Source organism: Equus przewalskii, chromosome 24 (assembly GCF_037783145.1).
Source record: "Equus przewalskii isolate Varuska chromosome 24, EquPr2, whole genome shotgun sequence".
Classification (NCBI taxonomy): domain Eukaryota; kingdom Metazoa; phylum Chordata; class Mammalia; order Perissodactyla; family Equidae; genus Equus; species Equus przewalskii.
The window spans coordinates 24,271,969-24,344,057 of NC_091854.1; positions in this window are offsets into that span (position 1 = coordinate 24,271,969).

A 72,089-nucleotide genomic window follows, 5' to 3' on the forward strand; every position below is an offset into this window, starting at 1 on the left:
AATTGTGTATCTGAGAGCCCCATGGGGGAATTTTTGAACCATATTTTGTCGTCTTAGCTCAGGTCAATTAAATACGTCATAAGATTGAAGGTTTGCCAGACAGTCATGGATGTTCCCTTTCTATTTTTCTGCTCTGACCACTCTGATAATCAACTTTTGCATAAAGGATAATTTATTTACATCAACATGACAAAAAGTCTACAATATTATAAAAGGCAAGTTTTGTGGGTTTTTTGCTAAAATCCTGGTCTACTTTGAGAAAGCCAGGGTAGTACACACTTATAATTTATTCTTTTAATATAATATTTAATATTAGGCTGTGCCAGGAGGATCCTAGCCCTGGAAAGTTCATCCCTGTGTGGTGAATGTTTCATAAATCTGGCCTGATTAGAATATAAATCATTAATTATAATCATTACTTCTTGAGAAACATGAAAGCACTAATTTAAGGCCACACTCTATTGCACTGAGTCCATCAGGCTATCACCTCTTAATTCTTTGAATTTTCCACATACTTTATGCTAGGTTCTCCTAGGTTCTCTGAAGTTAGACTGAGAATGAGGTTGTCTTGGTCATGGCTCTCCAGAGAAATAGATCCAATAGAACACAAAGAAAGAGAGGGATTTTGAGGAATTGGCTCATTGGCTCATGTGACTGTTGGAGTGACAAGTGCAAATTGTGCAGGGCAGTCAGAGAGCTGGAGGCTGAGGCAGGAACTGACTTGCTGCAGTCTCAAGGCCATCTGGAGGCAAAATTTCTTCTTCTTCAGGGGCCCTAAGTCTTTCCTTTAGGGCCTTCAACTGATTGGATGAAATCCATTCAGTTTGTGGGGGGTAATCTGCTTTACCCAAAGCCTACTTGTTTAAATGGAAATCATATCTATAAAATACCTTCACAGCAATATCTAGGCTGGTGTTTGACTAAAAGTTGGGTACCATGGGTACCAGGGCTTAGTCAAGTTGACTCATAAAATTAGCCATCAGAGTTTAGAAGTGTTCCCTCCTCTTCAATTTTTTGGAAGAGTTTGAGAAGAATTGGCACTAATTAAATATTTGGAATAATTCACAGGTGAAGCTACCTGGTCCTGGGTTTTTCTTTGTTGGGAGGTTTTGGTTACTGATTCAATCATTTTACTTGTTATTGCTCAGTTTAGACTTATTTCTTCATGATTCAATCTTTGTAGTTTGTATGTTTCTAGGAATGTGTTCATTTCTTGTAGGTTATCCAATTCATTGGTATATAATTGTTTATAATAGTCTCTTATAGTCCTTTTTGTTTCTGTAGCATCAGTTGTAATGTCTCCTCTTTCTTTACAGATTTTATTAATTTTAATCTTCTCTCGTTTTCTTAGTCTAGCTAAAAGTTTGTCAATTTTATCTTTCAAAAACCAACTGTTGCTTTCATTGGCTTTTTACATTTTTTTCCTACCCTCAATTTCATTTATTTCTGCTCTAATCTTTATTATTCCCTTCTTTCTGCTAACTTTTGGTTTAGTTGTTTTTTTTTTAGATCTTTGAGTTGTAAAGTTAGGTTGCTTATTTGAGATCTTTCTTCTTTTTTAAATTTCGGTGTCGGTTGCTATAAACTTCCTTCATAGTACTGTTTTTGCTGCATCTTATATTCATTGCAACATTATTCACAATAGCCAATATATGGAAATAATTTATTCATCAACAGATAAAAGAATAAAGAAATTGTGGTATAAACATACAATAGGATATTATTCAGCCTTAAACAAGAAGGAAATCCTGTCGTTTGTGACAACATGGATGAATCCAGATGACAGTATGATAAATGAATAAGCGAGTCACAGAAGGACAAATTTTTCATGATTCCACTTATGTGAGGTATCTAAAACAGTCCAACTCAGAAAAACTATTAGAAATAATCAACAACTACAGCAAAGTAGCAGGGTATAAAATTAACGTGCATAAATCAGTAGCATTTCTATACACTAACAATAAACTAACAGAAAAAGAACTCAAGAACTCTATCCCATTCACAATCGCAACGAAAAGAATAAAATACCTTGGGATAAACTTAACCAAGGAAGTGAAGGATCTATACAATGAAAACTACAAGACTTTCTTGAAAGAAATAGGCGATGACATAAAGAGATGGAAAAACATTCCTTGCACATGGATTGGAAGAATAAACATAGTTAAAATGTCCATACTACCTAAAGCAATATACAGATTCAATGCTATCCCAATCAGAATCCCAAGAACATTCTTCACAGAAATTGAACAAACAATCCTAAAATTCATACGGGGCAACAAAAGACCGCGAATTGCTAAAGCAATCCTGAGCAAGAAAAACAAAGCCGGCAGAATCACAATCCCCGATTTCAAAACATACTACAAAGCTACAGTGATCAAAACAGCATGGTACTGGTACAAAAACAGGTCCACAGATCAATGGAACAGAATTGAAAGCCCAGAGATAAAACCACACATCTATGGACAGCTAATCTTCGACAAAGGAGCAGAGGGCCTACAATGGAGAAAAGAAAGTCTCTTCAACAAATGGTGCTGGGAAAACTGGACAGCCACATGCAAAAGATTGAAAATTGACCATTCTTTTTCACCACACACCAAAATAAACTCAAAATGGATCAAAGACCTAAAGATTAGGCCTGAGACAATAAGTCTTTTGGAAGAGAATATAGGCAGTACACTCTTTGACATCAGTTTCAAAAGAATCTTTTCGGACACTGTAACTCCTCAGTTGAGGGAAACAATAGAAAGAATAAACAAATGGGACTTCATCAGACTAAAGAGCTTCTTCAAGGCAAGAGAAAACAGGATTGAAACAAAAAAACAGCTCAATAATTGGGAAAAAATATTTACAAGCCACTTATCCAACAAAGGGTTAATCTCCATAATATACAAAGAACTCACACTGCTTAACAACAAAAAAACAAACAACCCGATCAAAAAATGGGCAGAGGACATGAACAGACATTTCTCAAAAGAAGATATGAATATGGCCAATAGACACATGAAAAGATGTTCATCATCGCTAATCATCAGGGAAATGCAAATCAAAACTACGCTAAGATATCACCTTACCCCCGTTAGATTGGCAAAAACATCCAAAACCAAGAACGACAAATGTTGGAGAGGTTGTGGAGAAAGAGGAACCCTCATACACTGTTGGTGGGAATGCAAACTGGTACAGCCACTATGGAAAACAGTATGGAGATTTCTCAAAAAGTTAAAAATAGAAATACCCTATGACCCAGCCATCCCATTACTGGGTATCTATCCTAAGAACCTGATATCAGATATCTCAAGAGTCCGTTGCACCCCTATGTTCATCGCAGCATTATTTACAATAGCCAAGACGTGGAACCAGCCTACATGCCCAGAAACTGATGATTGGATAAAGAAGATGTGGTATATATACACAATGGAATACTACTCAGCCATAAAAAAAGACGAAATTGGCCCATTCACAACAACGTGGATGGACCTCGAGGGCATTATGTTAAGCGAAATAAGTCAGTCAGAGAAAGACGAACTCTATATGACTCCACTCATAGGTGGAAATTAGTATATTGAGAAGGAGATCTGATCGGTGGTTACCAGGGTAAAGGGGAGGTGGGGGGAGGGTACTGAGGGGGAAGTGGTGTACCCACAACATGACTAACAAAAATGTACAACTGAAATCTCACAAGGTTGTAATCTATCATAACATTAATAAAAAAATAAATAAATAAATAAATAAAAATAAAACAGTCCAACTCAAATAAGCAGAGAATACAATAATGGTTTCCAGAGGCTGGGGAGTGGGGGAAACGAAGAGTTCTTGCTCAATGGGTATAAAGTTTGTGTTATGCTAGATAAATAAGTTCTAAAGATCTGCTTTACAACATAATGCCTGTAGCTAACAATATAACATCAGGCATTTCAAAATTTGTTAACGGGGCATATCTCATGTTAAGTATTCTTACAAAAACACACACACACGCAAAGAGATGCAATGAAACTTTGGGAGATATTGGAAATATCTATTACCTTGATTGTATCATGGATGTTTGCTTATGTCTAAACTCATCAAACTGTACACATTAAATATGTTTACTTTGTATATCAATTATACTTCAATAAAGCTGTAAAAAAATTAATATCCATAGGGGTATAGTAAATATAATCCTCCAGTGGTTCTCTGACATGAAAATTTTGTGACTTTCTGACCCAGCCTACCACATGGTAGCAGCAGTTCCTGCCCAGCAGCATCTACGAGCTCTCCAGAGCCGGCAGGAGACGTTGAGGGAGACAGTTTTCTTAGATAGTGATGGCAGGTCTATCGATGAATGGTGATATACTCAAGAGCTTTGAGTATGCCATGTTGCTACCCTAGCCTATTCAAAATGTTGAATGTGGCCATCAGGAACTTTTGGAGATCCAGCTTCAAAGGAAGTTCTTGTGACACCTGTGTCAAAATTAATATTAGGCTGCTGAAACTGAGAGCAGCTACCCTTTTCTTACTCTGAACACAACTAGAACTGCATCAATCTTTACGTCATCTCTAAAAATATACATTAAATGGACACAAAAAATCCTAGTGATGATTATACCGTTATAAAGATCATATATTTTCTATTATAGTTAGACTTTTGTTTAAAGAGACTAGTTATCACCATCCACGTTGTCAATATTATTTTTTTCCTCCAAGTTACCTAATTTTCAATCATGGTCTTTAGTTTGTCTTCACATTTTGAAGAGTGTTGCTTTAGAACTTCCAACTATACATCTGTATACTCTTCCTTAGTGATGGGTAAACAGCAGGTATCAAATGAAGAATTGATGAAAACTACTATTATACATAATAATAACAATATTCCTGGCCCAACTAATTCGCAACAGCAAAATTCACTTATCATTACTAATGAAGTTTGCATTCCCACTATTGCTTCACGTTACCATACTCCTGCTCCTGATGCCACTGCTCACAGCAATCGGGTGGTGGAGTTGTGGACTCCCTGGTAGACATCACAGAGTATGTTATTGAGGGCTAGGGATGGGTACAAGAACTATACCAGCTGGGAAGATGAGGGAAGGGGAATTATATTGTCTAGTCTATTTCAGAAGCTAAAGCACCACTAACAGCCAGGATCTTTCAATTATGAGTTATCCAACCACAATTTCAGTTTTCCATACACATTTGTGCATCACACATATCTCTGAATCTAATTATGTGCCAACATGAAAGCGAGACTAATGGAACAACCACTATCCAGTCTGCTTCAGGAGGTATAGCACTTACTGGATGCGTTTTCTACAAATAAATCAGGCCAGGGTGGCTTACAGTCTTCTTCCTATTTTAAGATAAATATCACTAGGGAAGTACCTTGAAGGTTATGATAACTTTGTTGTATCTTATTTTTGAGAGTAGGAACTTTAACATGTATTAGAAAGATTTCCATAAAAACTGACAAAATCTAGACAGAATAGCTTTTAGTAACTTTGGCTTAATTACTTGGAAATCTTAGTTTTCATAAGATTTTTACAAGGATCAATTCATTCCCTGAGAATGTTTTATAAATGTGGAATTCTAATAGCCACCTATGAAATGAGCCTCAGGACACTATAGGAAAGTTTTCAAAGCATTTTTTAAAGGTTTACTATATATGTTAAGGACTTGCATGTAACATATTTAATTGAACAGAAAATGTGTACAAAATCTGCATTTTATTTATACTCTGTTCATTCAACTAAGTGGTTTATGTAAATGAGTGAACCTAGTCAGTCATTTTAATTTGATGGTTGGACGTGAATATGTAATAATTGTATTGTTTTTTAAAGAGACTAAATTATTTCTAAGGAGATCTTATATTTAACAAGTTGCACATTTTTATCTTGTTTGCTTTCAGTATAATACTCACTTTAATTCAGGCTAATTTTTAACTTTTTGTGATTTGCATTTTAAGAAGTATGCAGGTTCTAGTCCATTAAATAATACCAAGAAAATAATTCTCTGCCTACAATGACCTGATAAAGTAAGAATCCATTTGTATTCAACATAAGTATACATGAGTCAATATACATATGCCAAAATGTATGAATGTAAATGTGTAATATGTATGAGTATGCATGTCTATATATTTATATATCAAACACTTTTCTAAGTTCTTATTTATACCATCTATAAACTTTCAATTTGCAGTAGGCTATGGAATAGTCCAGAGCAGTTAGAGCTTAAAATATACCAAACCCACTGAATTGGAGCTAGACAATATTAATTCAAGACAATTCATTAAGACAAAGTATGAACAAACACGTATAATCCAGTAAATTTGGTAACACATAAAAGGTTAACAGGCCAGTGAAATGGTTGACAAAAGCAACAGTGATCAGTTAACTATAGTTGCAGTACGTGGATAAAGGATGGAAATGGGAAATTGCTACTAGCGCGTGAGTTCTTACTATATACCAGGCATTACATTAAGCACAATACGGGTATCATCTCCTTCAATAAAGTTGTGAGGCAAAAAATACTTATTCTTATTTTACACATGAGAAAACTGATAGACAAAGTGTTTAAATGTCTAATACCAAATCCACTTCCTTCTGATTCCAAATTCCATGCTTCTGCCCCTATGCTGTGGACGTCAAGATCAGGCTACAGGCCGTGTGACCCTGACTAGAGGACTGGACTTCAGTACATTAAGAATTAAAGCGAGAAAAAGACTGTACCATCGTACTAGGCAGGCTTCCACACTACATTCTTAGGCATGAAAGAAGCAGCTAAGAAACTGAATTAGTCGAACTAGAACTTGGTAACAAGTACAAAATAGATGTCCCATCATGGAGTTAGAGATGAAACAGGAGTAGTGACAGGGTTACCTTGAGACTGTGCCACATTGGTAAACTAGAGTTCCATAAACGCCACCTGCCCCCTAAGGACAGAATGGTTTCCAGGGTGTAGATTGGAGTAATGTGGATTCATATGTGAGGAAAAGAGGGTCTTAAGGCAAGAAACATTTTACCTATGAAATATAGTTATTACAAGAGTCAAACATGATAAATATTGAAATAATGAATAATCAAAAGGTGTTTTATTGATATTATAGAAGTTATCGTTATTATAATTATCAATAGCTTATAACTTGCCTTCTCAATTTATGTGTAATCATCCTTTAGATGGTGGTTCAGGCATAATGCTGTGCTTTACGAGTCTTATTTCTTAATGACGGGCAAATGCTGACCTATTGTTTTCTAAATCATCAGACACAGCCAGTACATTATGTTTTAATTCACAAACTCTGCAGGTAGCAGTGGTTACTGTTCTGTTACACTTGTGTTTCTATAGACTAGTCATAACATAATCAACAGTTTCCTCAATGCTATTATGTTAAGAGGACACAGAATGCGTGGGTGCTGCCTAGGAATAATAGGTAGATATTTTAAATGAAAATAATTTAAAAGAATTTTATAAGTGGCTCTTTGCTGGAAAGACCAATATCTTATGTAGTGAAGAGAATTAATAAGTTGTAGTTTTTCAAACAGAAATTCTCTGGTATTTTCCATGCACAGATTCAAATGGCAGATTCCACATTCTTAATACCATACATAGCACAGGCATTCAACGATGACATCTTACTAATGAATGTAGATATGAGACAGGCATTATCAACACTGTCTGAGATTTTATCTCATAATAGTAAGTATTACCCCGGGTTCTGACTGATAGTTTTACTGTGACAGCTTATGAACCCAAAGAGAGAGATCTCGAAAAGATCTTACTGTTCATACCAGCTCCCAAGAAAGAATTCTCCTTGGCGCTACTTCAGTCACATGTGCTGGTTCAATTACCAGGGGGTAAAGTAGTTATGATTTGTTAGCCAAAGTTAATACCTGTCATGGTTAATTTTATGTATCAAATTGGCTGGGCTACAGTGTCCATATATTTGGTCAAACAATCTGGACGTTTCTGTGAGGGTGTTTTTTTGGATGAGATTAACAATTTGAATAAAGTAGATCACTCTCTATGGGCCTTATCCAACAAGTTCAAGGCTTTAATAGACCAAAGACTGACCTTCCCTGAGCAAGAAGGAATTCTGCTGGTAGACAGTCTTTAGACTTGAACTCAACATTCGCTCTTGCCTAGGTCTCCAGACTGCTGGTCTACCGTGGAGATTTTGGACTTGACAGCCTTCATGTAAGCCAATTCCTTAAAGTAAATATCTCCCTCTCCATATATGTAGACACACCCTGTTTGTTCTGTTTCTCTGGAGACTCTGACTAGTAAACTACCTACAGTGTCAGAAGAGGCTGTTGATTGAAGGTCCCACAAATGGTTTAAAGTAGATAAGGGACAGCTTCTGGAAGAACATGGAAAAGAGCACACAATATATAATAGATGTCCACTGCATCATTCTTATTTAATTCATCAAACTGCTGCAGTTCCAAGCACCTTAAAATAGCATATATAGTTAATATAAACTATATTTTCTAATAAAAAGGATGTTCTAACCATTAAATAAAATTTGGAAAATTAAGAACAGCAAAAACAAGAGAAAAAAAGTCCTACAATTTCCCAGTCTGACATTTACTAATAATACCACTTGGTGAATTTTCTCTAGTGTCTTTTATATATACAGTTGTATTCACAGTTAATGTATACACTTGGACACGGTATTTGTCACAGAGAGGCTAGGTGCTCCAGCATAATTTGATTTTTCTTCAGGACCCAGATTAATGAAGCAAACACTATCTGAAATATTGCCAAATTGACAGACGAAAACAGATTTCTGGAGCTTCTCACACTGACATTTAAATGTTCTAGCCAAACATTAAATGAGTCATTTTCATTCAGAATTCATTGGCCAAAACTGGTCACATAACTCCACCCAAACAGAAGGGTGTAGGAAGTATGTTTTAATAACAGGAAGACAGAAATGCTTATTAAATAGCAGTGATGGCTACAACAGTTCTTAACTGTTTAGAGATGTATAATTATTAATCCCAGCTCTGACTGAAAATATTCAAGGGGCATGAAACAAAGAGAACTGTTTCTTGGTATTCTGTATCTTTTAGTGACACAGAACTTATGACTCATTTGTGATTCTGTTTCTCTCTTAGCCTCCCTGAGAAAGTTGGGGCCACCTAATCACATATTTGTCTGGATTAGTCTAATGGTGGTGTCGTTTTTAAAATTTATATCACATGTGTTAGGACTGGACCTTGCATATAATTTATATGGTCTATAGTGCTATCTCTAAGAATACCAATCTGATAAGCTATGTTTTTCACAAATAGAGCTGGAGAAATGAAAAACGAAGGGAGGGGTTAATTAACAAAAGCAAAGACTTAGGAGAAACTAGGAAGAAATGGAAACAAGAGCACAGATATTTTGCTTTGAAATATATGTATAAAGCTGATTATAAAGCAATTGGAGAGATGGAGAGAAGAAAACGTAGGGATGCTCAAATGATGCTTTTTTTCTCGCTCTAAAGTAGAAATCAAGCTTATATGTTTTATGTTGTTTCCTAGGTCTTTAATCAGAAATATTCTTCCTGTCACATGGGTCAAAAAACCATAAAGGTATAAGCTGCCAGTGTTCATTGAATTCTCACTGTTCCAGAACAATAACCTTTCAGAAATGTTCATTCCTTAATTTCATTTCTGCCCATCATGTGCGGGTTAAAATTCTCACAGGACCATAGATATTCTTTGAAGAGTTTCCATTTTTGTGTGGTTGTTCCAGAGCTGGGCAGGGTCTTTTGGTTACTTATGATAAGAAAGACTTTTTAGGGTTGTGTCAGGTAGTTATTACCGCTTAAAATTCACCTCAAAAGTGAGTGGCTTAAAACAACAATTTATCATTTCTCGTGAGTCTGTGTGGTGACTAGCTCTTAGCTATCAGATCTAGTTCAGCGGAACTGTTCTGAGGAACTCAATTTGACTCACATGTGTGTCCTAGGTCAACTGGGGATGGCTCCATGTGACTCTCAGCCTCCTCCCAGGACAACTGGGCTAACTAGGTATGTCTTTTTCATGACAAAGGAGAGACAAAACAGCAAACGAGCTAAATTGTCCAAGTTTTTTCCAAGACACTTCTTGAATCATATCTTTTAATATCCCATTGTTCAAAGCAAGCCGTGTTGCTACAAATTTTGTCTTTCCCTCTGCAGGAGGGCACTAAAATGTTATGTGCCAAAGGACATGGATACAAGGAAGAATTAATAATTAGAGTCATCTTCCCATCTACCACAGCAGCAATTTATTTATATTTTTAAACATAATCAAAGAAAAATCTGAGTACCAAAGAAGCTTTGGCATAGTAGGACTTGGTAGAGCATTCTCATCTGTGCCTACTTTATAATTCCCATCCCTGACATCAGAGTGTTTACCTTTTTTCTTTTTTTTTTTTTGAGGAAGATTAGCCCTGAACTAACTGCTGCCAATCCTCTTCTTTTCGCTGAGGAAGACTGGTCCTGAGCTACCATCCGTGCCCATCTTCCTCTACTTTATATGTGGGATGCCTACCACAGCATGGCTTGCCAAGCAGTGCCCGTGTCTGCACCCGGGATCCGAACAGGCAAAACCCGGGCCGCCAAAGCGCAACGTGCACACTTAACCACTGTGCCACTGGGCCGGCCCCAGAGTATCTACCTTTTAATGAGAGATCACTATATTCCTGGCACCGTTCTAAGCCATTTACTTTATGGTAACTTTCATAAATTTCCCAATTTCTACCACTAAGTAAAAAAAATTAAATATATCCAAAGCCCTAACATTTTGAATTCAGTTACTTCTTATATAACAATTCATTAATTCATTGAATAAATATTTATTGAATCCTACATCTGACATGAGATGATTCTTTCCCACTTCCTAAATCCTCATTTTCATTACATCCTGAGAGACTGACGTATTCCACAGAATAGACTATTTCTGATCCACAGAGAGCTTCCTTTACATTTTTTATTTTGCTGCTATGGAGTTGGACAGCTCTAAAATATAAGTTAAGGTGCCAGTCCAATGGCATAGTGGTTAAGTTTGCATGTTATACTTTGGTGGTCCAGGTTTCGTGGCTTCAGATCTTGGGCGCAGACCTACACATTGCTCATCAAGCCATGCTGTGGCAGTGTCCCACATACAAAATGAAAGAAGATTGGCACAGATGTTAGCTCAGTGACAATCTTCCTCACCAAAATAAATAAATAAATAAATAAATAAGTGTAAGTCAAGCTTATGGTATAACCTTCTTCTAGGCATGTGGGTTTGAGAGCCAGAAATTGCATACATTGTGGACATTATAGGCTTAACCAAATTAGGAATATAATTACGATTATTATCTGGAATCTCAAATCACTAATAGTGGAGACAGCTCAGTCTCCTAATATTTAGTAAGAGATAGTCAACATGGAAATCAGAATAATTCCATTGTTAGGACTCCACTGTTTATAATGCTACTACAGCAATAGTTTGTGACTAGTCTAGTGGATTTCTATCAACAATATATTCCACCTCATATCCATCTCTCTATTTCCATTATACAGATATATATTCGTAGTACTCACTGTTTAAAAACTTTCTATAGCTTCCTATTACTTCAAGTATAAACTCAAAAGAAGTGCAATTCCAAAATTGTGATTATTTTACCTTAATTTCTTTTCCACTACTGTATTTCACACAGCAAGCACTCAGTTAATAAACTAATACACATCAAAATGGCTCAAGATTTTTCTATTTGATATATTTGGCAATTCCAAGAATACCCTACATACATTCTCTAGTATCCCTAATGTCTGGCTCAAGCACTACCTCCTTTAGGAAGTATTCGTTAAATGTCCTTCATGACCCTTGTTGGAGGTAGGTATTCCTTTCTCTGTGCTCTGTAACATGTGATGTGTTATCCTTCCTCTGACATTTGATGTTCTGTCAAAGCTATTCATCTGTATATCAGCATCTAACTGTCTATCTAAAGTTTCTCCACTGATACTAAATGCCTTGCTTGCTCTGCTCACCATTCATGAATTTATAGACTTGTTGATGACACCAGTAGGTAAGCTGATTACGGTGATATTCAGATACTTCACCTGATTGGGGTGTAGAGAAAGCCTTCCTGAACAAGTGGTACCAAAGAATCAAGCCAGAGTGAAGTGACTGATCATTATTATTTTTTGTGTGTGAGAGGAAGATTCACCCTGAGCTAACATCTGTGCCAATCTTCCTCTATTTTGTATGTGAGATGTCTCCACAGCATGGCTGATGAATAGAGTTAAGTCCACACCTGGGATCCAAACATGTGAACCCGGGTTGCTGAAGGTGAGTGTGCAGAACTTTAACCACTTGGCCATAGGTCTGGCCTCCAGATCATTAATTTTTTAAGTGACGTATTTGTAATCATACAGGATGTTAGAGTCAAAGGTAGTATTTGAACTCAGGTTTCCTGCTCTCAGTTCAGGGGCCTTTTTTTTTTTTTTTTTTAATATATCTTATGAAATTTGTCTTTCTTTGATATACACCAGGACAGATAAGGCTAATATATTCTCATGATAGTTTAAATATTTGACTTAATGTGACCTCATAATATATTAACATGTTCATTATATGACAGTAAAATCTTTGTTCTAGAAAATATAAACTCCTTTTCATTGTTCTTGTAGTAACACAAACCCTTAAGTTACTGAAATTTTTTTAATGCAAGTAATATTTTGCAAACTTCATTTTTTCCCCTTCGTGATCTAATCCAAAGACCTCTTTCAAACATCCTCATTCTTCATCTTTCTGCCCCTTGTGTTCTTGAAAGTTTTTCTCAGAATTATTTTGATTTTCTTAAATTTCTTTCCTACGTGAATTTTCATAGTTCTGCCTTATAAATCAGAGCTTCTCCAAACTTATTGGATTTTCTAAAAATACAGAAGCCCAAGCTCTATTCTAGATGTACTTAGTTATAATATTCAAGGGAGGCTTTGAATGTGTATTGTTACGACCTTCATAAAAGACTTTAAAATATTGCTAGGATGGAGAATGTCTGCCTTCAACGTGGGTATTCTCCTAGGAGTTGTTGAAATCCCTTTTGCATTACATATATTTCTCTCTCTCTCTCTCTTTTTTTTTTACTGCAAAGCTGGCAGTATTATAGCTTTTGGTGACCCTCTGGAAAGAATCCTGAGGTCTCCATGTGAATATGTACTCTCTGTGCTTGTCCCTTTGAAGAATAAACTGAATCTGTCGCAACTTTAAATGCCTGATCCTAACCTGGAAAGCCTCCAACTTTGCCTTTGTCCACCCTCTACAATGCTGAATTTGACAAAATAGGACGGTGAATGAGAATAGAGCAAGAGTGAGAGAGGGAGAGCACAGTGAGCAATAGGAGAACTGAAAGGAGAGAGTAGGTCATGGGAATGAATTCTTGTTATGCTGGGTCATATCTAAAGTTAGTACCATAGTACACTGTTATGTTTCTGACCCAGGCCAAGGTGGAGAGTGGTCATAAGCAAGAGTGTTTTTTCAGACAACTGTCTCAATCCTAGATACGGGAAGAAATCTTATAAATCAATATGATTCAGTTAAGATAGATCCGTTATCTGTTTATTTCAATATTTGTTGATATAGTAGTATATTTAGAATATCACATAACTGGATAACCACTTTGAGAAGTTTGTTATCCAAATACATAAATTATATATTTTTTGTTTGTCTTAAATTATCTATTTTAGATTTCAAAAGAGATGATTTTTATTTTTGCTATATTAGAATTTGGAGAAATTTCTTTCCTGATGTCTTAGAAACTTAGACAAAATTAATCACTGTCTCTATAGTATGACTTCTGTATCTGGTCATATTTTAATGACTATCTCAAATCCTCTTTGAAAAATCAATGTTCGTTTATACCACTGAACTGAGAGCAGGGATCATTGCTAATTTTTCTTTATCTTCCCAGTACCTAAGTAATATACATGAATTAACTCATTTAATTCTCACAGCAATCTCAGGAGGTAATTAATAATATTTTCATTTTGCTCATGGGGCAACTGATCCTTACAGAAGTTATTTTTCCCAGGATCAGGGTTAGAAAGTGGTGAAGCCAAATTCAAACCCAGGACACCTGGTTACAGAGCCCACATACTTAACTACTAAAGGATTCTCTCTCTGGTAAATATCCAATATGAGCTAAATCGGATCAGTGTGCAACCTTCATACTTTATGGTATTTGCTGATCTTTTCACGTGCAAATGAAGAAACTGGTACTCAGATAAGCAAACTAATAAAACTGAGAGTGCATATCATATCTCATCTGGACCTTCTGTCCTTGTTCCAAATTGGTAATAATTCAAAAAAGTAGGTTGGTGATTAGCATCTCTCAAACCCCAATGGACACTTCAAACAAAGGTCAGTTGTTTTCTTTCACTAAGATGTTCAAGATCTTCAAAGTTACTCTTTAAGAAAACTAATAATTATGAAAATATTTGTCATATTTCTTTAATAACACATATTAAAGTGGAAAATATTTTAAACATTTTAATCTCATAGGTCTGAAAAAATTAGTAATATGATTATAAAATATTTACTATGTACCTTATGACATTGGTACTACATGCCATATAAAGACAATTAAAGAAATTTAAAGAATCACTCTTTTTTTTGATATTTGAGCTATGTTTGGTGTTTTGAGTTCACAACATAATGATAACAAAAAATATTTTATACACATATACAGTGTCTCCAAGTTTTCAAGAAATATTGTTCATACTATGAAATAATTACAATGGTCTTTGAAATATCTAACATTGGATGCTTTTGATGACAATGATGATATGAGGGGACAAGAAGTGGGGTTGGGGGTAGAATATGCATCCTAAGAGAAATATGAAATAAAAGCAAAGCATGCAAGTCTCCAAATAGCTAGTACTCATTTATTCATCCATTCATTCGACTCATAATTATTGAATATCTACTATATGCTAGGCATTCTTCTACCCATTGGTGTTTCAGTGATTAGAAAAGAAATCCTTGTTCTCATGGAAATTATATTTTAGTAAGGGATGCAGACAATAAGCAAATAAAGATAGTGGCATGTTTCATGCAGTTATTAAAGTTGGGTGATGTGATAATGCATAACTGACTGGATACTTAGGCTCCGTGCTGCGTGAGTGTTCCACTGAGGTAGTATTTGAAGAGAGAGGACTGAATAAAACCAGGCAATCAACAATGCTAACATAATGAGAGACATTCCAGGGGGAGGATTCAAGATATTCCTGAATTAGAAATGATGAAGGATCCAAAAGGAAGGCAATAGGTATGAAGTGTAATAATCTAGGAGATGGCACAAGATAAAGACAGAGATGGAAGAGGCAGGGGACATATCTTATAAGCAGGGATAAAGAGATACCTGATTTCTTCTCATTGAAATCACTCAGGCTGCTGATGGAGAATAGATTTGATGTTGGCGAAAGCAAACACGGGGCAATTAGGTGAGAGATTATTCCAGAGGTCTATGTGAGGGAGGATGACGACTTGGAATCATCTGGTAGACCTGAAAATGGAAGGACATTGGCCAATTAGGGTAGATTTTGGAGTTAAATTTAACAAAATATGCCAATGGCTTGTATACGGTGAGTGAATTAAAAAGAAATCAATGATTACTTAAGAGTTTTTTCTTCTTCTTCAATAAGTGAGTAATTTACTGAGATACGGAAGCCTGGAGAAGAAGCAGCTTTGGATAGAGTGAGGAAATGGAGAATCGTGCGTTAGTTTTAAAATATCTCTTAGATAGATGAGTAGGGAGATAAAATCAAGAAGGCAGTTGGATACATCTGTTAAAAATTTAAGGAAGGGGTTAAAATTACAAGTATATGTTTGGGAATTATTGGGATATAGAAGGTAATTAAAGATAAAGAACTAGATTTGGTCACTCAAAGATATTATATACACAGAAAGGAAAAGCAAGTCCAGGCATGTTACTATAATACTTAATAGATGAACAAAGGCAAGGGACTAGGAAAGAAGATTGAGGTCAATGCATTCAGGGTGATAATTTGGGTTGGATTGGTGGATGAACAAAATAGTATGATTTTTTTTTTATTTCTCAGTTGATTGAGTGATAATTGATAAAAATTGGGTTTTATTAATTTTGAGATATTTTATTTTATTCGTCTTCAGCACATATGTCTACCCAAACACTAAATGTGAATATTATGTCTAGGGTCTTTGGCAATTTAAATTATGTTTTTATGGTAGATTATTTCTCTCAGAATGCAGAGATTTCTTTATCTGTTGTTTCTGAACTCATTGGTGAGTCACTCTGCATCTGCGTCTTTGAATTTCCTCAAACCTTTTGTATAAGCAGTATAAAAAAAATGCTTGTGTTTTGTGGACATTTTCAGTTGGAAATTTATTTGCTTGAAAAATCCATGTGGTTATTTTGCTGTGGTAAATGCGGGGTTAAATTGTCCAAGGGAAAAGCAAAAACCGTCTAGCTAGACAGTGGAGCTGTGAAATGTGGTTGAGTACCCAGTGCTTCAATGGGATATTCAGTACTGACAGAAGATGTGAGACCAGACACATCTTCAAGTAAGGTTCCAGGGAGGTAATAAACCAGAACAGATTTGGATTAAGCAGAGCTGGATTAAGGCCACCATGAGCATTTATGAGTGAGGGCATGTGTGATGCTCCCTGAGGTTTGGAAATCTTTCTTGAATCATTTCATTAAAAGCAGAAATACTGAAAATACAGAAAAAAGTCACACAGTCAGAAAAGCACGGTTTAAGGATTTCTACAATCAGTTGATACAATGATCATATTTCTTTTAAAGAACGACTTTTTTTTTTTTTTACCTGTAATTACAAGTTTATTATTTGGATATTTTGGGGGCTTTAGAATTTTAGGAAGGGACTATTTGATTTACAAATAGATTATTCTCTTTAAAACTCATTTGCCTAATTTCTTTTCCGATAACACCTCTTTCGATTGATGAGAAAATGGCTTATTTTGTAAGAGGACATAACTCTGGGTCAGTATAAAGCTGTTCCAAAATGGGAGTCACATTTGAAGGGTTAAAAAAAAAATGATGCAAATGTCAGTACAAAATAGAAAGCATGTGAAGTTACTAAACAATGTGTACACAAAATCAATAGAAAAGTTACGACCTTCTTTAGCTTAATATTATAACGCCTTAAACCAGTTAATAACATACTACTGTTTATTTTACACACATGCACATGCTCTGCTTATTTCCATGAAAAAATTAAGGTAATGTTTATGTTTAAAAATACAAACAAATCACAAAACAACAAATATTAGGAAACAAATAATTGTATTAGAAAACCGAGGCTGAGGGAAGGTCTTATATTTGAGAGGAAACTTAGTTCAATGCTTCCTGGAAGCCAAGGCTAAAAGAGAAACAGAATGGACTACAGAGACTAAATTATGAATCAAAGATAGCATTTTAATTTACAAAGGGAGACATAATTTTTTTCTTATCTCTAAACTCTAGGAAGAACGTATTGAAAAAAGCTTTGTAAAAATAATAGAGAAATTTCAAATAGGTGGTAAATATAATAGCTTTTTCTTCAAAACTGCAAAGTTATTCATATGTTCAATGCCTTTGTCCACCTGCAGTAAAGTCAAGGGCATGGTATTAAATAATGATTCTGTTATAGTATTTCTGAGGCAACTTATATTTTATACAATATTTCTTTATCAAAGCAATAGGTTAGCTATGTGAGTTACTAAAATTAGACACTTTGGAAAATTAAAGGGAGTCTTACCACTAGTTATTCTCAAATAACAGAATTAAATTTGGGTGACCATTCAAGTTAGGACCCAATCTTAGTTTAAACACAAACTCACAGATTTTTAGAGATAGCAAGCTCTTACGGTTAAATTAATCCTAGTCCCACCATTTACCCATTGATAGTTAAAACCAAGTGATTTTTACGGTATATGAAAATTATTCCCATTTTTACCAGATGTCTACTTTTGTAGGTTGGTGCATCTACAAGTCTTTGCAATTCTACCTATATAGCCAGAAATAGAAAGCCATAATCATGCATTACTACCTTCCTCTTTGTTCATCAGTTCACCCTATATCTCGAAAATAAGAATAATTTTCTTCTCTTTTTAATAAAGTTGAACAACTTTTTCTGATAGAAAAATGCAAACTCAATTCTAATAACGCCATAATCCACAAGTCAGTGAAATTTCCTATAGCCTTTTAAAAAAATAAACTGTAGGGGCTGGCCCGGGTGGCACAGTGTTAAGTGCACATGTTCTGCTTCAGCGGCCCAGGGTTCACATTTGGATCCCGGGTGCGGACATGGCACCACTTGGCAAGCCATGCGGTGGCATGTGTCCCACATATAAAGCAGAGGAAGATGGGCATGGATGTTAGCTCAGGGCCAGTCTTCCTCAGCAAAAAGAGGAGGATTGGCAGCAGTTAGCTCAGGGCTAGTCTTCCTCAAAAAAAAAACCAACAACTGCATTTTTTAAAAAGGTTTAGATTTACAGAAAATTGTGAAAATAGTACAGAATTCCCATATATCCCATACCTGCTTTCCCGTATTATAAAACATGTTACATTAATATAGAATAGTTGTTATAATTAGTGAATCTATATTGATATATTATTAACTAAAGTCAATGCTTTATTCAGATTTCCTAAGTTTTTGCCTATTGTCCCTTTTCTGTTCCATGATCTCATTTAGGATCCCGTGCTACATTTGTTGTCATGTCTCTTTAGCTTCCTGTGGTCTGTGATAACTTCTCAGACTTTAGTTATTTTTGATGACCTGGAAAATTTTGAGGAGTATGTGTCAGATATTTTGTAGAATATCTCTAACTTGAGACTTATGTGATGTTTTTCTAATACTAGAAGTTATGGGTTTTACTGAGAGACCACAGAGGCAAAGTGCCATTTTCATCACATCATATCAATAGTCTATGTTATCACTGTAACTCATCACTGTTCATGTTGACCTTGATCATCTGGCTGAGGCAGTGTTTAACAGACTTCTCCACTGTTTAGTCCTTGTCTCCCCTTTTCTGTACTGTTCTTTGGGAGAAAGTCACTATGTGCAGCGAACACTTAAGTAGTGGAGAGTCATGCTGTACCTCCTTGATGGTGAACTATCTACACAAATTGTTTGAAATTTTTCTTCACAGTGGAGTTGTATCTTCTCCTTCCTTTGTTTATTTACTCAATCATTTATTTATACCAACTTCACAACTAACTCTGATGCTACATTTATCAAAACACTGTGGTATTTTCATGAAATTAGACAAATTGACAATTAAAGTAAGATCATCGAAATAGATCCAAACTAATAAGGTCAATTGATTTTCAACATAGGAACATATGCATACATGGGTACAGATTTTATACTTTGAGTTGTAATCCAATACTAGTTTATTTTGTTGCTCAAATTCTTCCTGCTTTGGTCTTGGGAGGTCTTTCAAATGGCTCCTGTGTCCCTTTGTCATAACACATCATTGTGTGTGCGTGTGTTTCAAATTTTGCATTGTTTTGTTTTTTAGGACTTACTGTCTGTCACTACAAGATACTCCAAGCTCATCTTGTATATTCTCTGTCCCAGTCAAGGAATCAGCCATTTCGCCTAGGAGTCTTCATTCCTTTCAGCAGAAAATGGTATTAGAAACCAAGATCTGGGCACTATGTATGCTCATTGCTACTGGGGTGTCATTGCTACCTATCTTCCACTTCTTTTACCTCGTGAATATCTAGAAAAAGTATATATAGCATATACATTTTAATATTATATTTAATATATTTTAGTTTTGCAAAAGAAGAAGGAAAAATACCATTTGCTGAATGATTTTCAAAACTATGCTTTCAAAGTGTATAGCATTTGAGTGTACTCTAATTTTATTTCTCTATTTATACACTCATGGACCTTTGGGTTGCATGCAATATTGTATTTTCAAAAGGTGAGGAACTTATTTTGCTTTTATTTTCTCTCATCTGTTCCCAAAATGTCATATTTTTGCTACTTTATTTCATTTTTAGATCCAGATAATTGCTAATTTTCATTATATAGCTTTTTTAAGGAATTATTTATGCCATATTTGAAAAAACCTGTCCTATTTGGAATACACCAGAAGAAAAATTATAAATGGTATACTTTCTGAGCTTTGAAAATATGGGGATGTTATTTTATTGTCTTTAAATGAAGAAGATGAATTGGCTAGATGAAGAAATTTGAGGTTACAATGTTTTCCTTCAAATATCTGCAGATGTTGTACAGCAGAAGTTTGAGGCCAGATTGATAAATTAAGTGTTTAAAGTAACCTCCTCTTTTATGGAGATTTGAAAAATATTTTCTTCAAAATCAAATATTATATATATATACATATATATATTTCAACAATTTGGTATTCACTGTGCTTTTCAATGTGCAAACTCATTTTTTTCCTATACAGAAACTTTTATTCCCTCTTGTTTTTTCACTCTTACTCATATTGTATTTTCTTCTCTTATTTGTGACATCAGTCATCTGAATATTAAGTTTCCATTAGCTGTTTTACGTATCTATCATCTTCTGCTGTATCCATTTTATCTTTTTTATGCCTTCCTCTATATTTAAGGCTGATTTCTCAAGATTCTTCTCTATATTGTAAACTTGATGCTATGCATGGCTACTATGCTCATTGATGCTTCTAATTCAGAGTAAATGTTTGATATTGAATACTTATCTCTTCAAGTCCCATTTCACCTTTGCTTACTTCATAATCTGCTCTCTATTAATTTCAGCATGTTGTCTTTGCTTCTCACCATTTATCCAATTTTAAACAGACTCTATTTAATGTTACAAGATCATAACACAAAAGAGATGTTTCTAAAAATGTACTTTCAGTAAATATTTTTGCCAAAATATGTTTTCTTATGCAATTGAGCATAATCCCCACTTTATCATATAAGAAAGAACACAAAGCTGGTCATTATTCACATGTCTTAGTGATTATCAAATATATATTGCTATAACACGGGAGGGCTGTTCAAATGCAACTAACGGGCTCCACTCAGCCCACTGAAAAAATGGATCTGAAGTTACGAGATTGTAGTATTTTTCACAATTGCTTTCTCCTTTCCTTGTAAAGAGATATATGCACTACCCCATGTTATATGGTTTGTAGTACATTCCTATTGGTATCTTATTTTGGACAATAAAACGTAAGCCTTTGTAACACCTGCCACATCCAAAGGTGCATTTCAGATAAAATTATGTGGGTCCAATCCATCTCTTGATGCTGACCTCTGTCAGGAGAAGAGCAAGTGCCAGGGAGCAGCTGTTCCTTCACCAATGTCCAAGAACAAGAAAACACATGAGCAAAGCTCCAGCAATCCTGAGCACTAAACAGATGTTTGTTTTTGTAAGTCACTAAAGTTGTGGGACTGTTATCACAACAAAGCTGACAAATGTGGGAGAAAAAGAGTCTTGGGAATTTATACATTTAACAAGCTTCTGAAGTAAGGCTAATTCGGGTGGTACATGGAGCACAGGCTGAGAAGCATCAGCCTAGTGCCTTTTAAAAGCATCACTTACATCACTGATATTTTGTCTGTTTGTTTGTTGCTTTAGACCAAAGCCACGTTCGCAGCATCTAGCAGTCATTCGTCTTATAGGACTCTGCTGGATGGAGAAGAGATTGCCTGCTCACCATTCGTGATCTTCAGTTTGTGAGAAGGGCATTTTTTCCAGACAATTTGAAACAGTCTGTAATTCTTTTTTTGCCTGCAAACAATCCAATAAAACTGCACCCCCAGAGGGCTCTGTTACACTCATTTTCTATCAGTGATTCCACATTCCAGGATGCAGTGTTCTACTGCCTTCCCACTCCTCCTTCCAGTAACACTGCTGAGAAATTTATTTGATAAGTGATGCAGACAAAAGGAAATACCAATGGGGGAATTAGGAAAATGAAGTCATTCTTATTGCCTGCCTGCCTCATAAAGCAGGTCTAATGTGGGATGAGGCGTGGCTATCTTCCCTCAGGTCAGCAGGTACTCCACACCTCTGATGCAGAGAAACACACTGGAGGTACATTCTAACTTACTGATTTCCTGCCTTGTCCTGATATTCTGTACCAGCATCGTTCGGTTATTAGAAATTCTCTTAAGGTGTGATAGGCTTTTAACCAGTTTTCTGAGTGGCCATTGCTGCTGAACCTTTCCTCCTCTTTTTATGTTTTCAATGAAAGTCTGGGGAAAGCACTGGCTGGCTACCATCTTGACCTGAAAATCCAAAAGACATTATTTAGAAGATCTTAAAAAGTCTCACAGGAGCCAAATAACAACTAACATCTGGGGGGAAAGAGATGAATAATCCTGAGTTGAGAATATGAAGTAAACAAGCAGTGGGTTGCAAGCAGTTCTGTTATAATGTTGGTCATGTGAAGCCTGGCAGGATATCCTAGCCCCTGCAGGAAGCTGTAGTCAAGATTGCTATGCACACTGCAAGTAGAAACAAGTCTATTGTGATGAAGAAACTTGTATGAAAAGATTCAAAGTCAGTTTTAAAAAGAAAGCACAAGTAATTCATTGTATTTACAATGCTTATCAAAGGCAACTGGAAGAAAGTTTTGACATAAATAATCATTTTCAAACTCAAGGAGTACAGATTTCCAAAATGCAGCCTGTCTGGAATATAAAGACTGTCTTATAACATAATTCTTACTACCATAGTCCTAGCAAGTTTTATGTAAGAAGGAAAAAAAAATTCTGAAATTAATTCCTCACAATGCCCCTGGCCAAGAGATAAGATAAATTTGCCCACTCATTTCTTGTGTATAGGGGAATGGAAGCATTTGAATTATGTGGAATAAATACATTATTAGCATTTTTATTATCATAATTTTAGGGGTGAAGGTATATGGCATTTTATAGGTTTTCTTGGCACATACATTTTGAGCTTTCTCAATTGATGACAGTAATATTCTCCTCTTGAAACAAATTCATTGTCCCTTCTTTTAGAGAACAGCAAACATGTATCTCTTTGTTAGGAATACCTCCAGGTTCAAATTGAGGAAATGCCTGTCCCTGTCTGATCTCAGTCAAGAAAGCAAGGGTTTCACACAAAATCTGATGTTGCACTTCCAAGAGAATGCATTAACTCAGGCAACAGTGGCGTATCTGAGACTTTCTTTTAAAGGGAAGTCATACAAATTTGATTCACATTTAAAATTACTGTTGTTGTTGTCTGACTCAAGTAAAAGATATTTATGGGAAATAACTCAGTAGGAAAGCCTTCCCCAGCATTTTTCATGGCTAGTGGATTCAACTTCAGCCTATACTGTAAAGGATGAGAATAGAGTTTGTTTCTCTTCATGAGCTTTCCTTTAGAGCTCAATGGGAGGAAGAACACAAGTCTTGATTTTCCTAGTGAGTAAAGCATGCAGTTGAGTGGCAGCTCATGACACATTTTATGCCTTATGAACTGTGTTCAACCATCCTCAGCCGTATATACTTCACATTTATGTTTTTCAGAACATTTAAATGATTCTAATGAACCCTTGAATATATTTAGTGGCTCATTAAGTGATATTAAATGAGACAGTTTTTTAAAGGATAAGAGTTGTTAACCATAACGTAATAATGATCTCTCTACACAAATTACGAAACTCATAAAAGCATATAGATATAATGTTATTATTTCCAAAGTTAAAAACCAGTAATTAAATTGCCTTTACCAACGTCATGTGCACAGTCCCTAAGAGTGGTGCCCCGCCATAAACATTGATATGAAAATATGGATAAAAATTAAGTAGGCTAAAATTATAGATGAAAAATCATAATACACCAATACAGCATCATAGTTAGATTTGGGGATCAATAAATGTGGTTAGTGAAAGTCTGTTTTTATGTTAGGAACATAAAATTTTTGTTGATTTATCAGAAATCCTGGATAACTTTAGTTATCAAAAGCAAATTTATGAGATTAGCAAAACATAACCTATTTCTTAGTGAGACCTAATTTTCACCAACCCAGGAAGTTTGGTAAGCCAATGCAAAGTAACATGTATTTTGTTTGCATCAAGTATGCTTATCTCATGAGCGAAATGAGAGAGAGCCTATGGAACTGACAGATAGGACTCATCTCATTAGAATTATGGCTCTTGACAACATAAACTATATCATGCATGACTCACATTATGAAGAAAAAGTTGAAAGACACGAGGACATGTACCTCATCTCAGGAAAATGAGAGAGGGTCAGTTAGAAGTGTCAGGGTTTTTACACTGTTAGCTGATTATGGTAAGCAAATAATTGCAAGTCCAATTTTGAAAAACTGAGGTGACCAAAATGAACTTTTGCAGTGTAAAGTTACAGCTACCAAAAAAGGGAGAAAATTTGGGAAGGAATAATCTCTCTCTTCATTATACAAATTTACAATAATTTTATGAGAAATTAGATCAGAGGAGTTAGAGAAATTATATACCTACTAACAAAATTGGCTGGGGAATTGAAACTAAAGAATAATATAACGAAATTGCAAACCACATCATTATGATTTCTGTGGCATGTGAACCACATTGCTGCAGTGACTGATAATCAGACCTTAAAGACGTAATTGGAATAAGAAAAGAGAAAGCAAAAAAGGGAAACAGATTGGGAATGAATAAATAAAACTGTCTTTGTTCACAAATGATGTGATTTTCTATTTAGAAAATCAAAAAGAATCAACAACAAAAAGCCTGAATAAGTGATTATAGTAAGGTTGCAGGATATAAGGTTAATATACAAAAGTCAACTGCTGTCCTATATATCATCAGTCAACAAGAAGAATTTGATATTAAAAAAACAAATATCGTTTATATTGGCACACACAAAGAATAAATAGTTAGGTATAAATCTAATTAAATATTGACAAGATTTATATGAGGAAAACTATAAAATTCTGATGAAAGATATCAAAGAAGAACTAAATAAATGGAGAGACATTCCATTTCCTTGAACAGGAAGATTCAATATTGTCAAGAAATCACTTCTTCCCTAATTGACCTATAGATTCAGAGCAATCCCAATCAAAATCTTAGCAAGTTATTTTGTAGATATTGACAACCTGCTTCTAAAGTTTATATAGAGAGGGAAAAGACCCATATTAGCAAATTCAGTACTGAAAGAGAACAAACTTGGAGGGACTGTTAATTACCCAACTATGTGAGCAGAAATAAGTGAAACTGAGACCAGAAAAATAATAGGAAAGATCGACAAAACTAAGAGGTGTTTTTAAAAAGATAAACAAAATTGGCAAATCTTTAGCTATACTAACTAACAAAAAGAGAGAGAAGACTCAGATAAATAAGAAATGAAAGAGGAGATATTACAACTGATGCCACAAAAAACAAAAGACGTAAGAGAAGGCTATGAAGAATGGTATGACAACAAATTGGATAACCTAGAACAAATGGATAAATTACTAGAAACATACAACCTTTGAATATTGAATCATGAAGAAATAGAAAACCCAACAGATTAGTAACAAGTAAAGAGATTGAATCAGTAATAAAAAACCTCCCAACGAAGAAAATCCCAGCAGTAGCTGGTTTAACTGGTGAACTCTAAGAAATATATTGAAAGAGAATTAATGCCCGTCCTTATCAAACTCTTCCAAAAAATCAAAGAGGAGGGAACACTCCCAAGCTCACTTTATGAGACCAGCATTATCCTGATACCAAAGCCAGTTAAGGACATTATGAGAAAAGAAAACTACAGAACAAAATTCCTGATAAATATAGAGGCAAAATTTTCAACAAAATCCTAGGAAATCAAATTTAACAGCACATTAAGAGAATCATACACCGTGATCAAGTGGGATTTATCTCTGGGATGCAAAACTGGTTCATCCTACCCAAATCAATAACTGTGACATACCAAATTCATAGAATGAAAGATAAAAATCATATGATCATTTCAATAGATGTAGAAAAAGTATTTGACAAAACTCATCCTTTCAAAATAAACACTTTCAACAAATTGGATATAGAAGGAACATATGTCAACATAATAAAGGCCACATATGATAAGGACACAGCTAACATCACACTCAATGGTGAAAGGTTGAAAGCTTTACCTCTAAGATCAGGAACAAGACAAGGGTGCCCACTCTTAACCACTCCTATTCACTATAGTACTGGAAGTTCTATCCAGAGCAATTAGGCAAGAAAAGGAAGTAAAAGTCACACAAATCAGAAAAGAAGTAGAAATGGCTCTATTTTCAGATGACATAATCTTATATATATATAAAATCCTGAAGACTCCCCGGAAAAATCTTTAGAACTAATAAACGAATTCAATAAAGTTGCAGGATACAAATCAACATATAAAAATCAGTTGAGTTTCTATATATTAACAATAAACTGCCTTCAAAAGAAATAAAAACTCAATCCCACTTACAATAGCGTCAAAAATAGTAAAATACTTAGGAATAACTTTAACTAAGGAGGGGAAAGATCTGTACACTGATGATCATAGGACACCGATGAAAGAAATTGAAGAAGACACAGTAATTGGAAAGATATCTTATGCTCATGGATTGGAAGAATGAGTATTTTTAAAATATTCATACTACACAAAGCAATCTACAGGTTCAGTGCAATCCCTATCAAAATTCCAATGGCATTTTTCACAGAAATAGAAAAAATAATTCTAAAATTCATATGTAAACACAAAAGATGCTGAATAGACAAAGCAATACTGAGAAAAAATGAATAAAGCTGGAAGTATCAAAATTCCTGACTTCAAACTATATTACAAAGCTATAGCAATCAAACACTATAATACTTTTGTAAAAACAGACATATAGATCAATGGAACAATTGAGAGCCTACAAATAAATCCAAGCATATACAGTAACTAATATTTGACAAGGGAGCCAAGAATACTCAGTAGGTTAAAGGATGGTCTCTTCAATAAATGGTGTCGGGGAAGCTGGATAACCACATGCAGAAGAATGAAGTCAGACCCTTTGTTATACTACTTACAAAAATGAACTCTAAATGGATTAAAGACCTAAATGTAAGATCTGAAACCACAAAACTCCTAGAATAAAACATAGAGGAAAAATACGTCAACAACAGCAAAGACCCTTGGCAAATATTTTGAATATGACACCAAAAGCCCAAGTCACAAAAGCAAAAATCAACAAGTGGGATTATATCAAGCTATACAACTTCTGCACAGCAGAATAAACAATTAACAAAATGAAAAAGCACCCTAAAGAATGGGAGAATATATTTATATGCCATATACCAGATAAGAGGTTAATATACAAAATACTTAAGGAAAGTATACAACTTAGCAAAAACACAAATAATCTGATTATAAATGGGTCAATGAACTGAACAGACATTTTCCAAAGAAGACATACAAATGGCCAATAAGTACATGAAAAGATGCTCAACACCACTAATTGTCAATGAAATGTAAATCAAAACCATGAGCTATCATCTCATACCTGTTAGAATGGCTATTACCAAAAAGACAAGAGATAATGTGTTATCAAGAATGTGGACAAAAGGTAACCCTTGAGTACTGTTAGTGGGAATGCAAATTGGTAGAGCCACAAAAAAACAATATGGAGGTTCCTCAAAAAATTAAAAATAGAACTACCATGTCATCCAGTAATCCTATTTCTGGGTGTATATCCAAAGAAAATGAAATCATTATCCGTAACAGATATCTGTACACCATGTTCATTTTAGTATTATTCACAATAACCAAGACATGTAAACAACCTAAGCATCCATTGATGTATTAATGGATAAAGAAGATGTGACATATATATATATATATATGTCATATATTTATACACACACACACACAATGGAATATTACTTAGCTATAAAAAAGAAGGAAATCCTGCCACTTGTGACAACACAGATGGACCTTGAGGGCATTACTGTAAGTGAAATAAGTCAGAGAGAGAAAGAAAATTACTGTATGTTATCACTTATATGTGGGATCTAAAAAAGCCAAACTTATATAAACAGGGAGTAGAATGGTGGCTCCCCAGGGGCTGGGGGATGAGGAATGGGAGAAATGAGAAGATGCTGGTCAAAGGGTACAAACTTCCAGTTATAAGACAAACAAGTTCTGGGAAAGTATAGCACAGCAACTGTAATTAACAATCCTGTATTATACTCTTGAAAGTTGTTAAAAGAGTAGATCTTAAATGTTCTCACTACACACACAAAAAAAGTTAATTATATGAGGTGATGAATGTGTTAACTAACCTTATTTGGTAATCATTTTACAATATATACATGCATGAAATCATCATGTTGTACACCTTAATATGTCACACAACATTATATGAAAATCATATCTCAATAAAGTTTGGAAAAAACTACTTATTATAAAGCTACTGAAGTCAAGACAATGTGATATTGGTGAAATAACAGACAAAACAGTTCAATAGATCAGTAGAGAGATCCCAAAAATAGACTCACACAAATATTGTCAACTGTTTTTTCACAAACGAGCAAAAATTACACTGGAGTAAAGATGGTCTTTCAACAAATGGTGCTGGAACAGCCAGATATGCACATATAAAAGAAAATCTAAACATAAACCTTACACCGTTCACAAAAATTAACTCAAAATGCATCACAGACTTAAATGAAAAAATATAAAACTCCTACAAGATAACATAGGAGAAAACCTAGATGACCTTGTGTATGGCAATGACTTTTTACATACGACACCAAAGGCTCAATCCATGAAATAAATAATTGATCAATTGAACTTAAATAAAATTAAAAACTTCTTCTATGTGAAAGACACTGTCAAGAGAATAAAAAGACAAGCCACAGACTGGGAGAAAATATTTACCAATCACATATCTGATAAAAGACTATTATCCAAAATATACAATGAACTCTTAAAACTCAACAAAATGAAGGGGGCAAGCCCTGTGGCCTAGTGGGTAAGTTCAGCCTGCTCTGCTTTGGCAGCCTGGGTTTGGTTCCTGGGCATGGACCTACACCACTCATCAGAGGTCATGCTGTGGAGGTGACCCACATACAGAATAGTGGAAGATGGGCACAGACGTTAGCTCAGGGTAAATCTTCCTCAAGCAAAAAACAAAATAAAACAAAAAAACCCAACAAAAAGAAAACAACCCAGTTAAAAATGGTCCAAAGACCTTAACAGACACCTCACTAAAGAAGATATACAGATGGTAAATAAGCCTATGAAAAGATGCTCCTCACCATGTGTCATCAGGGAAATGCAAATTAAAACAACAGTGAGATATCACTATGTACCTATTAGAATGGCCAAAATCAGGAAGACTAACAACATCAAAAGCTGCTGAGGATGTGGAGTAACAGGAATTCTCATTTATTGCTGATGGGCATGCAAAGTGCTACACCCATTTTGAAAGACAGTTTGGTGGTTCCTCACAAAATGAACATAATCTTACCATACAATCCAGTACCCATGCTCCCTGGTATTTACCCAAAGGAGCTGAAAACACATCCACAAAAGAGCCTGCATATGGATTTCTACAGCAGCTTTATTCACAACTCCCAGAACTTGGAAGCAACCATGCTGTCCTTCAGTGGGTGAATGGGTAAAGAAACTGTGATATATACAAACAATGGAATATCATTCAGCATTAAGAGGAAATGAGTGATCAAGCCATGAAAAGACATAGAGGAACCTTAAATGCTGTAATTCTGCTGTAACCCAAAACTGCTCTTAAAATACTGTCTGAAAAAGAAAAAAAGAAGAGGCATTCGGTAGGCAAAGCTGGTTCCTGAGTTTTCTGGTGCCAGAGAAAGAGATCTAGAACTTACGTACTAAAAGCAAAACTATTTCACTATTCCAGGTTGCCAAACATGGCTTTGTGTGTCTTCCCTTTTTAAATTTGTCTTTTACACAGTTTTCCTCCATCGCTACCCTCTACCTGCCCCACACCCATGTTTCCTTCTCTGGTAATTTTACAAATTTTTGTAAAATTGGTAAAATGGTATTTTGTAAAATTGGACAAAATATTCAAACTCACTGCATATCCGATCGTACATAGTGAACAAAAAAATGAATTTTTGTCTGGGCCAAGTGTTCTCTCAGAATGAAGGACAAATTTTCTGCAGGTTCCTGAATTAATATGAACTAGTGTCTTGATGACTATGTTATTTCTCTTAAACCGGATCACTGTTTCTATACTCTAGTAAGAATCACGATGCTTTACCCTTTACTCCTCCACTCCCAGGATCTTAATTTGAATATGTCAACCTCTCTGACTGTTATCCAGAGCCAAATCTGTGCTGTGCACCTGGGTCATCCTGCCTATGTGGATCACACTAGCCCAATGGCCAGCGAAATAATATTTTGCCTCGGTCATTCTGATATTTCCAAACCACTGGACAACTCGAGGCAGCCTTGCGTAGAGGTTAGGAGTAAAGACCATTGAACAAAATCACTTGAATCTCTGAAATGCTACATTATTTATCTGAAGAAAATCTTAAGTAAATTTTTTAAATCTCAAAATGCCACAGTTTTCCTATCTATAAAAGGTAACAACAGAAGTGTAAACCTCATAGATTTGCTGTGTTGAGTGAAATATATTTGATACGTAGGAAGAATTCAGTAAATCCAGCGGTTCTTACTTCAGCTATCAATTCAATTTTGAGCTAAATTTCTAGATCAGAAAAGCAAATGCAAGGAGTTCACTTTACAAATTCTCATTTTCTTGATAATGGCAAACACCTGTAATTTACCCAAAAGTCTTCTCACACTCGCAGATATTGGCTTAGAAATAAGAGCGCAGTAGGCAGAGCTGTAATTAATTAGAGAGGCTATACCTATTTGCTAGATTATGTGAGATAATAAACTTTGCTTAACCTTGCACTGCACAATAATTACAAATCTCTCCTTGAGCCATGTACTTCTTTGTGCATAGTATGCAACTCTTCCTTAGCCTTAAAATATCTGTCACACCTGATTGGTCTAAAACAAAACAAAATCCTAGATTGTGTGAACCTCAAATCTGATATTAGTTTAGGTTTGCCATAAATTTTTTCTTTATGGGCATTTTTGAACCAATTTCTTGTCTCATCATTCTTTTCTTAATAAAAGCTCTATTGACATATAATTCATGTGACACAAAAATATCTTTTTAAAGTGTACAATTTGGTGGTTTTTAGTACAGTCACAGAGTTATTAAAGCCACCATAAGTATCTAATTTCAGAATATTTTCATCATCTGAAAAAGAAACCCCATACCCACTAGCAGTCACTTCCTATTACCCCTTCATTCAGCCTCTGGCAACAACAAACATACTATTTTGGATGTTTCATATAAATGGGTCATAAAATACATGAACTTTTGTGTCTGGCTGCATTCACTTAGTATGAATATTTTCAAGGTTTATCCGTGTTGTAGCATGTGTCTGTATTTTATTACTTTTCCTTGATGAATAATATTCCATTTTACAGATATACCACACTTTGTTTACCTATTCTTTAGTTGATGACATTGAGTTCTTTCCACTTTGGGGCTATTAGTTATATCACTGCTATGAACATCAATGTACAATTTTTGTGTGGACGTATGTTTTCAGTTCTCTTTTGTTTATACCTAGGAGTGGAAGATTTTGAAGAATGTTAACATTTTGAAGAACTTTAAAATTGTTTTTCAAGGCAATTTCACCACTCTACATTCCCACAAACAGTGTAGGAGAATTTCAGTTTTTTCACATCCCTGCCAACACTTGCTGTTATGTATCTTTTTGTCTGGGGCCATTCTCAAGGATATGAATTGTTATCACATTGTCTGATTTGTATTTCCCTAATGAATGATGATGTTGAAGTGGGTTTTTTTTTTTAATGTGATTTTTGGTTATATATATTTCCTCTTTGGAAAAATGTGTATTCAAATCTTTGGCTCATTTTTTAAATGTTTGCATTTATGAATTGTAAGAGTTCTTTATATTCTGCATACTAGGCTCTATCAGATATATTATTTGTAAATATTTTCTCCCATTCTGTGGATTGTCTTTTCACTTTTTTCTGTTGTTGTTTAAGGAAGATTAGCCCTGAGCTAACCTCTGCTGCCAATCCTCCTTTTTGCTGAGGAAGACTGGCCCTGAGCTAACATCCATGCCCGTCTTCCTCTACTTTATACATGGGACACCTACCACAGCATGGCTTTTGCCAAGCAGTGCCATGTCCACACCCGGGATCCAAACCGGTGAACCCTGGACTGCCAAAGCAGAATGTGCGAACTTAAGAGCTGTGCCACTGGGTGCCCCTCTTTTCACTTTTTTGATGGTATTGTTTAAAGCACAAAAGATTTTAATTTTGAAGTCCATGTTATCAAATTCTTCTTTTGTCACTTAAGCTTTTGGTGTCATAGCTAACAAACCACTGCCTGATCCAAGGTAATAAGGACTTACTGTTATGTTTCCTTCTAAGAATCTTATAGTTTTAGCTCAGTTAAATTTTATATACGGTATGAGCTAGGGGTCCAATTTCATTCTTCAGCGTGTGGACGTCTACTTCCTCCGGTACTATTTGTTGAAAAGACTATTTTTTCCAAATTACTTGTTTTGGCACTCTTGTCAAAAATCAAATGCTCATGGTGCCAGCTTGGTGGTGCATTGGTTAATTTCACACATTCAGTTTCGCTGGCCCAGGGGTTCACTGGTTAGGTTCCCAGGGGCAGACCTACACACCGCTTATCAAGCCATGCTTTGGCAGGCATCCCACACATAAAATAGAGGAAGATGGGCATGAATGTTAACTCAGGGCCCATCTTCCTCAGCAAAAAGAGGAGGATTGGCAGCAGATGTTAACTCAAGGCTAATCTTCCTCAAACAAAAAAATCAATGCTCATAAATATGTATTTATTTCTGAACTCTTATTTCTCTTACTTGATATACTTATTTGTCTGTATGCCCATACCACATAGTTTTGATTACTATAGCTTTGTATTCGCTTTTGTAATTGGCTGGTGTGAGTCTTCCAACTTTGGCCTGTTCTTCTACAAGATTGCTTTGACATATCTAGGTTCCTTACTTTTCCAAAGGAGCTTTAAAATCTCCTTGTTAATTTTTTCAACAAAAGGAAGCTGAGATTTTGATAGGAATTGCATTGAATCTGTGAGCAAATTTAGAGAGTATTGATGTATTCCATTTATTTAGATCTCCTCTAATTTCTTTCAATGATGTTTTATAGTTTCCACTGTGCAAGTCTTGCTCTTTTTTTGTTAATTCTATTCTAAATTTATACTATTTATACTTTTCTATACTATTATACTATAGGTGAGATTATTTCTTTAATTACATTTTCAAATTGTTCATTGCTGATGTATAGAAACATAATATTCATGTGCTCATTATCCAGCTATAACACTGGTAGTATACCCTGTATTTCTAGTGGCTTTTCTAATGGCTTTTCTAAAATTATACATTTTACAGATTATAGGAGATTTTTATATGCTTTATAAAGTTTTCACATATTTTCATGACATTTGTAAATTGTGGAAAATATCTTTTGTAGAGGATAATCCCTGTCTAATTAATTCGAGGAATGGAGAAACTAGACTTCATAGTGGAGTGAGTATGGAGTAAATTATTATCTTTATGATATTATATAATATTTGGGAACATTTACTTTAGACCTAGAATTTAAATCTTTGCTTGATTTATCAAATTATGATTCTGATTTATTATTTTAGAACCAAGAAGATGAATGAAAAATTTTCTCTTGCTCAATGGTAACATGTTAAAATATATATATCAATAAAATTCATCTTCATATAATTTTAGATAAAATACTTTTAAATTACATGATATATATATTAGCTTCATCAACTGGGAACCAGAAGTAGATAAATATTATCATAATATCCAAGAATATTTTTACTTCACTAAAATTTTAAAATACTTAAAAAAATAAATTTTACTTCAAAACCTAAGAGAATTGATTCATTCTTCTATTTAAAAATTTTAGAGGATTCTGATGTCATGTCCTTCAGGCAATATGTTTGAATCTCAGAGTATGGCTTTGAAATGGAGGCAAAATCCTGATAACATCATTATGTACAGTTTTCCATGTAGAAACTGGAGTCCAGGGAAAGAAATGTCTTACTATGTCTTCCCTAATTTTCTCGAGCTTGGCTGTATGAAGAAAAATGTCTGGAAAAGTTTCTCGGGTTTGTCACCAGATCCCTGAGGAAAATTACTGTTGTGGCTATAAGTTTCCAAGGCAAAAATTAAGTCATTGGGAAAAGTATAGAGACCTTTGTCCTTAACGCATCTGATCTGGATTCTATAGCTTTCATTTCTATTTGCCTCAAAAAGCATCCACATTTTGATTTTACATTTTTAGATTTCCTTCTCTCACTTTGATAAACTAGATTCCAAGTAAGGCCTATCCACAACAGGGTTTATAGTTATGGGCGTAGGGATCCACCTCCTTCTACACAAGACCACTTTTGTCAGAACGTCACTGCTTTGTGATGTGAGGGAGAAGATGATTAGTCTGAGTTAGAATATTATTTTTATAGGGTCAAAGATGCCCCCTCTCCCAAGTAATATCTGGGAGTAGAACCCTGCCTGAGGGGTAAAAGTAATGTATATGGTTTACCCTCAGTTACTATAAAGCAATCACTAATACTAAAGTTGATCTGGTAATTTGGATGGAAACAAAGTTATCTCCATGTGACTAATTTCTGTTTTAGTGATTATATTTCATATATCATAAATCCCTGAGTTGTACTTTATATTTGTCTCAGAGACAAAATTGCTGGCAACTTTCTAACCTTCTGAGGTGCCCTGATCATGAATCATGGTGCATTACCTGTGAGTTGCACTCTACCCATGGTGCCAACCATGACCCACATCGTTAACTTCCAGCCCTGTGAAAACAGTGCAGTCTCAGAATCCTCTGGGGCAATTGCATTCTTGGGACCTTCCTGTTTGGAAGCTGGAGCCAGAAGTTTAGGATACAAGAATAGTTTGAATAAAAACCCCAATGTGTCAAATCTTAATTTCACGGTCTTTTCATATTGACGTTACTCTCAGCTTAATAGCCAACAGAAGAGCCATTGCGCAGGGATATGGTCTAATCTCCTGGCAGTGACACTTTCTACGTTAGTAAGCAATTCCTACAATTTCTTATACTTTTTGACAGCATGCAATCCTTGTCAGTAGCGTGAAGATGAAGAGCATACCACAGATGATTTTCTCACTCTTCCTGTTCTGCAAGTGTTTTTCTAAACCATGTACTTGAAGATCACCTCTTCACGTCTCAGTCAAGGCCCTGCAGTCCCAAATGTCTTCCCGACAGCACTCCGAAACTCATGCCAGTACATAAACACATTCTAAATGGCCATAAGACTGAGCGAGGAAATGAAAGAAATAGTGTAGTCTAGTCTAGTTTTTATCAAAGAATGTTTTACCTTTATTTTATAGATAAAGAATTTGAGACCCAGAGATATTAAATTATATATTCAAGGTAGAAATTTTACTTAATGGTGCAGGTGAAAATGAGTATTCACTATACCGCATTGCTTTTAATACTGATCTCTTTTTATATTTTATTAAGCATCAAGCAGTGATCAAGGCCAAATATCTCTTTGATGGGAATGGATGGGGAATATACTCAAGGCAAATTGTGACTGTATGTAATGAAGGAGCAAGGAGTTGAGGAGCTACCAATTCCAATTGTCAGAGTCAATCCCAAGGTAGAAACATAATGTAGTCTTCAGTATTATGCCTGGTACCTAGGAAACCAGGTGGCAATGGCGGAAATGTAATGGTAGTCAATGAAGCAAGATAGTGTCCTTACGAAGAGAACTTTTCCAAGGCTCAAGGTACACAATTGCTGACTGCGACAACTATTGTAATAGCTACAGGTCACCAAAGAAAGAAAATTTGTTCTAGCAGCAAGCAAAGCAATAAACTGACAGCTGCCCAAAAAGGAGGATAAGTCAACCTGAAACTAAACAATGCAGTTGGATTGCCGTGAACTGCATCAGATAGCTTACCAGCCACCTTGTCAGCGAGGAGAGAAATCTACTTCCCTTAATTTCTGTTTGAGGCTTTATCCAGAGTCTACCCTTTTCTCGCTCTTGTTCTTTCACTTGAATATTCTTAGTGTCCATTGTCAAGGCTTAAAACATTTAATTCATCTGATAAAGGTATAATAATATAGATGCATAGATGCACATATGCCAGACTGGGTTGAGTGGAATAACTATATTAGTATACAATCCAGTCTGAGAAATTCCTGAACATTGTTGTTTTCGGAAAAGCTTTTTTGCGGAAGTACCAAGCCAAGCAAGAAAACAAATCAGGATAGCCCACAGGTTTCAAGTTTTAGTTAATTAATGAAGATTCTATTGTGATTTATTTTATTGTATTTTCTTATTCAAATACAAGTTGCAATTCACTGCCTACTTTTATTTACATAGAATTATTCTTGAAAAGGAATACTACTATACAGTCTCATTATAGAAAATTGGAGCAAAGCACAAAACAACCTCAAAAATCTCCCATGATTCCATCATTCACAGATGAAAACTGTGTGTATCTTTCCAGGTTTTACAATCGCTCACACAGTTATACTGCAATCACACTCTCAATATTCTTGTCTTCATTTTTATTTAATAATATAAATAATAAGGTTAATTATTCTTGAGCAACATACATGTTCAAGTTATAACTGTAAAAGAATAATAATATACTGGGAAAAGCATGAGTCATGGACTCTAGAGACAGATTGCTGGAGTTTCAACCCTGGCTCCACCACTTAAAGCTGTGTGGCCCCAGGCACATGTCTCCAATGTGTCATGCTTCAATGTTCTTATTTTGTAAATAGTATTTTAGGTAAAATCTATAGTATCACATTATAATCACACACCATACTGCATGCTCATGATCCCCATAGTTTGATTTTTGAGTTGCTTCTACTTTTCTTTTCCATTTTTTTTACTTTATTATTTTTCCTTCATTTATACAGAATTCTGCAATGACCATTCTTCTAGCTATTCTGAAAAACCTTAGTTATTTCCTTAGGATAAATTCTCAAGTGTAATATTGTAATCAAAGCTTGTGTATCTTTTGAAGATTTTAGATACATAAGACTAAATTATCTTCTAGAAGCACTAGACTAATATACATTTACGTTAATATTATTTGAGGGTTTCCTTGAACCTTTCCACCATGGACATCTGGGTGTGTGTGTGTTTGTATAGAAATTAAATATATTCTGGAGAGTATGTATGTATATTTTAATGTTTGTTGGTTTGACAGGACAATAATTGAAACAAATGGATTCTTATTGCTTACATTAGCTGCACTTTAAGCTTCTGAAGAACAAGGCCTCCCACTGTTGAAGGTATTCACTGTGAAAAACACCTATTTTCATCCTTTTTCACAATCATGAACCTAGAGATAGATAATATAGTCATCTCAACCCACTAAGAAATTGGCTAAAAAATTCTAGGAAAGAGAACATTTTTCCTTTCTCTCCGTTATGAAGAAGGTAGGTTGTGAGTATTTGTAGGGCCCTCAAATATGTTTGCAGACTCAAGTCACTCCAGCTGGATGGACTGAAAACTTCAGACTGAGAATTTAGTTTAACACTAATCCCGCACTTAAAGTACTTCCAAGAAACAGCAGAAGCACCATCAAATCTCTCAGACTTGACTCACCTTCAATCGAGGCTCAAGAATTTCCATAGATAAATCTTCAAGAAATCTGACTACCAGAAAAAATGAAACAAAACCAAAAATCTCCCTCTTTCTTTATACACACATAAAGGGGAAACACACATCAGAGTTCAGTTAAAAAGCAGCTGATCTGACTTAGAACTGACCCAGAAATGTTGAGAATATAACCCTGGATTTCCTGCTTGTTTCCCAGTTCTCAGAAAGCATTGAATCCAGATAAATATGGAATGTGAATTTGTGGATGCTGTAACAAGCAGGTTGTATCTGCTCGTCAAAATCATTTGACGACAAGCACATTCTAAAAGATGTGAGGGATGGAGAGACAGATTGCCTGAGAGAAATGGTCCACATTAACATTGTCCTCATTTAGTGCAACTGACTGGGCTCCTTGCAGTAGATAGGCCTGGAAATTGTCTGCAATTTTGTGAGATACTGAAATATTTTGGCTGTGTGTTGAATTACTTATATTGTATTTGTTTAAATTTACTAAATTGTTATGGGAACTAACTGTGGGTAATATGCACAAATTAAAGTGTACAACTCCATAGGTTTAAATATGTATCAACCTGAATAAACTATCCAGTCTGAGATGTACAGTATTACACATCTCCCTAAAAGGTTCCCTTTCGTTCTTCCCAATCAATATCCCATTTCCACAAAAATAACCACCATTCTTACTTATATTACGTTCTCTTTACATTTCCTGTTCCTGAACTTCATGTAAGTGAAATCATACTATGTGTATATTTCTAGTGTAGAGGTGCCGGACTTCTTTTGCTAAACATGAGATTTTTGAAATTAATTCATGTTGTGGAGTATTTAAAATTTGTTTTGCTTTGTTGTTTCTTCTTTTCATAAAATTTCAAACTTACATAAAGTTTATGAAGATAATGCAAGGAAATCCACATATAATCTGTACCTCAATTTGCCAGTAGTTTACATCTTGCCCCATTTTCTCTATCTATCTATCTATCTGTAACTATCTATCCAGATATTTTCTGAACAGTTAACATGGTAACTTGGAGAATTATCTTCTATTGCTCCCAAATACTTATTTGCGCATTTCCTAAGAACAAAGACTTTCTTTTACATAATTACATTCAATTATTAAATTATCGCAACCAGGAAATTTAGTGTTGAGTCTATACTGTTACTTAAAATACAGTGTAAAGTCAAATTTCAAGTCCCATAACATATTTTTTTAATCTATTTTTCTTTCCAGACTAAGTCTCCTCTAGCATCATACGTTGTATCTGGTTATTTTCCTTCACTTTCTATTAATCTGAAACAATCCCTCAATCTTTCTTTGTCTTTTATAATATTTATAGTTTTTAAGAGTAATGATCAGCTATTTTGTAGACTGCCTTCAGTTTAGGTTTATCTGATGTTGACCATGTAATACACACATTTTAAGCACTTTCAGTAATACCACTAGAGTACTGCGTCATCCTCGTGTGTTAGAGTAGAAGCTTTGTCATGTCAGTTTGTCCCAATTTCTCCCAGTATTGCTATGTTAACTTTGATTAAAGTTTCTCCACTGTAAAGTTATTTATTTCTTTCTTTGTAGAAAATAAATAATTTGTGGAGAGGTTCTTTGAGATTACATAGATATATTGGTCCTTAATAAAATTTTACCCAGGAGTATTTGTATGCATTGAGGATTTTGTAAATATTCTTTTTGTATATTTTAGTTGGCATTCTACTCCAAGGAGGAACTGATTCTCCTCCACTGCTTACATACTTTATTTATTTACATACACGTGAATTCACAGATATGATTCAGTGAATTATAGTCAATTACTTTCATTATTTGCTTTGATGCTCAGATGGCCCCACAGATGGTCAAGATTTCTGTGCCCTTTAGTTTTGCTCCTTTCATAAGATTAAGTAATTCATTACTTCCTGGCACAAAATTATATTTCAAGTTTATCAGGTATTTTCCTTGCCCCTGCCCTACAATTAGCTGTGACCCTTTAAGTGTATCTGGATGGCAGATGTGCTCATTGCTACTGGTATGTCATGGTTTCCTCCCTCTCAGCACTCTCAACAGACAGAGAATATACACATATTTCTATACACATGTCTACATATTTTCTGTATACATACAAATAGAAAAATGACTGACATCTGTTATTGCAATTATAAAAAAGAAAATAAAGTATTGAAGATACAAGTAAAAATCAAGCAAATTTAAAAATGATTGAGAGGATCAGAAAAACGAAATGTAATTTATTTAAATTACAAAAGGAATTGAAATTTAAAAAATCAATGTATGAGTTGAACAGCAGATTAGACTTACATCAAAATACAATCAGCAAACTGAGAGATAGTCCTTAATGGAACACAGAGAAGACAAAGAGACAGGAAATATTAAATAGAAGTCTACAGTGCAGGAAAAACAATTGAGAACATCCAACATATATCTAATTGGATGTCTAGAAGAATAAAAAACTGTGAATTTGGACCTTTTTATATTTGAATAGATAATAGCTGAGAATTTATCAAAACCAACAAATTGGTTCACAGATTCAAACAGCTCAAAAACTTCTAAGAAGATAAATCAAAAGAAATCCACAAAAATGAGAAAAATAAAATGCGAAATAAGAGCATATTCAGGACAGAGTGATTATGTTAAAAGAAACCAGAAAAAGTAATCTGTTTACTTTTGATGGAATTAGAATGGAAGGAAACTTTTAAATACTACATACTGGTAGTAGGACAGTAGAAAAATAATTTGCATTATCAGCATAGTAATTATATTCAACATTCAAAAGGGTCATAATATAACTATACATCCATAAAGTATCTTTTGATGAAAAACCAAAGTTATTTTTTGTCAAAGAAAGCCTACAGTAATTAAAAGGAAAGTGATGTCAGGTTGATAAGAATGGAAGTGCAAACCATAGGTAAAGAAGTTAATGAATGTCCGGAAAAATTCAAGTGAACACTAATAGTATAAAGCAATACCAATTACATATTTTGAGGATAGAAAAAGAGGATAAAAATAAAATATGTGATAACGAAAAAACATAAGTACAAAATGTTGTAATACTCCCTTCACTTTTAAAAAGATAAAGAACAATAAATTAAAATAGAAGACAGTATTAGCAAGAAAATAATATAAAAGGAACAAATAAATTTGAAAGTAAATGATTAATAATGTCAAAATATATTTTCCACAAGACCGAAAAAAAGGAGGATGAATATGTATACAACTTTATGCTACATCTTTTGCAAAGAAACAGGGAAACCTACCCTATTTAAAAGACAAAAATAATCTCCAGAAACAGACCCTGAAAAAACACAGGGCTTGGGTTTATCTGACAAATACTTTAAGAAAATAATCATTAATATGCTTAATGAGCCAAAGGAGAACACAGACAGACAAATAAAGAAAATCAGGAAAAGATATATGAACAAAATGGGAATATTAACAAAGGGATAGAAATCATTAAAAAAAAATTAGAAATTCTGGAGCTGAAAAGTATAGTTACTGAATTGAAAAATTCACTATAGGTATTCAACAAAAGAGCTGAGCAGGCAGAAGCAAGAATGAGATAATTGGCAGACCAATTGAAATTCGTGAGTTTTAGGAGCAAAAACATAAAAAGAATGAGGAAAAGTGTACAGAGCCAAAGAGACTTATGTTACGTGATCAAGTGGGCCAATATATGAATTATCAGAGTCCCAGAAAGATAAGAGAGAGAGAAAACACCAGAGTTTATTTTAAGAAATAATGCCTATAAACTTCAGAAATTTGAGGAAAGATGTGGATATAGAAATACAAGAAGCTCAATGAACTCCAAGTAGTATCAACCTAAAAATCTCACACTGAGACACATTATAATCAAACTGTCAAAAGGCAAAGGCACAGAGAGAATCTTGAAAGCACCAAGAAAACTCATACATAAAGAATTATACGTCATGGCCAACTGGAATTTACTCCTGGAATGCAAAGACGATTCAACATATGAAAGTAAATTAACATAATACACCACTTTAACAGAATGAAGGGGGAAAAGCACGCCATCATCTCAACTAATGTGGAAAAAGTGTTTGGCAAAATCCAGTACACTTTAATGATAAAAATCACTCAGCAAACTAGGAATAGAGGGAAACTACCTCAACATACTGATGGTCATCTATGAAAAATCCACTGACAACATCATATTCAATGGGGAAAGACTGAGAACTTTTCCTCTACAATCAGGATTCTTGTTTTCACCAATTCTATTTAACATAGTACTAGAAGAGCTAGTCAGAACAATCAGGTAAGAAAAGAAATAAAAGCATATACATTGAAAAAGCAGAAGTAAAATTATCTTTGTTCACAAACAACATGATTCTATATAGAAAACCTTACAGTTTCTCTATCTATATATAAAAAAAACTTAGGACTAATAAGTTAATTCAGTAAAGTTGTAGGATATAAAATCAACATGCAAAAATCAGTTGTGTTTCCATTCTATGAAGCCAACATCACCCTGATGCCAAAATCAGAAAAGGACAACACAAAGACGGAAAACTACAGGGCATTATCACTGATGAACATAGATGCAAAACTCCTCAACAAAATTCTGGCAAACCAAATACAGCAATATATTAAAAAGATCATATGCCATGATCAAGTGGGATTTATACCAGGGACACCATGATGGTTCAACGTCTGTTAAGTCAATCAATGTGATGCACCACATTAACAAAATGAGGAACAAAAACTACATGATCATCTCAATAGACACAGAGAGAGCATCCAACAAGATCCAACATCCATTTGTGATAAAAACTCAATAAAATGGCTACAGAAGGAAAGTATCTCAATATAATAAGGTCATATATGACAAACCCACAGCCAGCATCATACTGCATGGGGAAAACTGAAAGCCATCCCTCTGAGAACAGGAACAAGAGAAGGGTGCCCACTCTCACCACTCTTCTTCAACGTAGTACTGGAGGTTTTGGCCAGAGCAATTAGGCAGGAAAAAGAAATACAAGGAATCCAAATAGGCAACGAAGAAGTGAAACTCCCATTGTTTGCAGATCACATGATCTTACATATAGAAAATCCTAAAAAATCCATCGGAAAGCTACCAGAGGTAATCAACAATTACCGCAAAGTTGCAGGGTACAAAATCAATGTACATAAATCAGTAGCATTTCTATACTCTAATGATGAACTAACAGAAAGAAAACTCAAGAACATAATCCCATTCACAAGGGCAACAAAAAGAATAAAATATCTTGGAATAAATTTAACCAAGGAAGTGAAAGACCTATACAATGAAAACTACAAGACTTTCCTGAAAGAAATTGATGATGACATAAAGAGATGGAAGGACATTCCATGCACATGAATTGGAAGAATAAACATAGTTAAAATGTCCATACCACCTAAAGCAATCCACAGATTCAATGCAATCCTAATCAGAATCCCAATTACATTCTTCACAGAAATAGAACAAAGAATCCTAAAATTCATATGGGGCATCAAAATACCCCAAATTGCTAAAGCAATCTTGAGAAAAAAGAACAAGCTGGAGGCATCACAATCCCTGACTTCAAAATATACTACAAAGCTATAGTAATCATAACAGCATGGTACTAGTACACAAACAGGAACACAGATCAATGGAACAGAATTGAAAGCCCAGAATTAAAACCACACATCTTAGGAGAGCTAATCTTCGACAAAGGAGCTGAGAACATACAATAGAGAAAAGAAAGTCTCTTCAACAAATGATGTTAGGAAAACTGGACAGCCAATTGAGAGAGAATGAAAATAGACCATTCTTTTACATCATTCACAAAAATAAACTCAAAATGGATCAAAGACTTAAAGGTAAGACCTGAAACCATAAGACTTCTGGAAGAAAATATAGGCAGTACACTCTTTGACATCAGTCTTAAAAGGATATTTTTGGACACCGTGTCTTCTCAGACAAGGGAAACAATAGAAAAAATAAACAAATTGGTCTTCATCAGACTAAAGAGCTTCTACAAGGGAGGGAAAATAGGGTTGAAACAAAACCACAACCCACGAACTGGGAAAAAATATTTGAAAATTGTATATCTGACAAAGGGCTAATCTTCATACTATATAAAGAACTCACACAACTCAACAACACAAAGTCAAAAATCCAAATTGAAAAATGGGCAGAGGATATGAATAGACATTTCTCCAAAGATGATATATGGATGGTCAGTAGGCACATGAAAAGATGCTCATCATCACTGATCATCAGGGAAACGTAACTCAAAACTATACTAAGATATCACCTTACATCTGTTAGAATGGCTTAAATAACCATAACAAAAAATAACAAATGTTGGAGAGGTTGTGGAGAAAAAGGAACCCTCATACACTGCTGGTGGGAATGCAAACTGTTGCAGCCACTACGGAAAACAGTATGGAGATTTCTCAAAAAATTAAAAATAGAAATACCATATGACCCAGCCATCCCACTACTGGGTATCTATCCAAAGAACTTGAAATCAGCAATTCAGAGACCCATGCACCCCTATGTTCATTGCAGCATTATTCACAATAGCCAAGATGTGAACGCAACCTAAGTGTCCATCAACTGATGATTGGATAAAGAAGATATGGTATATATATATATATATATATATATATATATATATATATATACACACACACACACAATGGAATACTACTCAACCATAAAAATGGATAAAATCTTCCTTTTCAAAACAACATGAATGGACCTTGAGGGTATTATCTTAAGCGAAATAAGCCAGATAGAGAAAGACAATCTCTGTATGACTCCACTCATATGCAGAAGATAAACAAACACATGGGAAAAGAGACTAGATTAGTGGTTACCAGGGGAAGGGGGGGTGGGCACAAAGGGTGAAGTGGTGCACCTATAATATGACTGACAAAAAATAATGTACAACTGAATTTTCACAAGGTGTTAAACTATCATAACCTCAATTTAAAAAAAAGGTTAAAAAAAAAAGATTGACATGAGTGAATGCTGGCAAGGCTGAGGAAGAAGAAACTCAGGCATTATTTCTGGCAAATAGTAAAGGCAGTTTAGAAAAGAGTTTGGCAGTTTCTTAAGAAGTAAAACATACACTTGCAAGAGGAACCAGCCATTCTGCTCCTAGGCATTCACCAAAACATGTATGTCCATAAAGATATGTGTACTATGAATGTTCACAGCAGTTTTCTTTGTAAAATACAAGCCAAATGTCCATCACCCAGTGTCTCCACAAACAAATTGTGGTGTAAGCAGGCAATGGAATACTAGCCTAACTTAAATGTGAATGAGAGAGTGATGTCTGCAAGATAGCTGAATAAAATGTCCCTCACTTGAATTCCCCTCTCAATGACAATAATTTGGAATTCATTCACAGACAAAAGTGCCTTTGTGGTCGCTGTGGGATCTAGGTAACAGACTGTAAACTCCTGGTGCAGCCCAAGAACCCAGAAAGGAATTTTGAGAAGACAGATCTGCATCCAGGTGGATGCTCACTGACCATGGTCCCAGGTGTAGACCTGGAAACAGCTCCCTGGACCAAGGAATCAGCTGCTGCCCCATTTGGCTTTGGTTCTGCCCAGCACCGTACACCAAGGGATCCAGGGGTCTTGCCCACCAGTGTGTTGGATAACAGGCATATAGATCTTGGTCCCAGCTGTGGATCCTGACATAGCCTGTGAACTGGCTCTACCTCCTCTTGGTGCCCCTGAAGAACACTGATCTAGACAATCACCTGAGAGAAGAGAGACTTTGAGAATTCCAGGTGTCCAGGGGAGAAGTTCCAGCACACCACTGGAGCAAAAAAAATTCCAAGATGGGATGCTTTGAGGAGGGTAAGAAAAACAATCCAACATTACCTGCATCAAATCTTCCCCAGGCAGTACAACGAAGCGCCATGAGAGACCTGCTGGCCTGTGATTTCTCCCATAGAGGTAAAGTGAGGGCCTGTGAGTAAGGGCCCAGCTCCCCAGCTGAGCAGGCTGCCCAGAGGCCCATTTCTCTCTCATTCTATGCAGAGTACTGAGTTGTGAATGCATGACTGGAGGGCAGCAAACAGCTGAGAGAACAGCCAAGGCTCAGAACAGAATGTGTCAAAGGGACTCAGATCCTACTAACAGCTTCAGGGACTCCATCAGGAGGCTTGCCCTTGAACCGCTGGGGCCACCTCGCCACAGGTCCCCCCACCTGGCCCATAGGCACCCCCAGTGCTTGGTATATCTCACCCGCACATACCCCCATCCCATGGTCAGCTCCTTATGCATGCTCCCAGTGTGGGCAAGAGCAAGCTTTTGTAGACAGCTAGTGAGCACTCACAGAAAACCAGCCTGATTCTGTGGAGCTGGGAGAAACCATAAACTTGAGCATACACCACCCACTAGGGAAAGCAAAAGGGAGGCTGTCAGCACTTTGCCTGGCTCTGCAGATGGCGTGATATTGATGTGGGGTCGGTGAGCCAAGGAGTCGAAAGAAAGGTTTCTTGGACTCTCAAGATCTGGCAGTAGTGCTCTTTTTATTTAGAGAATAGTGTGGAATAGCATGGGGACAGGACCCATGGGCAGTCAGAGCTTCTGCTGCCCTGAGTTGAGGGTTAGGGCTAATTTTATAAGGCATGAGTACATGACTTATTTTTACTGGAAAAAGAAAAGATGATGTAAAAAGCCATTAAATGATTTCAGTGCAGATGGGATCTGGTTATTGTGCGGTCATCTAACTTTTAGATACGAATCTGGCCATATAGATCGGCATGTAGGTGAGGATGTCCTGGGCTTCTCTCCCTGGGGCAGCCCTAATTCATACCATAAAAAAATCCACTGGGTCATATAGTTTGGCATGTAGGCGAGGTCACCTTGGGCTTCTCTAGCTGGGGCAGCCTTAATCCACATCAGTATTATATATAGAAAACCCTATAGTCTCCACCAAAGACCTGTTAGAACTAATCAATGAATTCAGTAAAGTGGCAGGATACAAAATCAACATATAGAAATCAGTTTCATTTCTATACACTAACAACAAACTATCTGAAAAAGAAATAAAAAAAGGCAATCTCATTTAAAATAGCATCGAAAAACATAAAAAAGCTAGGAATAAGTTTAACCAAGGATGTGAAATATCTGTACTGAAACTATAAGACTGGTGAATAAAACACAGGTAAATGGAAAGATATCCCATGTTCAAGGATCAGAAGAATTAACATGTTTAAAATGTCCACACTACCCCAAACCATATACATATCCAACGCAATCTATCAAATTTCAATGGCATGTTTCACAGAAATAAAAAAATAAATCCTAAATATCACATGGAACCACAAAAGACTCCATATAGCTAAAGTAATCTTGAGAAAGAACAGAGATGGAAGTATCATAATTCCTGATTCCAAACTATATGACAAAGCTATAGTAATAAAAACAGTATGGTACTGGCATAAAAACAGACACACAGATCCGTGGAACAGAATTGAGAGCCCAGAAATAAACCCTCTCGTAAATGGTCATCTAATATTTGACAAGGGTGCTAAGAATACTCAATGGGAAAAGGATAGTCTCCTCAATAAACGATGCTAGGAAAACTGGACAGTCAAGATGCAAAAGAATAAAATTGAACCCTTATCATACATCACACACAAAAATTAACTTGATATAGATTAAAGATTTAAAAGTAACACTTGAAACTGTAAAACTCCTACATAGAGGAGAAGCTCCTTGACATGAGTCTTAGCATCAATTTTTTTGGAGATGACACCAAAAACACAAGCAAAAAAGCAAAATCAGCAAGTGGGACAACATCAAACTAAAAAAGCTTCTTCATAAAAAAAGTAACAATTGACAAAATTAAAAGGCAACTTCTGGAATTGGAGAAAATATTTGCAAACCATATATCGTATAGGGTTAATATCCAAAATATATAAGAAACTCATACAACTCAATACCAATGAAACAAATAATCTGCTTTAAAAATGGGCAGAGAAACTAAACAGACATTTTTCCAAAGAAGATATCTAAATGGCCAACAGATCCATGAAAAGATGCTCAGCATCACTAATCTTTAGGGAAATGCAAATCAAAAGTATAAGGAGATATCACCTCACACCTGCTGGGATGTCTGTTATCAAAAAGTCAAGAGATAACAAGTGTTGGTGAGGAGGTGAAGAAAAGGGAACTCCTGTGCACTGTTGGTGGGAATGTAAATTAGTATAGACACTATGGAAAACGACATGGAGGTTCTTCAAAAAATTGAAAATAGAGCCAACCCTGATGGCCTAGGGGTTAAATTTCAGCCTGCTCCACTTCGGTGGCCTGGGTTCAGTTACTGGGTGTAGAACCATGCCACTTGTCTATCAATAGCCATGCTGTGGCTGTGGTTCACATAGAAGAACTAGAAGGACTTGCAACTAATAAACAACTATGTACTGGGGCTTTGGGGAGGAAAAAAGGGGGAGAAAAGGAGTGGAGGATTGGCAACAGATGTTAGCTCAGGGAGAATCATTCCCAGAAAAAAATAAAAATAAAAATGCAACTGTCATATGATTTGACAATTTCATTTCTGGGTATATATCTGAAGGAAATGAAATAAGCATTTCAAAGAGATGTCTGCACTTTCATGTTCATTGAAGCCTTATTCACAATAGCCAAGAAACGGAAAAATCCTGTGTCCATCTACAGATGAACAGATAAAGAATCTGTGAGTCCCATATTCAATGGACTATTATTCAGCCCTAAAAAAGACAGAAATCCTGTCATTTGCAGCAACAACATGGATGGGCCTTATGCTAAGTGAAACAAGTCAGACAGAGAAAGACTAATACTGCGTGATCTCACTTATGCATGGAGTCTAAAAACGTTGAATTTATAGAAACAGAGAACAGAACAGTGGTTGCCAGGGGCTGGGAGATGGGGGAAATGGGGAGATGTTGGTCAAAGGGCACAAACTTCTAGTTATAAGACAAATAAGATCTAGGGATTTAACGAATCGCAGGGTGACTTTAATTAACAATATTGCATTATATACTTGAAAGTTGTTAAGACAGTAGATAGCAGAGGTTCTTACCACACACAAAAATGGTAATTACGTTAGGTGATGGATGTGTTAACTAACCTTATTGTGCTACTCATTTTGCCATATATATGTGCATCAAATAATCACATTGTACACCTGAAACTTACACAATTTTATGTCAATTATATCTCTATAAAGCTGGGAAAAAATGAATGAACAGTTTATCCGTGCAGTAATATTAATACATTTCAGAACTATTATGCTGAGTGGAAGAAGCCAGCCAAAAGAAGCACAAACTACAATTGCATTTACATAAAATACCCGAAAAGATAAACTAATCTTTGCGGTAGAAAGCAAATCAGGAGTTGCCTGTGGATGGTGAGCAGACAGAGGAATGAATTACAAAGGAAACTTGGAGATCATGGAAAGTTCAATATCTTGATTTTGGTGATAACTTCTTGTGCCTATACTCACCCAATTGTACATTTTAAATATGCCCAATTAATTGTATGCTATTTATAACTTTATACGTTTATTTCAAAAACTTACAATTTCTTATTCCATTTTGGCACCTCCCTTTGCTCCCTCATGCCTCAGCTCTCAGTCTAAATTTGGACACAGTCCAGGATTGGAGATGATGGGAATATATTCTGTTCTTTCTTTTCCCTTTATTGTGCTATACTTCCCTCTTCCATGTCTTATTGGTACTGGTTGTAGGAAGAGGAAAGATGGGAGGAAAAAGGGCAATAGAGAAAAGGCTTCTTTACTTAAATAATGATCTTTGTATTCCTCTTTTTGCTGAATGTGTTCTGTAATGGAAGACATCCAAATGTTTGCTCTTTCCTGTGGAATACTTCTATGAGTTCTTTTTTTTTTGTTTGTGGGTTTTTTTTTGCTGAAGAAGATTTGCCCTGAGCTGATATCTGTGCCAATCTTCCTCTATTTTGTATGTGGGTTGCCACCTCAGCATGGCCACAGACAAGTGGCATAGGTCTGTGCCCAGGAAGAGAGCCCAGGTCGCTGAAGCCAAATTTTTACACTAGGCCACAAGGCCAGGCCCTGTGAGTTCTTGATACACTGTCCTCAATAGACCCTAGGGAGTTCATACTATTTGACAAGGGCCAGGGTCTTTTGTGCCATCTCCTTAATGACTGCTTTGTAGATGACACCTTCTTGCTCATTCTGGTCATTTCCTTGGGTAGGGAATATATCAAGACAGCTCATATAGCCTTTTTTTCTTTGGTGTCAACATGGCCTTCAGGAAAATTACTCGGTTCTAATTGTAATAGGCTGGATATGGGAGATCAGAAAATATTGTCAAAGGATCCAATTAGTCACCTTCTTTAGAATGTCGCGGCATTTATCTTTCACTCTCCTTGGGTACAATATTTCACTTCAGATTCCAACACAATAGAAAAAGATGTGTGTGTGTGTATGTGTGTATACACTTCACACTTTGAACTGCTCTTTCACTTTTAGTGACTTGAGGGAGGGAGAGCACATTGCAGGAGCTTCATCTGCTACCTTTATCCCATCCACCTCTCAGTCTCCTTCTCCAATGACATGATCTTTAATTATTTTAATAAAACTGTCAAATCACTGGGAAGGGTTATCTGAATTATTTCTCTGTGTCAAACATTTTCTGGAGAAGTCCTGAGCAGTGAGTAAATCTGCGGTGCTGACTGAACGTGTGAGATCTTCTCAGACAATTTAAGTGATAAGCACCCTGCTTAGATGTGGAGCTGGGACAGGTCGAGAAGTCTCTGTATTCACTGAAATTGAGGATGAACAAGAGTTAAATAAATAAAGTGTCAGACAAATAGATAGCATAACATATCTAAATTGACCTCTTAAAATAATTTAAAAATCCAGAAGATGATGACTTTTGGTGTATGGCTCAGACACTAGTCCAACTAATTCTCAAAGCATTAGTCACAGAAAATAGAGTAAATACAAATACATATTAAAACCTAAATCATTATTTTCTATAATAAAATTCAATCACAATGTGTGTATGGAAAATCTAGTAACATGAGTTCTCCAGAATTTCCAAAAAGTAGTGCAACACATTAAAATAAATGACAATATTGCAATACAAATTAACATAAGACATACGTTTGACAACTATTAAAACCACATGGAACTTCTTGTGTTATATACACATTTTAAAGGAATTTCATTTATATTCCTTAATTGAGCATCAACAGAATAAACAGTGAGACAAAAAAGGTGCATCCTTCAGAAATTGCTTTGCATAATTTGTGCAATAAATGTAAAGTTTGAAAGGGAAAGCTGAATTGCTTGACAAATAATTCTTATTACCATCTAATAATTTGATAGGCATGATAAAACATCAAAAAGCATAGAGTTTCTTAAATAACATACTGAAACTTAAATACGTAAAAGTTACTTCTAAGAAAGTTAGACAAATCAAGGTGTTTTTGGAAGAAAATCTACTGTCTTAAAAGATACTTATTCTATGGGGATAATATAACTTGTAATAGTATTTTTCATGCCAAAAGAAAATACATTCCTTATTTCTTTCACTCATTCCCTCTCCAATACCTGTTGACTACATTTCATTTCTATTCAATAAGTATATTAGCCAACTTTGTGCCATACATAGAGCTAATCCATGGTCAGACAAAAGTAACCAAATGTTTAACTAACAATAAGCAGCTCACAGTCTAGGGCAGGCGAGCTAACAAAAAACAAAAATACAGCGAGATAAGCAAGATGTAGAAATATTTTAATGCTATAAAGTAACTTGCCCAATGACAAATAGCAAAGAAGTGGCAGATGTGGGTTTTGAATCCATGGCTATAAAACACAAAACCTTGTGTCATCACAAGGGGGCCTCCCAATGCTGGCTGTCAGTTTGAGGAAATAGGGTTAAAATATGGAAATAAGAACAACAGAAACTGATATAAAATCTAAGGCAACAAATACATGATCATTTAGAAAACAGATTAAATTGTGTTGAACAGATACCTATTTTGTATGTTTTTTAGAATAGACTTATCTACTGTCCAATACAAGGATGACATCCCTAATGTTAGTATTTAAATGTTTAGTCTACTATTATATCATAGCTTTGAATAAATGCATTTTATGTCCCCTAAATATTACATATTTGTATCATCAAAATTAGTTTAATCAGCAAGTTGTACTTTTTGTTATTGACATTTATTTCTATGCATAATACACTGTGACCTTTGTGCTAAGAAATACCAAGTCATAAAGGTTCACCGCCAACATCTATTTTAATGACATCAAAAAATAAAATATTTTAAGCTCCATAATATAAGTGTACCCCAAATCCAAATGCATTTTGAAAAATTAAGAATTTTTAAAACTTACAAGCAGGCTTAATGGCACAAATACGTTTAAAAGTGATTCAATTAAGATACCACTGAAGTGTCAAAAATATTTTGGGGGCCAGAGGAAAGTTGCCAGAGAGTAAGAGAAAACTTGGCAGCAGCTTGCATGGATTGATAATTGTAAACACTTCTGACCATCAGTCAGAGTTAAAGCAAATGTTTGTTGTGACACAGAAAACTAGGAATGAAGCAAGAACTTAGATCATGTTTTCTAAAAGGTTCTTACAGAATAAGCACAGGCATTTTGTTGCCTGTTGAGATTATGGGTAGATATTTGAAATTTACTGGAATGAATCAAGTAATCACTCAATTCCTTTGTTTGGCCTCTGTGGGTAAATATAAAAGAGAGAAATGGCTACATCTTTAGATATTGGAAATAGTTTTAGTATCAACATTGCACAATTAACTTTTTCACTTATAAATTGTTAAAAGAAAAATATTTACAAATTATTTGCTCAAATTTTATCAATCTAAATGCCTACGAGTTTGAGTTACATGATGCTTGTGCAACAAGATAATTAGTAAATATAAGCTGTAAGGTAACATTCAACTCATTCTGAAGTTTCAATCTCTCCAACTTCACACACTAGTTCCATGACATTAATATATTATTGTGATATAGATAGTTAATATTAATTTAAGATATTATTTACTAGCTGTTAACCAGTTTCTCCCAAATTATATTTATTTTACTATTTAAAAATAAAATTGTAAAATACTTGCTTTAGTTTTTAAAAATCTCTTGTATTTATAAATATAGTTGGGGGCCAGCCCCGTAGCTGAGTGGTTAAGTTCGTGTACTCCAGTTTGGCGGCCCAGTGTTCACTGGTTCAGATCTTGGGTGTGGACCTATGTGCTGCTCAACAAGCCATGCTGTGGCGGCATCCCACATAGAAGAACTAGAGTGACTACAACTAGCATATACAATTATGTACTGCGGTTTTGGGGATAAAAAAAAGAAAGGAAGACTGGCAATAGATGTTAGCTCAGGGCCAATCTTCCTCACCAAAAAAGAAAAACAAACCCAAAACAACAGTTGATTCTCATTCTTCAAAGTAATTATATTCTAGAAAGTAATCATGAACACTTAATTAGCCAATACTGAATTATTACTCCTAGCAGAAATAAAGGATTAGGCTCCTGTGAGCCTCTGGTCATATTTCACCAACTAAGCAATACATAACCTTGTATTTTGTGCGTTTGTATTTTAAGTCATCTTATTTAATATATATGGCTGATTCATTAATACTGAATTCATGGTCAACAGCAACATAACTCATGCCTGAACAAAGTTTATCTAACACACGTATTTTCTCCATGAGGCACATCACAGAATTCTTGTGCTTAGGAATACTAGACAGTACTTCAGCTCAAGGGCAATTTTAACAGCAAAATCACCAACAAAGCACTTGGAAATGCAAAAAAACTCAAAAAACAATGGGATTAAGTACACCCTGTAAGGACACTTGTTCACAGCATGAGAGCTGAAACAAGAAAGCAGCTCCCCTCCTGTTCCGCCTCAGCTGGGAACGTGCATGTCAAGCGATGCACATTTTTCACTGCTCTACTTTTCCAAATGCCTTGGAAGCAGCCTCAAGTATTGCTTTGGGGGTTACAAATAAATTTTAGTGTCTAGGCGAATTTGCAAATATGGAATCTGAAAATAATGAGGCTCGACAGTATGATGATATATCTGTATGTCAGGTGCAGCTATATTCTCTGTATTTTGAGGAGTTTCTTTCAGGCTTGAGATGAATGACAACAAACAGATTATGGCATTTTGCTGATCCTCTCCTCTCAGGCCCTTCTTTACAGAAATACCTGAAGTAAATATCTCTTGTCGCTGTTATGAGTAGTAAGGTTACTATTGTTATGAATAGTAAGGTTACTAGATGCAGTGGCTGGCTAGCAGGATCTTTTGACTTTCTGAATTATAGATTACTAATATTTTGATCAAATATTTTCCCTGATTTTGATAAAAAATTTTGGCATTAAATACATGTATGAGACATGAATGGGTACAAATATATATAAGGAGAACCAATAATGACGTCATGTGCACCAGTGTGCTGTTACAATTGATGCCTGTCCTCATTGATCAGGGTCAATTTTAATTGGTCAGACATAGCTTTCAATTGATCAATCTTATGCTATATCATTAAATATTTTGTATATCATTCCAGTAGGTAAGTATATGTACATTTTCCTTCTATTTCCATTATACATAATATTTCATAATCTTAGAATCTATTAATAAAATTGAACAAAAATACATTTAGGTTAAAGGTCAGCAATTTTATATTAGAATGAAGAAAACTAGAAGAATTTGAAAAGTTTACTAAATCTCAAATTTGCATGGGAAACGAGTAGAAAAAGAAAAACCAGAGAATCAAGACAAAAGGCTAAAAAGTGTATGTTGAAATTGATATGACAATCTGGAAAAGGTAAAACTATGCTAACAGAAATCAGATCAGTGGCTGCCAGAGATGGAGGATCGAGGGAGGTGATTGGATACAAAGAGGCACAAAGGCACTTTTTGGGGTGATATAGATTTTTTAAAATGGATAAATTTAACAATGTTAAGATTAGGGACTTCTGTTCGTCAAATGACACCATCAGAGAGTAAAGTAGTCCACAGAGGCAAGGAGGTATTGCAATTGCTCCATCTACAAAGTACGTGTATTCAGGACACCCAAGGAAAAGGGCTGAAGACTTGAACAGATATTTCAAAGCCAAGGGCACCCAAACAACTAAGAAGAATCTGAAAAGGTCCTTAAATGCGTTAGTCATTAAGGCAATGCAAATTAAATCCCATTAAAAGAGGCACCAAAATAGGTAAAATAAAAGGAAAATATGGGAAATAGCAAACATAAGAAAGGATTAAAACTCATGGATCTTTCCCACACTCTTCCATGGAGAGTAAATTGGTTCAACCATTTTGTAAAACTGGTATTTTTTACTAAAGTTGAATATATGCATACCATATAACCCCTCAATTCTACTCTTAGGTTTATTCTACAGAATATGTTCTGCAGAATATATTCTCTGTCTATATCTACCACATACATTTTTATGTTCATCAATAGACTTGTACCAGAGTGTTAATAGCAACACCTTGAGTAAATTCTAAAACTGGAAATTACTCAAATGACTATCAATAGTTGACTGTGTAAATAAGTTGTGGTGTTTATGTGATGATGGAATTCTATAATCCATGAAAATTAATTGACTACAACTATATTCAACTAAATGTTTGATTTTTACAAATATTTTATTGAGCAAAAAAGAAAAAAAACAAAAGAGCACATTCTGTAGGACTTCAAACAAATCTGTGTCCAAAAAAGGAAAAAAACTTACCTTTGTTGGAAAGGGGTTTGAAAGGGGCACAAGATATACTTCTGGAATTCTGGTAACACTGTGTTTCCTGATCTGGTTTCTGTTTACATACATTTTTTCATTTTCATAAAAATTCTTCTAGCTGTTTAATAAGATTTCTGAATATTTCTGAGCAGACATTATATTTCAGTAAAAAGTTTTAAAACACATAGATGTACCCATACACAAATAGGTGACTTCTGGGAATTTAAAATTTTTCTAATCTTAATATATTTGCTTATTTCATTTGTTTGTTTCCCCAGGGGTAACTGAGACTCACCCAAGCTTGTTTACTATTGAAAAGCTCTGGATTTTTGCGTAGCTGGTGGAAAGACGCTGACTGCTCTGGCCTTAGAACGTCTGTGAGTGTTCTGGCTCACAGAAGGTCCATTCTTTTGAGTTTGCTCTCTTTTAAAAGTACCTGCTTCTGGGTGTCTTTGCAATAAACTGGAATGAAATGTCAGCGACTGTTTCCCCTTTAGTCTTCAAGACTTTAACTATCAAGCTTACTCAAACTTAAGACCCTTTTTAGCTTTAATGTCTTATATATGATTTCAGCTAATAGGATTATTAGAGACTGTCTTCTGCTGTTTCCTAAGAAGGACAAAAAATTACTACCTCATAGGTAAAAGGTTTTTATAAAATTCTCTATCTCACAGAGCTTAATCTCATGTTTGTTTCTAGTTGATTATGAAGCTTTCTGTGATATGACAGCTCTGACACTAATCCTATTCGAAATCTGTCGGGATAGCCCCCGAAATCTATGGAAACTTCCCATCCCTATCTCAACTCTACCTTATTAATTTTGCAAATAACACAGAAATACTAATTAAACACCTTTCTTATTTTCTAAATATTTGCTACAGATTTAACAGTCTTATGTTTTACACACTAGTTTTCAATAGATCAGCCATTGTATTTGTTTTTGTGACTTAGATATTATAAATATAAATGAATTGAAAATATCCTCTAAAAATCTGTGAAATTAACAGTTAATAATCCATGGTCTGTTATTAAGGAAGCTTAATCTCACACAAAATTGTGAAAATAGTGCTGTGCTTTTTCAGGTGCTCATTTATTTCCTATGCAGTAAACATTCACACCTTTTTGTCTTATAATCTATTAACTTTTAAAATTTATCTCAGTAAAGTTATGTCCACACTAACTTTTAGATAACTTACCATTGCTTCTATTGTCATGATTCTCAAATGTTGGTTGCATAAAATTTACTGGACTGTTTGTTTAAAAACGGAGATCACCTGTATCACCATGTTCATTGCAGCATTACTTACAATAGCCAAGATATGGAAACAACCTAAGTGTCCATCAACGGATGAACACATAAAGGAGATATATATACTTGCACACTCACACACATACACACTGAAATACTATTGAGCCATAAAAAAGAATGAAATCTTGCCATTTGCTACGATATGAGTGGACCTTGAAGACATTATGCTAAGTGAAATATGTCAGATAGAGAAAGATAGATACTGTAAGATCTCACTTATATGCAACACCTAAAAACAAAACAAAACAAAAGAATCAAACAAAAAACAAGCTCATAAATACAGAGAACAGGTTGGTGGTTGCCAGAAGAGAGGGTTTGAGGGTGGGCAAAACGGGTGAAGGGAGTCAAAAGGTACAAACTTTAAGTTATAAAATAAATAAGCCATAGGGGTATACTGCAAGGTGGATAGAGTTAATAATACTCTATTGCATATTTCAAAGTTGCTAAGACAGTAAATCTTAAAAGTCCATATCACAAGACAAAAAAAAAGAACAATTTTTGTAACTATATATGGAGATGGATGGTAGCTAGACTTATTGTGTCGATTATTTCACATTGTTTACAAATACCAAATAGTTATATTGTACACCTGAAACTAATATAATATTATTCATCAATTATATCTCTAAAAAAAATAGAGATCATTCCCATACCTCATTCCTGGAGATGCTGATTTTGCAGGACTAAAGAGAAAATGTCACTTCTCCAAATCTTTTGCTTACTCTCAAAGCAAAATTTTGGGGTACTTCCCACTGGTGTTTATGTTGAACTTTGTACTAACTCTACTGTAGTTTTTATTATTTTGTGTTTTAATCATTTGTCTACATGTGTCAATTTCTAACCATAACTGTATAATTTTGAAGGTAGAAAACGACCTTGAGAAATTCACCCAGCATAAGTTTCTCAAGCTCAATCATGCATTCACTGGTTCATTAAAAAGAAGTTTTTGTTTGTTTGTTTTTTTATTTTCATTATCTACTATGTTCTAGGAATTGGACTAGATATTGAGTTACAAAAACAAAAAACTAAGACTCTGTTGTTGCCCTCACACGTGTAAAACTGCTCTTATTAGAATTACCACTATTCCAGCTACTACTAGTGGTAACAGCAACAGGAACAATCTACCACAACAGCAATAACAAAATATCTATGGAGTCTTTATTATAAGAACATTACTGTATTTTGATGACTACAGCAACTTGTTGAGTTAGGAATTATTAATGACCTTATTGCTTCTCCAGCAGAAGAGGAAATTAAAACTCAGAGAGGTTAACTAAACGTTTCAAGTTCTTCCAGTCAATATTCTCTCAAAGCATCATGAATAGAGTAAAAGTAAATGTGGTAACTCTGCGAATAGAGATTATTTATGTGAATGATGGATAAGGAACTATTATCTAATAGTGACGGTAGTGGGTGTGGATCAAGAAAAGCTTCAGGGAGGAGGTGACTCTGAAGGAAGAACAATTAGGTATTTTGCAGATAGAGATGGGTGTATGATGAGGGTTAGGAGGGAGGGTATTGTATATTATAGGAAGAAAGGAAAAGTTAAACCAAGCACTGAGGTAGAAACACATTTCATGCAAAACTTGAGGAGCATGGTGAGAATGGGTCATCTGGTGAGCGGTCACGGGGCTCAAAGGGAATCTTGAAAAGGTGGCTTCAATAAAATGATGAAGCAGACAATAGTTACAGTGGTTTCAGTTCTGAAAGCTAGATTTCTTGGTTCACGATTATAGTTTATGAATAGATTTAGATTAAAATAAATCAAAGAAGATTGAAAATGAACAGACATAACTGTTTGTCTCACAAATTAAGATTTAGGTAGCACAAAGTTCTCCCCCATATTTACCAAAAAAAGGTAAAAACTTTTATTTGAGATGTAGTAAAAGTTTCTTATCCAATCAGTCTTGATTAACTCTGAGCACAGTAGCTCCAGCACCTAGAAATATTTGTTAAATACATAATTGAATGAGTGATGTTAATTTATGCAGTGGAAGGCGATGGTTTTGTCTGGATTATGTCACAGGTCTAACAACTGGAAGTGTGAGCACGAAAGAGAGAAGATTTCTTTATTCTCATCATTATTTTATTTTAGAGCTTTATAAAGAGAAAACTGATCTTTAATTCATAAAAAATAACTATAAGAAATATGGTCTCGTTATTCATAAAATATTTTATTCAGTTGTTAAATGTCCTTAAAATATATCTTCAGAGATGCACTAAGTTTTGTCATCTATTCTGCAGCTTGTCTTCTGCCAGTTGAAGGTTTATGAATGTAACAGTTCAAATTAAAATTGCTAATCCTGGACTTGAAAAAAAAAGACAGTGAGAAATATGCATTCATATTTTAACTGGTACATTTGACTCAGAACAACTAATTCTGTCAAGTAAGAAAGCACCCAGTGCATTCTTTCTTGTAGATGAATGAAAATTTTTCACAGAATGTTTAAAATCTTCTCATATACAACTAAAAGAAATGACTTAGTGCAGCCCCAGCATACAAGTGTCTTATTAAAACAATGTTCTTTGGAAAACTTTATCAATGAAAGAAGACGAATGGATTTAATTAGACCTTAAGGAGAAAGAACACCAAGCACAAGGATAATTACATCAGAATGTGTTAATATCTATCTTGGTTAAAAGACAAATCAGACACTTAAGTACACAGAAATTTAAATAAAAAATCTTGTCCAGTAAGTAATCTACAGATCATCTGGACTCCAGATGGGCATGGATAAAGGGACTAAATTCAATGCCCCTGGCAAAAGGCACTGCTTTATCATACTTCAGTAATTGCCATAGTGGTATGCTATGGAAATCAAGGTCTACTTATTCAAGAAAATAATATAGGGGCCGGCCCCATGGCCGAGTGATTAAGTTCTCATGCTCTGCTATGGTGGCCCAAGTTTTCACTGGTTTGGATCCTGGGCACGGACATGGCACTGCTCCTCAAGCCATGTTGAGGCAGCATCCCACGTGCCACAACTAGAAGGACCCACAACTACAATATACAACTATGTACTGGGGGGCTTTGGGAAGAAAAAGCAGAAAGAAAAAATAAAATAGATTGGCAACAGTTGTTAGTTCAGGTGCCAATCTTTAAAAAAAAAAAGAAAATATTATGATTTTTTTTGCTGTGGAGACTACCTCATGGCCACTGCCATTTCCTAAACTTACTGAAGGACTTTTCTAAACGAATTCCCCACGCGTCCTTCTTATGTCCTTATATCCTCCTCAAATTCACATGGTGAAATTCTACTCGGAAGTAAACATTCAATTAAAATGCAACTCTTCCATATCCTCCATGGGCTTTTTATGACTGACTGCGTCCTTTTGAGACCCATATAATTTCCCTCTCTGTTTCCCCAGAGCACTTTGCAAAGACCTTTGTTACAGCACTTATGCTGATGTGTCATTCTCTTTCTACACATCTTTCTACTCAAGTGGATTGGGAAAATTCAAGAGCAGAGAGTATCTCTTTACTTTAAAGATTTTTCTCAAGAGAGTGGTACATAGTAAATGATGAATGAAAGTTTCTTAATGACCACACAAATGTAAAAATGAATGAAAGATAAAGAAACAATCAGTCAATGAATAGATGTATGAACTAATTGAAAAGTTTTGGGAGGCAGCCTAATTATCCTCCTTGCTTCCACTAACGCTTTTATTCTATCCATCCTCACCTCTCTATAAAACCTGTGTTCCTGTGGTCTGCCTGTATCATTCTCTATCTTTTCTTATTGTTAATATCTATTATCCCCTACGTCCATTTTTTTCTTTCTTTCAGTTTGGTTTCTTCTCCACCCCTAATCTCACCATCTCTTGATGTCTTCAGTCTCCATTTAACTTCTTGGCATTTCAATTTCTTGGCGTCTTCATCTACTGAGATCATCAACTTTTCTATAAGTTCATCTACTTCTTGGTTTTCCTCATTATCTGAGGTTTTTTCTCCTTTAACATCATAACTTGAAACTCCCATTCTTTAATCTTATCTTCCTATTCACCATTCTGTTGTCTCGATCATGCACAGATTTCCAGGCCCTTCTCCCCTCTACTTCAGTTCTTTCCACAAACCTTTCCTCCTTTCCCTCTCCAGCTCACCATGGTTCATCACAGCCAACGTTCCGTTAAAAACATTCTCAGGACTCTTACCATAACGTTGTGCCTGCCAGCTTAGCATCATCTGAGAAAATCTCAGAATTTCTCAGAATCATACAACTATAAAGTAATGTTTTTCATCTCAAGTCTGCCAATCATTGTGTTCTTCCAGTGTTTCCCTCTCCTGTTCACCAGAGTGGCAAATCTCTGACTCTTCAGCTTCTGTAACTTGTGTATTCCAATCAAATCACAAATGTTTTTGGTGATTTTCAAGTGACTTTTTGAATATTTTCTTTCTATCTTGCTCTATTTTACTCAATTAAGTTATAGTTATCGTTGAGGTTTGAGATTAAATATCACTTTCTTTATTCAGCTATTCCTGATGCTCTAATTCAGGTTAGTATTCCCTCCACACTGTCCTTCACTCATTATAGCTTTATTTTTTGGTAGCATTTCGATTTCTGACTTAATTGCACCTCTTCCTCAATATACTGCTAATAACATAGGAGGAATGAATATCTCTCTTAAATTTTTTTCCAAAATAATACATGAAATAGTTAAAATATCTAATGATACAAATGTGCTTATGACATACTTCTGCCCCACAACTCCCAGCATCGGATCTTACTTCTCAGAGGAAATTGCACTGAACTATATAAACTGTTTATTTATATTTTCTAGGAGATGACCTCATAGCTTCATATAATATACTCATGTCATTGCTTTCTGAGCTTTTTATTTAATTTTATTTAATTAACTTTACAATAATAGATCAAAATTTAACTTGGCCTAACTCAACTCTTCCTCTTTCTTAATTTACATTTATGTTTAAAAATTATATTTATAATATCTTTGTAAATTTTAATAATTTACCTAGACTTTTATTTCATGTTTTTTTTTTTTTTAAATTTGTGTGGTCCAGGATCAGTAGACTAATCTTTTGACTCCTCAATTTGTTCCATGAAAATGTAAAACCTGAACACATCTTTCTCTTATATGCCTTCATTCTACCTTCAAAATTCTGATAATTGTTCTTTTAAATTTTAAAAATTGATAACCTATACATTCTCTCTCATACTCATAATTGTCTATAATTTATAGCAATATGTACAAGGAGACTTTTCCTTTAATACTAAAAGAGCTGACAGATATCAAGTACAGGGCCATCTAAAAGGTGACCATATTCCCTTCTGACACTTACCCCATCACTTTTTCCAACTAGTCAATATAGCCAGAACATTAGTGTTTACAGCAATAAATGTGTAGATGTTTTATGATCCTATTGTGGAGGTCTAGGGTCTCTCCATACCCAAACTGAGGACATGGACTCAGCAACGTGTTAGTAAACTGTCCGTCTCTCAAAAAATAAAGACTTTTTGAGTACTTGCAAATTTCTGTGCTAAAAATACTTATCTCTTTCAGGTTTTTCAAGCTACCAGCCTAATATCACAGCTTTGTTGCTGGGAAGAGATACACTGATCTGCTCCTTGTAATCAATACAAGCTGGCTCCAGGATATGCTGAGTAGACTTGAAAAAACCAAAACCGAAAAAAACTTGTAGAGATCTGAGGAGCCTGCAAAGAAGGGATGCTGGCCTCTCACTTTCCAGCTGGATGCTTCGTGTGTCATTCGAAGTGGAGGAAAGGTGTGTGAAAATATTCTTAAAAGAATTTGGCATGTATCCCTTTTAATTAGAGGTACACATGAACATAGAGACTAAATTATTCTGGCCATAAATTCAGGGCAGGGAGAGTGGACAGTGATGGTGCAGCCTACAGTTATTACATCTGTATTGGTTAAGTTGTGTTTCCTCAGCTCCAAGTGAAGCCACAGAAGGTTCTATTTGCCTTGGTGGAAACTAACCAGAGGGTCATGTAAGGGGAAACATAAGGGGAGAAGAAAGTTTCCCTTGATCCTTTTAGGGCCCTTGATGGGTCTGAAAATTAAACTGACAAAGACAAATTAGGAAAAAGTGTAGATATTTATTTAACATAAGTTTTATGTGACATGGGAACCTTTAAAAGGATAAAGACTACCCCCAAAATGGTTAAACCTGTGTGTTTTTATGCTAGGTTTGATGAAGAATGGGAAGTCATGGACAGCTATGATGGGGCAAAAAGTATGAGCTAAAGTATCGTAAACTAGGAAATTATCAAGGCCTGTTCATTCCAATATAATGTCCTTTCCTCTGGATATACAGAGGGCACCTCTCACATAAAGGGCTTATGACCTGCTTCAGGGGAAAAGGACAGGGGAAGATCAGAAAGACCTTCCTACTTCTGCTGTGTTCTCAAACCCCTTTAGCTTAAAGTATTCAATATGTCAGGATGAAATATTTTGGGGTAGCATTTCCTGAACCCCATCAGTTGCTTGCGAGGGTCAGAAGACCTCAGCAATAGTAGGATATTGAGTATACAACCAGGACTAATTGCTGAGGGAACTATGGAGGACATCAGGCAAGATGAGAAAACAGTGAAGTATCTAGGTTGAGTTTCTAAAGAACTTTCACATCTATGCTCCATAAAAGAGCTGGCATTGGGCTCTTTCCATCATTCCAGTGATCATGAAGAAGAACACTATGAAGACACTTGAAGAAGCTGATTTACAGACTTCATTAGCAAATGAGACCTTTGTATCGCATTATAGACCTTTGCCAAATGGTCATAGCTGACTACAAGAAGAACTGAGAAATGTAGTTCTGATTCTGTGCAACAATGTGCCTACTAAATATTAGAGGTGAAACAGCACATAAAACATTGACCAGCTTAAACTAGTTTTGCTTCCTTAAAACAAGTTGTTGATTAATCAAACCTTCCTGAATAACAGAGATAGTACAACGTATGTACCAGGAGAGAACTCATAGTCCCAGGATGACCCTGGAACCAAGAATCTTCAGAAATGATGTCACCTGAGACTTTTAGGAAGCAAGAAGTCCTTCAATAAAGAAAATGTGGCTTCTAGAAGCCCAAGTAGCTTGATTACCATATATGGACTGATTCCAGACTAGCTAATCAGCTTTGCCAAGTTTGCCTTAAATTTTGACCCAAACCTTGCATTGGGGAGACAGATTTGAGAGTCTTGTTTCCCATCTCCTCTTCAGTCAGCCCTGCAATAAATCTTTTTTCTTTTCTCAAAAGCCAGTGCCATAGTATTGGCTTCTATGCATGTTGGGCAGCAAACGCTTGCTCCGTAACAGAAGGACGATGGGACATTATGGGACAGCAGTCTCTGTCACACACGCTTTTACTTTACTTTGATATTTCCAGGGTTGTCAGGTGACATATTTTCTCTCTTGCTGCAGTCCTTCCATAAAAAGTCATGTGCTGCTTAACGACGGGGATAGTTCTGACAAACACACCATTAGGGGATTTCATCATTGTGTGAACATCATAGAATGTACTTGCACAAACATAGATGGTATGGCCTACTGCACACCTAGGCTATAATGAAACTAATCTTATAGGATGGCCGTTGTATGTGTGGTCTGTCATTGACCAAAATTTCATCATGTGGCGCAAGACTGTAGTTAAGCAAATGCTCAGTCTACTTTCTTGGACCAGAAGTTATAACGTGTAGCTTGGTGATCAGTGAAGCTCCAGCTTCAATTAGCAAGGGCTGAAAATATATTTGCTTGCTGAATGAATAAACTAATAACTAGATTGAAAAACAACTGGCACATAATAGTCACTAAATAAATAATTCCTTTTTCTTAATTTTCTATTATTATTTTTTAATTGCAGTAACATTAGATTCTAACAATATATAGCTTTCAGATGTACATGGTAATATGTTTTGAATTCTGTGTAGATTACATCATGTTCACCACCCAAAAACTAATTATAGTCCATCCCCCGACATGTGAGCCTAATCACCCTTTTTGCCCTCCCCTCCTTCCCCTATGGTAACCACCAATCCAATCTCCATTGCTATGTGTTTGTTTGTCATTGTTTTCATCTTCTACTTATAAGTGAGACCATTCGGCATTTGACTTTCTCCCTCTGACTTATTTCACTCAGCATAATATCCTCAAGGACCATCCAGGTTGTCACAAATGGCCAGACTTCATCATTTCTTATGGATGAGTAGTATTCCATTGTGTATATACACCACATCTTCTTTATCCATTCGTCCCTTGATGGGCACCTAGGTTGCTTCCAAGTCTTGGCTATTGTGTATAATGCTGCAATGAACATAGGGGTGCAGGTATCTTTATGCCTTTGTGTTTTCAATTTCTTTGGATAAATACCCAGCACTGGGATAGCTGGATCATATGGTAGATCTAGTCTTAATTTTCTGAGGATACTCCATACTGCTTTCCATAGTGGCTGCACCAGTTTGCACTCCCACCAGCAGTGTACGAGGGTTCCCTTATACTTCCTCTTCTAGCAAAGTCAACTGGTAATTTCTATATGCATTTAAAACAAGGTATAGACATCTTTTTTTTAATACTACAGATATTAAATTACACATGCATTTATTAAAATGGAAACTTTATTTAATTAAATTTAAATGTTCTGAGTCCTAAATTGTAAATATTCTCAAAAAATTATTTTCAATATTTTCTTCTCTAATATCCTTAATGAATCCACTCATAAACTAATACTTTATTTGATATTTATCAAAATACCACTGATCAATCATAATAGATGTAGTTTTCAGGTCAATTAGCCAAAAGCAAAACTATGATCATTCAAAGCAGTAAACTAAAGTCCACTATAATGTTTTCCATAAAGTTCAACTTATAATTAGAGAGATATGTGACATGGACAAAATAAAGATGGGGGAGATTTCACTATGTTATCTCAAGTCTCATTTCACTTCAAAGATTTCCTGTGGCTGATCAATAAAAAAAACAGTTCTAAACCACAATAATTGCTGCATTACTAAAAGATACGCCAGGTAGATCAGAATTAGGAAAGATTTCTGTTTGCAAAATACACACAAAGCCATCCGTTTTCTAGTGTTATATGTAGGTAATGTGTCAACAGACAAACCCTCTGATGCTCAAATTAAATACTAAATATTTTTGCACATTTCAGGACCTAACTAATGATATGCTTATTTTAAGATTATCAGTACACAAAGAGTATGGATTTTAGAATTAGCCAAATCTGATTTTTATAAAATCAGCCTTATTATGATGTAACTGACATGCAATACAATTAATTGATTTTAAGCTTACAAGTCAATGATTTCTGGCAAATGTATATATTTATGTAACTACCTTAACAATTGAGATATAAAACATTTTGTAACAGCTTCCTCATGCCACTTTGCAATTAATCGCTTCCTCCGACCCCTGGTCTCTGGAAACCACATATCTGATCTCTGTCACAATTGTTTCTCCTTTCTAAAATTTTATATAAATGGAAAAATTAAGTAGGTGTTCCTTTCTCTCTGGGTTATTAGCAAAATGCTTTTGAGATTCATGCATGTTTTTGCATGAATAATCAAGTTTGTTCCTTTTTATTACGAGTAATAGTGGAATATTCCATTTTCTGGATCTAGTCTACTTTGTTTATTCATTCAGAATTGATGAGCATTTTGGCAGTTTCTAGGTTTAGCTATTACATGTAAAGCCATGATGAACATTTGTATTTAATTCTTTGTATGGACATATATTTTTATTTTTATTTGTATAAACCCAGGACGGAGATTTCTGGCTATTATAGCATGTGTTTAATTTACCATGTTTTCCAAAGTGGGTGGTAGGTGTACCATTTTGCATTTCCACCAGCAACATATGAAAATTGCCATTGCTCCACTTTCTTGCCAACACATGTATTGTCAATCTTTTTTAATTTTAGCCTTTGCAGTTGTGTGTAGTTGTATCTCGCTGATGTTTTTACTAGCATTTTCCTATAACAATGATGTCTAGTATCCTTTCATATGCTGATTTGCCATTCTTTGATGAAGTGGTTTTTCAAATCTTTTGCTCAGTTTTTAATATGGTTGATTATCTTACTATTATTGAGTTGTAAGAGTTCATTTTTAGCATTCTAGACAGGTCCTTTATGAGATACATGTTTTGCAAATATTTTCTCCCAGTCTGTAGCTTGCCTTTGAATTTTCTTAACAATGTCATCTGATGAGTAAGTGTGTTTAATTTAGATGAATTTCAATTTAGATTGGTTTTTTTGTTAAAGGTTCAGACTTCTTGTGCCCTAAGAAATTATTGCCTAACAAAAATGTTGTTTTTTTTTTCTGGAACTTTTATAGTTTAGCTCATAGGTTTAGGTCTGTTATTAATTCTAAAGTAATATTTGTCTATGATATGAGGTAAAAGTCAAGGTTCAGTTTTTCCAGATAGCAATCCAAGGATTCTAGCAGCATTCATTGTAGAGATTACCTGTTCAGTATTATTAAACTACTTTGCCCCTTGTTGAAAATCAACTGATTGTGGGTCTGTTTCTGAATCTTCTATTTTGTTCCATTGATTTATGTGTCTCTCTCAGAACCAACACCGCACTCTCTCAATTGCTGTAGTTTTAGAGCAAGTCTTGTAATCAGGCACTTTAAGCCCTCTAACTTTGTTTCTCTTTTTCAAAATTGTTTTGGCTACTCTAGGTAGCTCATGTTTCCAACTAAACTTTAGAACCAGCTTCTCAGTTTTTAAACAGCTTTTAGTTTCTAGAAAATTGTCGAGTTTGTAAGCTCCAGCACTTATAAGCTCTGTTGCCCTGGTTCTTAGGGAATCTATCAGTCTATCCATTTTCTATATTTATAAAATGGAAAAAAAGTTATCAGATTCGCAAAGGACTTTTCTGAGTTAATGAGATAATGATGATAAATAACCTCTCAGTTTGTCTGTAACATATTAGACATTCTATAAATGTCATTTCCCTTCAGTGTGATTTTACTTTCCCCAAACATGAACAGCTTAGGTTGCTGTGCGTTGACAATTATTGGATTTTAACTGTTTCAAACTCATGTAAAGACAAATTTAGGTGCAAATCTAAGTTCTTAAATTTCACTAAGTTGATTTCATTAACAACTTGTTACATATGTCTGTAGTAAAGACTCCAAAATTGGCTAACGCAAACATAAGTGCCATATGGATGGATTTTTTTTTTTTTTTGGATGGTTTTGCACTGTAACCAGTGCAAATATTGTTGAATGGAATTGAATAAAAGGTGTCATTATTGGTCTTCATATCCTTGAATAGAGGTAATTATTCATTCATAATTTCTTCTCCCACTACTGTGCATTTATAAAATGCTAGTTTTAGCTCATTCTACAAGGCAATATTAAACATCTGTATTTGAATACTCTTGGTTAATGACTTGAGTGGAAATAATGGATATAATCTGCAACCCTGAGCAGAAGTTTTACTTGTGGATGAAAACCTGTGCGTACTTGGCAAAATCTTTACCACTTCTCAGTGCATTTCCATTGGGTATCAGAGACTCTGCCACCTTTCTTACTTCCTTGCTTTAAGAATTTAGATTTATCAGTTTTTGCTTTATTTAGATAAAAAGTATCATATAATGGTGTGAAAAAATAAAAGTAGACAGGTTCTGATAGTGAAATTTAATAACATTTGCTGATTTATAGTAAATGTTTGGATTTCCCAGGGTGGTACATATTCAAATTCTGTCTGATAAACTCTCTCAATATTATCACACTGGCTCTAGGTGTTTCAACTACCTCTGATGTGGATTACTGCTAAATGGACCCCTCTAGATCTGTATGACTCAAACTAACATTTATAATTTCCCATAAATATATTTTTTGGATGTGTTTAGGCAACTTAAAATTAACTTGTTCAAGGAAATTATCTCTTCTAATTTGTTTTCTATAAACTTTGTCTTTACATTCAATTGACTTTTTCTCATTAATAAAAACAATATAAGTTCAGTGTAAATAACATGAGATGACAAAACTCTAAATATGAAATATAAATCAGCTTTAGTTTCATTATACAGCAGAAATCACTTTTCTATCCATCCTTTTTTAATGCACACACATCTATTAATATCATATATATTACAATATCTTATAAAATTACTGAAGGAGATTGAAATAAATACATATACATTTTGTCTTATTTTCATTACATCATGAAAAAATTCCACACCATTTAATAGCCTTTGAAAATATTTTTTTTAAGTACATAACAATTTATCATGTAGATAAGCTATTGCTGGATATACTGGTGTTTATGCCTTCCTTTATAAATTATACTGCAGTAAACATCTTTTACATGTATAGTTTCCACTGATTGTAACTTTATCATAGGCTCTTTGTGGACAAATAAAGGATCAAGTATGTAAATCTTAAAGATTTTTTAAATATAGTATCAAATTGCAATTCAGAAGAATTGTATTAATTTAAACTGATACTCACAAGTAGAGCAAACTCTTACTTCCCTCGATTATTATCATTTTTGAAGGCTTTTTTATTTTACAGGTAATTTTGCACTTCACATTAATTTCATTTACTGTTTACTGGTGAAGTTAAATATTTTTATATTTATTTTATTGTAATACTTTTATTATTATAATTTACTACATTTTCAATTTTGAGATTTGCCTCTCTATGTACTTTTCTTTTTAAGTTTTCTACTAATATTTTCAATTATTTATTGGAATTCTTTACATGTTTAAAGATGATAATCTTTTGTCATGGTGTCACATTTGTTTTCAAATTTTTTCATAAGCCTCTTCTCACTTTTACTCTCTTCTGTATTCTGGTAGAATTTTACATCATGATTCACTTGATTTTCTTTATTATTATTTTTGCAGTTAGCTGTCTTCAGTGAAGAATTTATTTCTTTTTTGTCATTGTTTCTACTTATTTTTAACCAGTCTATTTTCATCTCTGTTTTAATCTCAGCCTATTCACATCTATTCCTCACAGTAGAATCTATTTTAATGACGCCAAGTAGTTCTCTAGATTGTCTTGTTTGTTATGTAAATTATTTTCAAATTTATGGTCTCCATTTGTGTCTTCAAGACACGTTTCCTTTTCCTTTATGTTGCAGGATTTTTATGCACCAGTGTGCTAGTAATTTTATTTTCCTTTTCTGCCCATATCTGGATGAAGAGAGGTCTATTCACAGGGTGGTAGATTACTAATGGCCTCTACCAGTAGTTATTTGTGTGATGGCTTCTTCAGCTCTCAGAGAACAGACCTGAAAGCCAGGTTGATATTTACACTCATCTTGTAGGGATGCATTCTGCACGCCTCGTGGAGGCGCATCCATCAGGCAACTCATGCTTGCCTTCTTTCTACCCTGTCAGATACATTTCTCTCAGGAATAAGAGTGATTTTTCTAAAGACTGAGTTTGAGAGAAGGAGCAGAACATGCTTGGATCAGCTACTCCTTTTCTTCTTTTTGATATACTTACCTATAGCATACATTCTATACTGCACTTGTGTTCCATACGAGGCCGGAATCCCACAAGTCAGCTTATGTATGCTCAGCACTGCCAATGACTGTGAATGGATCAAATCTGTCTAATTTTGGTGTGAAGTACGAGGCAGCCCACTTTACTATCCTGAAGCCATATTCTCCAATATCATCTTTAACTGTCATAAAGATAATTTTAAACTCCATCTGCCTAATTTCTCTGTTTTTCATATTTATTAGTATTTTTAACTTAGGAGCAAAAATTGATTTAATTATACTACTGAAGTTCATGGCACATCTTTACTATTGACATGTCTCCTTCAAGTAACAACTCCAATGTGTTCCTTACATTTCTTTGTATTTAAATGTTTTTGGAAAATGTATCCCAGTGTTTTCTATTTATTTTTAATTAACATAAACAGCTTCATGTTTCGTATCTCACCGTCTCTCTCTATTTTTTCTTATTATGCATTGTTTTCAGCATCCAACCATGTTAGTAGGTGTATAACTTAGTGTTTAATTTGTGCAACACTGCTTCTTATTGTTGCATAAGAACCATGGTACATGTTCACGGCATTTTGCCACATCTGTTTAATTTTATGGATACTGAGATTATCTCCAACTTTGAGCCACAGTTAGTGTGGCAATGAACATCCTAGAACATGACTCTCCCTAAACCTATAAGAAGATTTCCCAGGGATATACATCCAGAATTGGAATTGCTGGTTCATAGAGCGTGTTTTATTTAATTTGAGTAAATAGTGTCAGAATAACTTCTTGACGGATGTCCCGGTCTACATTCCCTCCCAGAGAGGATGAGGGTTTTATATACCCGCCTTCCTGCTGGTGTTTGATGTTATCTTATGTTATAAATGTTACCTAATAAGTCAAAAGTGAAATTTCTTTGTTTTAATGTGAATTATTCTGATTGCAAATGTTTATGTATAGCTCAGTGCCTTTAACTCATGCATCTCTGAAGCCACTATTATTACTTTAGGATTTAATTCTGCTAGTATATTATTATTATTTTTTTTTTACTGTTGTCTCTTTCTATTTCTTTCTTCTCTTTTATTGATTTAAACTGAACAGACTGAGATTTCTTCTGCTTGTTTAAAAGTTATTTTTTTTCCTTATCGTGGTGTTCTTCAGCCTAAGATCCATCCTAATATATGTTTACACAAAATGTTATCTTCTAAGTCCTTTTATGAACATCTTTTCTTCCCTCACTGCATAATGTTGATATTGTCTACAGTTTAGCCCTAGTTTATAGCAGATATACTTTCTTTTCCTTTTCCTCACCCTGGACTTTAGCAAGATATTTCACAATTCTTACTCTTATATCTCTTGCAGCATCGTCTAGATTTATGTCTTTAATCATCTGAATATTTTGTCTAAAACTATTTTTATTAGGGGTCTTGGTGACAAGTCTCTGATACGTTCCATTCTGATAATATTTTATTGTAATATTGCATTAAATAATTTTCTGAATATAAACTATAAGTTCAACATCCTTTGAAATCAAAACATTGAAATTGCTATTCAATTGCCCTATTGTTTCCAGTGTTTCTGTTGAGAAATCTCATGTCCAATTGGTCATTAAAATTGTGAATTTTATTGTCTTTTAAAGTCTGAAATTTCACCATAATGTGTTTATTTTTTCTTTAATCTCTTATCTTTGGCATTCTATAAATGTTTCCAGTCTGATATATTTGATCTGTTTACACCTCTGGGAAATTTTTATCCATTTTCCTTCAAATATTTCTCCATTTTTATTTGCATTTTCTTCCTCTGACACTCCTACTATCTAGAATTTTGAACTCGTCTCGTATCTAACATATCTGCTGCTTAAAAAAAAGTGTTGTCTGTCTTATTTCTTTCCTTTTGTCCTCTGCAGGGGACCCTCACTGTGATCATCCTGATCACTCTTTTATTA